Source organism: Piliocolobus tephrosceles, chromosome 13 (genome assembly GCF_002776525.5).
Source record: "Piliocolobus tephrosceles isolate RC106 chromosome 13, ASM277652v3, whole genome shotgun sequence".
In the NCBI taxonomy this organism is placed as follows: Eukaryota; Metazoa; Chordata; class Mammalia; order Primates; family Cercopithecidae; genus Piliocolobus; species Piliocolobus tephrosceles.
Genome location: NC_045446.1, coordinates 10,796,321 through 10,866,041, shown reverse-complemented (window position 1 = coordinate 10,866,041; position 69,721 = coordinate 10,796,321). Strand labels below are relative to the sequence as shown.

Below are 69,721 nucleotides of genomic sequence, written 5' to 3'. Positions count from 1 at the left end.
CAGGTGTGAGCCACCATGCCCGGCCCAGTAGTTTTTATAACTTCTTTTGAAGCACCAAGTTAAACTGACTCAAGAGTCAGACATTTAATTATAAGACTCATCAAGTCAATCGTTTGTTCCAGGAAGTCAAATGGGCAAGTAAAGTTGGATCTGGCGGAGGAAAGTACCCTCCTGTGAGGGAGGGACGTGTTTGAGCCTCTTCACCACCCTGGAACAGGTAGGGAGGAAGGGAAAGCACCCAGGGTGAAGCGGAGCTCAAGACGGTGTGAGCATGAAGCCTGAGCTGAGCTCTCCTGTCTCAGGGCCGGGTCCTAACTCACTCTGAGCCAGACTGAACTGGGGAGACTCTGAAGGGCCCACGTAGAAATGCTGTGGTGCGTGGGCTTTGGCATCCCTTAACCTGCGAGCATTGCCTCTGCGCGGATCCTAGAGTCTGGGCCTTCAGCCCTAGTCGAGGGCCAGGCCACAGCTCAACCTTCACTTGCAGGAGGAAGTCTTTGTCAGAGGTGTGTCAGCAGGGTCTCTTTTCTCATTAGAATATCCTCTCTAATCCACTCCCATTTTTTTCCCCCTTTCCAGAATTGTACCAGTATATGTGACATGATAAACAGCCATCAGGTGCTTTCACATTCTTCAAGGGTCTGGGCATATTGGGGTCTGTGCCGTGAACAGGGCCCAGGTGAATCCAGGTGTTCTGACATCTTGGCCCCTGTGATGGACTGAATTCTGTCCCCCTCATTCCTATGTTGAAGCCCTAACCCCCAATGTGACTATATTTGGAAATAGAACCTTTAAGGAGGTAATGAAGGTGAAGTGAGATCATGGGGTGGGGCCCTATCCAGTGTGACTGGTATCCTTACAAGCAGAGAGAGAGACAGCAGGGTGGGAGGCACGTGCTCGGAGGAAAGGCCATGTGAGGACATGGTGGGAAGGCGGCCATCTGCAAGCCAAAGAGAGGCCTCAGGAGAAACCAAACCTAATGACAGCTTGATTGTGGACTTCCAGCCTCCAGAGCTGTGAGAAAATAAATTTCTGTTGTTTAAGCCACCCAGCCTGTGGTATTTTGTTATGGCAGCCCAAGGCTGTCACTTATATCTGTAATGTAACTCAATTCTAGCCAAGAAATGTGGCAGGAAGCCCACTGTGGGGGAGGTGGCTTTTGGGAAAGGTCTTCAAAAGAGATGTCTTGCTCTTCTAAACAGATATGTGAGGAGTCACTTCCTTTGATGCCTTTGGATGCTGTGTGAGGGGATGATGCCTGTAGCCCTGACAGACCTCTTGCTGTCATGAGGGAAATTGTTGACCTGCTGAGGAGAGGGTTGAAAAGAACCTGGATCCATGATGATGTTGGGTGCCTAAATCATGGAAGCTAACGAATCTGCTTTTTTTTTTTTTTTTTTTTTTTTTTGGAGGCAGGGCTTAAGCCAGTTAGTTTTGTGTCACTTACAACTGAAAGAGTCCTGGCTGATACTTCCATCATAAGAGCCATAACCTGGGCTGGGCGTGGTGGCTCACACCTGTAATTCCAGCACTTTGGGAGGCCGAGGTGGGCGGATCATGAGGTCAGGAGTTTGAGACCAGCCTGGCCAACATAGTGAAACCCCATCTCTACTAAAAATACAAAAAAAATTAGCTAGGCGTGGTGGCGGGCACCTGTAATCCCAGCTACTCAGGAGGCTGAGGCAGAAGAATTGCTTGAACTCAGGAGGCAGAGGTTGCAGTGAGCCGAGATCACACCACTGCACTCCAACCCGGGCAAGTAGAGCCAAACTCCGCTCTACTAAAACAAACAAACAAACAAACAAACAAAAAGAGCCGTAACCCGGAAGCACAGGGAAACTGAAGCACAGGGAAACTGAAGCCAGGGAAACTGAAGCCAGGGAAGCCTCTTAGGCTGAGTGATAGAATGGCTGTATTAGTTAGGGTTGTTGGGTGTAAACAACAAAAACAGACTGTGGCTAATGTAAGCTGTAGAAAAATCACTGGAAGGATAATGGGCTGCTCATGGAATTGATGAGAATCTGGCTCAGAAATGGGCAGGAGCTGAGGGTGGCCAGGAAACAGTTTGGCTAGGACTCCACTGGAGTATTCCCTGGAGGTTTCCATTCCTCCCTGGACCCTCACATGCTGTTGTGTGTCATTTCCCAAATGTTCCTGCAGCTTTGTGTTCTATTGCAAGAGTCAAGGCCCTAGTTGGGAGTATTAGTTATTTGCAAATGGTTCATGCACCTGAGTAAAACTTTATTAGGGTTTAGTATATGCAATAAAATGCATCAATTTTAGGGGTACATTTTTACAAGTTCTGACAATTTTTTTTAAGACAGTCTCGTTGTGTTGCCCAGGCTGGAGCGCATTGGTGCGATCTTGGCTCACTGCAACGTCGCCTCCTGGGTTCAAGAGATTCTCATGCCTTAGCCTCCTGAGTAGCTGGTACTACGGGTGTGAACCACCACGCCTGGTTAATTTGTGTATTTTTAGTAGAGATGGGGTTTCACCATGTTGGCCAGGCTGGTCTCAATCTCCTGACCTCAGGTGATTAACCTGCCTCGACCTCCCAAAGTGCTGGGATTACAGTCAGCTCTGATAAATTTTTATACCACATAACCACTATATAGAACATTTTCATCTCCTGCCTCTCCCACCACAGCAATGCCCTAGTACTGTATCCCAGCCAATTCTCATCTTCTACCCTAGGCAATAGATTTGTCTTTTCTGGAGTTTCAAATGAATGATATCATACAATATATCCTTTTTTGTGTCTGGCTTCTTTTGCTCAGCAAAATGTTGTTGAGATTCATCCACCTTGTAGGATGCCAGTAGTTCATTCTCTCTCTCTCTTTTTTTTTTTTTTTGAGATGGAATCTCGCTCTGTTGCCAGGCTGGACTGCAGTGGCACGATCTCCGCTCACTGCAACCTCCACCTCCCGGGTTCAAGAGATTCTCCTGCCTCGGCTTCCCAAGTAGCTGGGACTACAGGTGCGTGCCACCACGCCCAGCTAATTTTTGTATTTTTAATAGAGACAGGGTTTCACCATGTTGGCCAGGATGGTCTCGATCTCTTGACCTTGTGATCTGCCCACCTCGGCCTCCCAAAGTGCTGGGATCACAGGTGTGAGCCACCACACCTGACCTCATTCCTTTTTAATACTGAATAGTATTCCATTTTATGTACAACCACAGTTTGCTTATTCATTCACCTGTTGATGAACATTTGTGTTGTTTCCAGTTTTTGGCTATTATAAAGAAAGCTGCCGGCCGGGCGCGGTGGCTCAAGCCTGTAATTCCAGCACTTTGGGAGGCCGAGACGGGCGGATCACGAGGTCAGGAGATCGAGACCATCCTGGCTAACACGGTGAAACCCCGTCTCTACTAATAAAATACAAAAAATCTAGCCGGGCGAGGTGGCGGGCGCCTGTAGTCCCAGCTACTCAGGAGGCTGAGGCAGGAGAATGGCGGGAACCCGGGAGGCGGAGCTTGCAGTGAGCTGAGATCCGGCCACTGCACTCCAGCCTGGGTGATAGAGCGAGACTCCGTCTCAACAAAAAAAAAAAAAAAAAAAAGCTGCCATGAACGTTTGTGTATAGTGAGGGGACATGTACTTTCGTACCTCTTGGGTAAACACCTAGAAATAGAAGTGCTGGGTCATATATTTAACTTTATCAGAAACTGTCAAGTTGTTTTCCAAAGTGTTTCCAAATTTTACATTTCTACCAGCAATGGATGAGAGTTCCAGTTATTCCGCATTCTTGTCGACATCTCGGTATGGCCGGTCTTTTACGTTTTAGCCATTTATATGAATATGAAGAGACATCTCATTGTGGTCTAACTTGCATTTTCCTGATGACTAATGATGTTGAGCATGTTTTCATGTGCTTATTGGCTCTTCATATACCTACCATGGTGAAGCGTATGTGTAATTTTTTTTGCCTATGTTTGAATTGGGGTGTTTGACTTCTTTTTATTGAGTTGTAGGAGTACTTTTTATATTCTGCAGATTTGTTTGCATAGCGCTCTCCTCTCCTGAGAAATCTTGGCTATCCTGAACTTCTCTTTTATTCTCCTCAGCTCAGTGAGGTTGCTGGCTCTGTTTGAATTCTACCTCTCCACACTGAAGTCCAGAAGTTGCTCCCAGGAAGAAAGCCTGGGTGATAAAAGTTGATGCAAAAGTAATTGCAGGCTTTGCAATTAAAAGTAATGACAAAAACCACAATTACTTTTGCATCAACCTAATAGTAGGCTTTAAATAATCTGTTTGCCTTCTCACAGAAATTACAGTCCTGCGCTGCCTGCTGCCTGTCATCCAATGTGTGAATCTCGTTATTTTCCACATTTTCTTCAGTTTTCTAGTTTTTTTTTTTTTGAGATGGAGTCTCACACTGTCGCCTAGACTGGAGTGCAGTGGCATGATCCCGGCTCACTGCAACCTCCGCCTCCCGGGTTCAAGTGATTCTCCTTGGCTTAGCCTCTAAAGTAGCTGGGATTGCAGGCTCCTGCCACCACACCCGGCTAATTTTTTTATTTTTATTTTTTATTTTTAGTAGAGACGGGGTTTCGCTATGTTGGCCAGACTGGTCTCGAACTCCTGACCACATGATCCGCCCGCCTGGGCCTCCTAAAGTGCTGGGATTACAGCCATGAGCCACCATGCCTGACCCAGTTTTCTAGTTTTTTACAATGGGAGAGTTGTTGTGGAAGTTTGTTATTTCCTGATGACTGGAACTTTTCCTTTTCCATTCTGAATGCATTTAAAACAACAGTGTTCCTTGTGTAATTGAAAGTGTCTTTCTTCCTCTCTAAAGGGGGATGCGGGGTAGCCAGGAGAGGGAGAAACTTCCATTCGTCTGGCTTCTTGTTTCCTTATGGAATAAGGAGTGGGTTATTTGGTGAATTTGGGAGAAAGAACAGGGCATGTATAGCTACCTTCTTCTTTTCTTTTGGACGCTCTTTACCTTCAGAGAGCATGTGTTTTTTATTGTTTTTGACCACATGGTGAGGTATTTGACTGCTGTGTCTCTCAATTGGTTCCATATGTGGTACAGAAGCGATGCATTGTTTTTCTTTTTTTTGAGACAGGGTCTCACTCTATCACCCAGGCTGGAGTGCAGTGGCACCATCATGGCTCACTGAAGCCTTGACCTCCTGAGCTCAAGCCGTCCTGTCACCTCAGCCTCCACGTAGCTGTGTTACTGGAAAGGAGTCCTGATCCAGACCCCAAAAGAGGGTTCTTGGACCTTACATAAGAAAGCACTTCGGGTGAGTTCATTGGATAAAGTGAAAGCAATTTTATTAGGGAAATAAGCAAACAAAACAATGTCTACTCCATAGGCAGAGCAGCCCTGAGGGCTACTGGTTGGCTATTTTTACGGTTATTTCTTGATTATATGCTAAACAAGGAGTGGATTATGTGGATTATTCATGAGTTTTCTAGGAAAGGGGCAGGCAATTCCCAGAACTGAGGCTTCCTCCCCTTTTTAGACCTTTTAGGGTACCGTTGTCGGGATGTTGCCATGGCATTTGTAAACTGTGATGTGCTGGTGGGAGTGTCTTTCAGCATCCTAATGTGTTATAGTTAGTTAGCATATAATGGGCCGTGAGGATGACCAGAGGTCACTTACATTGCCATCTTGGCTTTGGTAGGTTTCCGTGGGCTTCTTTACTGCATCCTATTTTATCAGCAGGGTCTTTATGACCTGTATCTTGTGCTACCAATCCTGCCGAACTTCTGTCTCATCCTGTGATTAAGGATGCCTAACCTTCTGGGCATGCGATCCAGTAGGTCTCAGCCTTACTTTACCCATCCCTATTAAAGATGGAGTTGCTCTGGTTTGAATGCCTCTGACAGCTGGAACCAAGTTAAAGATTTCTGAGTGATGTCTTCTTCTTTAGTTCTGTTGCAATGCCATTGTTATGCTATGCATAGAAATAAGAAAATATTGTCTTTAATGTCTTCAATCATTTCTGTTTATGGAAATGTATTTGGCAAGAAGTCGTGAGACTACAATAATATATCAGTTGTTAGGATTCTGCTTCCAACCAAGATGGAGGAACAGGGACTAGTAAATAGTAAATACTATCCTGCCTTTAATAAAAAAATCTGACAAATTAGGTTTGTATGGTAACTAATTTTGGACATTGGACAATAGGCAGTTCAGGACAGTTGTTCCTGAGAGAGGGAAACAAACAGAATGAGCTTTATGAACCAATTTACTTCCTGGAGAAACTCTGCAGGCTGCAGAACAGGGAGAGAGGGGATCTACTCAGAGCCCAGAAGTCTCCCTGCATTGAGGGAACAAAGTTGGGAGTCTGGGGAGACCCCAGTGACAAGAGTTTACAGAGCAGAGGGCTGGAGAGAAGAAAGCTGCACAGAGCACTGGAGATTTGTAGGCGGTTTTTGTTACTAATAGAATCTTCAGGTGAGTATTGGTTGATGCATACATTTGGTGCAAGAACCTAGATGATTCTTAGAGTTCACACAGGCCAGGAACAGTTTATCTTCCCACCACTAGTGACGACGAAACTCCTAGTATTCAGGGCACTGGCATAGCAAACTCAGAAAGATCACTTGAGAGGAAAAATTAGCAGCATCTCTGCTCTCACCTAACAAAGCCTAAAAGCAAGCCTTGAAAAGTAACTTATTGTGACCCAGAAAAAAGTTCAAAATAGTCTGGGTGCGGTGGCTTATGCCTGTAATCCCAGTACTTTGGGAGGCTGAGGAGGGCAGATCACCTGAGGTCAGGAGTTTGAGACTAGCCTGGCTAATATATAGTGAAAGCCATCTCTACTAAAAAATACAAAAATTAGCTGGGTGTGGTGGTGCATGCCTGTAGTCCCAGCTACTTGGGAAGCTGAGGCAGGAGAATCGCTTGAACCTAGGAGGCGGAGGTTGCAGTGAGCCACGATTGCGCCACTGTACTCCAGCCTGGGGAAGACACTGTCTCAAGGAAACAAACAAACAAAATAGTTCAAAATAAAAGCTATAGATCCCAGATCCAAGAAGGTAAATTAACTCTGATATGATAATATTATAAAAACTACACGGTGCATCATAATCAAATGCTTAGAACCAGGGATAAAGAGAAAATTGTGCTTGCAAACAGCTGGAGGAAAAAAAGACACATTAATATAAAGCAAAACATAGAAGAATAGCAGCAGATTTCTTGTCAAAAATGATGTAAGCCAGAAGACGATGGAGAAATACCTTTAAAAGCTGACAGAGAAAATCTGTCAACCTAAAACTCTCTGCCAGCAAAAATATCTTTCAAAACTGATGATAGAATCAATGCCTTTTCAGGCATACAAAAGTTGAAAAAACACAGCAGCGACAGACCTGCACTGCAAGAAATGTTAAATGAAATTAAATTTGTACTTAAAAACCACCCCACAAAGAAGATTCCAGGAACAGATGACTTAACTGATTAATTCTGTCAAACATTTAAGGAAGAAATAATACCAACTCAACACAAACACCTACAGAAAGGTGAAAAGTAGGGAATACTTCACAACTCATTCTATGAGGCCAAAATTACCCTGACACTAAAACCAGACAAAACATTACAAAAAGGGAAACTAGAGACAGGTATCTCTCATGAATATAGATGTGAAATTCTTTTTTTTTTTTTTTTGAGACGGAGTCTCACTCTGTCGCCCAGGCTGGAGTGCAGTGGCTGGATCTCAGCTCACTGCAAGCTCCACCTCCTGAGTTTACACCATTCTCCTGCCTCAGCCTCCCAAGTAGCTGGGACTACAGGCTCCCACCACCTCGCCCGGCTAGGGTTTTTTTTTTTTTTTTTTTTTTTTAGTAACGGGGTTTCACCGTGTTAGCCAAGATGGTCTCGATCTCCTGACCTTGTGATCCGCCTGTGTCAGCCTCCCAAAGTGCTGGGATGGATGTAAAATTCTTAATACAATTTTATCAAATTTAACAAAAACATATAAAAGGGATAATATATCTTGACCAAGTAGGGTTTATTCCAGAAATGCAAGATTTGTTTAACATTAAAAAAAAAATCAGTTAATATAATTCGCCATACTAATAGACTAAAAAAAGAAAAACCATATAATCATCTCAGTAGATGCAGAAAGAACATTTGATAACACTCAATATTCATTCATGATAAAACTTCTCAGCAAACTAGGCGTAAAGGGAACTTCTCAAAATAGATAAGCCGGGTGTGGTGGTACATGCCTGTAGTCCCAGCTACTCAGAGGCTGAGGAAAGAGGATCCCTTGAGCCCAGGATTTCAAGATCAGCCTGGGCAACATAGGAGGATCCCATCCCAAAAAATAATTGATAAAGGACAACTATGGAAAAAATATAGGTAACATTATACTAAATTGTGAAAGACAATGTTTTTCCCCTAAGTTCAGAGACAAAGGTATTCACTCTCACCACTTTTATTTAACAGTGTACTGGAGATTCTAGGCAATGTAATAATGCAACAAAAAGAAATGAAAGAATTCCAGAAAGGAAGAAAAAAGGAAATATACCTTTATTTGCAAATAGCATGATTGTACCAAAAATCCTGAGGAATCTACAAAAAAGCTATTGGGACTAATAAGTGATTTGAGTAAGTTTTCAGGATGCAAGTAGGATATATTAAAAACCAGTGGTATTTCTATATACTAGCAACAAACAATTGGTAATTGAAATAAGAATACCATTCATAATAACTGTTAAAGCAAAATAAGCAGGAAGCTATTAGCCTGGAATTGTTTCTGTATCCAGAAACCCTTACACAAGCAAACTGAAACTTAACCTAGAGGCATTCTTTGTAACTAATTAATTTTGAAAAACCAAAACCAAAACAGATACCAAGCTTCAGCCAATCACAAATAGTCGGTTAGTCTTTAGTTATATAACTAGGAACTTTCCACCAGATGGTACCCAAATAAGACAAATAGTGGCTGAGCATGATGGCTCATGCCTGTAATCCCAGCACTTTGGGAGGCCAAGGTGGGGGAGTAACTTGAAGCCAGGGGCTCGAGACCAGCCTGGTCAAGATGGTGAAACCCTGTCTCTACAAAGAAAACAAAACAAAACAAATGCCTACCTATAGCCAATTAAGTTATTTCTTTTTTCTTTACTTCTGTGTTCAGACTATGAAGATCTACTTGTAGTGCTTAAGTGCAGCTACATGAACCTCTTCTGATTTCAAGTGCTGCCCAATTCGTTAATGCTTTAATGCTCCAATAAAATCTGTTACATTTATTTTCTCTGAAGTTTTTCTTTTAATATAGTATTAAAAATATGAAATCTGTAGGGATAAATTTGACAAAAGATGTACAAAACCTATGCAATGAAAACACAAACTATCATTGTGAAGACCTACATAAATGGAGAACTATATCATGGATTGGGATACTCGATATTATTGATGTCAGTTTTTCCCAAGATGATTTATGATTCAACATAATACAAATGAAAATCATAGAAGTTCTCTTGGTAGAAATGTACAAGTTGATTTTAAAATTTATATGGAAATGCAAAGCATGTCGACTAGCCAAAACAACTTGGAAAAAGTTGAACAAAGTTAGAGAATCTACACTGTCTATGTTCAAGGCTAGTTACAAAGTTACATCAATTATGACAGCGTGGGATTTATGTAAAGACAAATAGATCGATGGAACAAAATAGAGTCCAGAAATAGAGCCACACATATGTAGCCAATTGATCTCCAACCAAGATGTTTAGATAATTCAATGAGGAAAAGAAAATCTTTCAACAAATGGTGCTGGAACAATTGGATATCCATATGCAAAAAGCAATGAACCACAGTCTGTTTACCTCACATCATTTACAAAAATAAATTGGATCATAGACCTAAATATAAAAGTTAAAACTATAAAACTTCTATTAAAAAAAGGAGAAAAATTGAGTGGCCTTGGGTTTGGCAAAGATTAAAAAAAAAAAGACACAAAAAGCATTAACTATAAAATCAGCAAACTGGACTTCATCACAGTTAAAAAACTTTTGTTCTTCAAAAGTCACTGTTATAAAACTGAAAAGGCAAGCTATAAACATGGAGAAAACATTTGCAAAACATATCTGGCAGGGGGCTTGTTTTTGAAATATATAAAAAGTTTCCAACTCAACAATATGAAACAATCAAAATTTTAAAATGTACAAATTTTTTAACGACACCTCACCAAAGAAGAGGTCTAGACGGAAATAAGCACGTGAACGGTTGCTTTAGATCATTAGTCTTCAGAGAAATGTAAATTAAAACTACAATCAGATACCAGTACACATTAACTAGAATGGCTTAAATTAAAAACAGCAATCAGACCAGACATGGTGACTCATGCCTATAATCCCAGCACTTTGAAAGGCCGAGGCGAGTGGATCACTTGAGGTCAGAAGTTCCAGATCAGCCTAGCCAACACGGCAAAACCCCATCTCTACTAAAAATACAAAAAAATTAGCTGGGTGTGGTGGTGTGCACCTGTAATCCCAGCTACTCAGGAGGCTAAGGCAGGAGAATTGCTTGAATCCACGAGGTAGAGGTTGCAGTAAGCAGAGATTGCACTACTGCACTCCAGCCTGGGCTACAGAGAGACTCCATCTCAAACAACAACAACAAAAGCAATCATACCAAGTTTTGGCAAAGATGTGGAACAACTGGATCTCTCATATACTGCTGGTGGGAATATAAAATGTTAAGAAAATTGTTTGGCTATTTCTTTTGTAAAATTTTGGCTGGTGTGACAACTCATGCCTGTAATCCCAGCACTTGGGGCCAGGAGTTTGAGATCAGCCTGGGTAACATGGCAAGACCCTGTCTCTACTAAAAACATGGTTTAAAATTATTAATTTATTTTTATTTTTTAGAGACAGGGTCTTGCTATATTGTCCAGGCTGGTCTTGAACTCTCGGGGTCAAGGGGTCCTCCTGCCTCAGCCTCTTGAGTTATTGGGGTTACAGGCGTGAGCCACCACATCCGGCTGTTTGGCTATTTCTTAAAAAGTTAAACATATGACTGGACGCAGTGGCTCATGCCTGTAATCCCAGCTCTTTGGGATTTGGGATCTGCTGAGGCAGGCAGATCACTAGGTCAGGAGTTTGAGACCAGCCTGGCCAACATGTTGAAACCCCATCTCTACTAAAAATACAAAAAACAAACAAAAACAACCCCCCCAAAAAACTAACTGGGCATGGTGGCGGGTGCCTGTAGTCCCAGCTACTTGGGAGGCTGAGGCTGAGGCAGGTGTCAACCTGGGAGGCAGAGCCTGCAGTGAGCCGAGATTGCGCCACTGCCCTCCAGCCTGGGTGACAGAGCAAGACCCTGTCTCAAAAAAAAAAAAAAAAAAAAAAAGCTAAACTTACGCCTTACATACTACTCAGCCATTCCACTCCTTGATATTTGAGGATAATATAATGGAAAGATGAAACTAATCTGGGGAGGAGAATCTGGTTCAAGAGAAGTAGAAACCTATGTCCACACGAAGAAGGAGCATGAGAAAACTTTTGGTGGTGATGGATATGTTCATTGTCTTGATTGTAGTGATAGTTTCATGCATGTGTTGAAATGCATCCAATTTTACACTGTAAATATGTGCAACTCAGCCTGGGCATTGTAGCAAGACCGTGTCTCTTCAAAAAAAATACCAACATTGTCTAGGAGTGGTGGTCCTTGCCAGTAGTCCCAGCTATTCAGGAGAATTGCTTAAGCCCAGAAGGTTGAGGCTGCAGTCAGCTGTGATTGCACCACTGCACTCCACCCTGGGGCCAAGAGCAAGAGCCTGTCTCAACAATACCACCACCACCACCACCACCACCTGAGCAACTGTCTGTTGTATTTCAATAAAGCTGTAAAAATATAAGATATCTTTGACTGCAAATCACAGAAAAACAAACTCACACTGGCTTAAAGTAAAAGGAGGACTTAAATTTAAATTGTTACCCTTAACAATCAGAGTAGAGGTAGATGGTACCAGTATTGATTAAATCGGTGGGGGTTAAATCATTAAACACCCAGATTAGTTCTATTTTTCCATTATATTATCCTCATTGGTTGCCTTAGTCCATGCTCTGGTTTCCCTCTGGGTTACAAGATGGCTGCCACAGTTCTGGACATCCGTCCAGACTCAACGTTGTCTGCCACTTACATCTAAACCCTACATTCAGCCCTCATAGGCTGCTTGGTCTCTTCTATGGGTGTGGTTTACATGGCACTTGCTGTTGCTACTGAAGTGCAGGATTCTCTTGGGGGAGGGTTTCGGGAGGAGCAGACCTCACTAGAATGGATCAGGAAAGTTGAGCCTCATCTAGCTTATTACTGCATTTTTTTTTTTTTTTTTTTTTTTTTTTTTTTTTTGTGAGACTCAGTCTTGCTCTTGTCGCCCAGGCTGGAGTACAGTGGTGCGATCTCGGTTCACCGCAACCTTCATCTCCCGGGTTGAAGCTTTCCCTGCCTCCACCTCCTGAGTAGCTGGGATTACAGGTGCCTGCCACCACGCCCGGCTAATTTTTGTACTTTTAGTACAGATGGGGTTTCGCCATGTTAGCCAGGCTGGTCTTAAACTCCTGACCTCAGGTGATTCGCCTGCCTCAACCTCCCAAAGTGCTGGGATTACAGGCGTGAGCCACCGCACCCAGCCATTACTACAGCATTTTTGCAGTAGAGTCCTCCACTGTCCTATGACTATGACATGAACCACATGGAGACAGTCACATGTCAGAGAACATCCAAATGATTTTCTTGAAAGAGGAGGTGCAGTGGGGCAGTGGAGTCTACCCGGTCAGTGTTTTCCTTTTGCTTCCTGCACCTATGACACAATTTTCCTTCCACAGTTTTTATTTTTTATTTTTTATTTTTTTGAGAGGGAGTCTCGCTCTGTCGCCCGGGCTGGAGTGCAGTGGCCGAATCTCAGCCACTGCAAGCTCTGCCTCCCAGGTTCACGCCATTCTCCTGCCTCAGCCTCCCGAGTAGCTGGGACTACAGGCGCCCGCCACCTCACCCGGCTAGTTTTTTGCATTTTTTAGTAGAGACGGGGTTTCACTGTGTTAGCCAGGATGGTCTCGATCTCCTGACATCGTGATCCGCCCGTCTCGGCCTCCCAAAGTGCTGGGATTACAGGCTTGAGCCACCGCGCCCGGCCTCCTTCCACAGTTTTTAAACATAAGGAATGGTAGTGGTGGGAGGGTAGCACAGAGAAGTCTAGGAGTCCCAAACTTAAGTGTCTACAAGGGCTAGTGGCTAATTTAAACTCTGTGAATCTGACAGGCTATAAGACAATAGGGAGAGGTGTGGCCTATGATTATCCAGACATTACATCCCATCCCTACAAAAATTATGGTGCATGGGAAAAAGAAACTCTCTAGTGGCCTCCCTGGAGGAATCTAGGAACAAGGGATGCGTATCAGTTTCGTATTGCTGTTGTTAACAAACTGCCACAAATTTAGTGGCTTAAAACAGTATAGATTTGTTCTCTTATAATTCTGGAGGCCAGATGTCTAAAATCAATATGTCGGTGGGGCGTAGTAGCTCACGCCTGTAATTCTTGCACTTTGGGAGGGCAAGGCAGGCAGATCACCTGAGGTCAGGAGTTCAAGACCAGCCTGGCCAACATGGTGAACCCCTGTCCCTACTAAAAATGCAAAAATTAGCAGGGCGTGATGGTGTACTCTTGTAGTCCCAGCTATTTGGGAGGCTGAGGTGGGAGGATCACTTGAACTCAGGAGGCAGCCTGGCCAACATGGCGAAACCCCATCTCTACAAAAAATACAAAAAGTAGCTGGGCATGGTGATACATGCCTGTAATCCCAGCTATTCGGGAGGCTGAGGCAGGAGAATTGCTTGAACCCAGGAGGTGGAGGTTGCAGTGAGCTGAGATCATGCCCCTGCACTCCAGCCTGGGTGACAGAGCAAGACTCTGCCTCAAAAAAAAAAAAAAAAAAAAATCAATATGTCAACCCAGCTGCGTTTCTTCTGCAGGCTTTAGGGGAGAATCTATTTCCTTGCCTTTTGGAGGCCATTTGCATTCTTTGGCTGGTGGTTCTTTTTTTTTTTTTTTTTTTTTTTAAACATCACCATATGCATTTACTTAGTGGTTTGAATGATAAGTTATTGAATGAATTGAGGTTTATGGTCTCTGTTTTGACTTGAACGTGTTTTTTGAAAATTCTTTTTGGTCCCTTCTTGCTTCACTCCACACTCTTGCTTCTGTTGTCTCAACTACTACCCACTGTGATCGCCTGCCTTTCTCTTATAAGTACTGTTGTGACCACATCGGGTCCACCCAGATAATCCAGGATAACACAACCCCGATCTCAAAATCCTTAATTTAATCACAACTGCAAAACCCCTTTTACCATGTAAGGTAACATACTCACAGGTTCCAGAGATTAGGATGTGGGCATATTTGGGGGTCATTATTCAGCCTCCCACATGATATGGAATTTAGCTATTTGGGCATCTGCTCTATACATGACCCAAATGGGTCATGCAAACTCCTGGGAAAGGGGAGAGAAGAGCCTAATTAGGGGAGGGGCTTGGAGTGGTGTGAAACTGGGGCTGTCAAGGTGGGACCTGGGATGATAGCATGGAACCCTGAGAATGTGGCTTCTGGTGAGCACTCTACAGGACCAGGCAGTTGAGGATCCTCCTGAGTGTGCCATCCTGGCCAGGAAACTGAGGTTGGCTACACGGCCCTGCCAGGCTAGCTGAGGATAGGACCTATGGTCAAAAGTGGAGATAGGCCAGGTGTGGTGGCTCATGCCTGTAATCTCAGCACTTTGGGAGGCTGAGGCGAACGGATCACTTGAGGTCAGGAGTTCAAGACCAGCCTGGCTAACATGGTGAAACCCTGTCTCTGCTAAAAATAGAAAAATTAGGCAGGTGTGGTGGTGTGTGCCTATAATCCGAGTTACCTGGGAGGCTGACATTGCAGTGAGAATCGCTTGAACCGGGGAGGCGGAGGTTGCAGTGAGCTGAGATCGTGTCACTGCACTCCAGCCTGGGCAACAGAGCAAGACACTGTCTCAGGGAAAAAAAAAAAAAAAGGGGGGAGAGCAGCTGAGGCCACTATGGTGGGGCATGACAGTGTCCTAACTCAGCCTCAGGACCAAGGCTAGCGGATGGGATCTGAGCCTGTGTTTGGGGCTGACTCCTTGGAGAGGCAAGGTCAGAAGTCACTTACTGGTGACTTAGAAGTGGGAAGAAGGTTTATGGTCAGGATGAGTATAGGAAGTCCCAGGCCAGGAGCTGGGGGAATGGATTCTGTGTGCATGGTCTGAGGTGGCTGAATCAGCACCCAGGACTTGTACCAGTTGGGGTACAGCTGAGGCAGGCTACGGCTGGCTCTGGGCAGCCTTGCTGAGGCATCTGCAGATACCAGGTGATATGAGATGAGAGACTTGCACAGAGATGAGAGACTTGCAGGAGGAACCAGGGCATGTCAGAGTTGCTGGCAGGGTCTGGAGCCAGTAGTAGGCCAAGTCAATGGTCTCAAAACCCCGGATCTGCAGAAGCAGGGCTAAATCCATGTGTCTTGTCTCCCAGTCTCAGTCCAGATGCCCCATGAGGGTCAGCCATGAGGGCAGTGCTCCCTGAGAAACTGCAGGATGAGTGGGGCTGGTGACCCTCAAGCAACCAATGGGAGCATGAGGAGTTTCGGCACCAAGGGGGAACACCAAGGCTCCAGATGTTCCAGGAGGTGAGGTGGGTTGTGGTGATTTCTGCTGTGCTCAGATTTACCCTGAGAGTCCTGTTGTCTGAGTTGCTGTGAGCTCCCCCTGGGCTGTGTGGTTTTTTTTCAGGGGATCTTCAGGCCAACCCCTCTTTCCAGATTGCCCTAACTCAACCCGAGCCCCTGGGGTCCTACCTGCAAGGCAGTGTGTACAGCTCAAGGAATGTGGACTTTCCCCCGGGAAAAGGGGCTGGCCCCGGGGGCCAGGCTGCCTACTGGGGATAGGGTTCCAGGCAGAGTGCCAGTGAGCATTTATGGCAGGGCATGGCAGGCCTCACTCCTGCCACCTGTAGGTGCGAATAGGGCTGCCTTTCTTGGGCTGCCCCAGGCTTTCCTGAAGTGAGCTCCTTTGAGGACACAGATGCTGGACATCCTGGTCTTTTCCTGACTGTAACCCTTAAATTGCCTTACCCCTAACTCATTTCACATGGTTCCTCCCATGATCATCTCCCTTCTTCCCCTATTCGTCCTTTTCAGCCCAGAAGGAAGGAGGAGAAGGGTCCTGGGGGTGAAAGAGGCTACAGTTTCAGTGCCTCACAGCTCCTGGCAGCAGAGGGGTCAGGCGCACACCTCCTGGTGCCAGATTGTCTGGATTCTAATCCTGACTCCACAATGTACCAGCTGTATGAACTGGACAGGTTACTTAATCTCTCTGTGTCTTGATGTTCTTATCTGTAAAACAGGGAATAATTGTAGTAATCTCCAAGGGTTGCTGGGAGGAGAAAATGAGTTAATATAGGCAAATGGTTTAGGACAGTGCCTGGCACATAGCGTTCCCCACAACCCCTTCCCTCTTCTCTTCCCTCCACCAGCCCAGAGCCCACAGGAGGCAGAGCAACCAAGAGAGCTCAGGTAGTGCAGCAGGCAGGATTAGGTTAGCTAGCAGGCTAATCTAGAGCGGGTTTTGAGTCCAGACCCTGTTGGAATCTAGAGATTCCATCATCCTGACCATGCTGCTAGAAGGGCCAACTTCCTGAAGTCACAGCTGTTGTCTTTTTTTTTTTTTTTTTTTAATAGAGGCAGGGTCTCGCTATGTTGCCCAGGCTGGTCTTGAACTCCTGGGCTTAAGTGATCCACCCGCCTCGGCCTCCCAACATGCTAGGATTACAGATGTGAGCCACCACACCTGGCCAGCTGTTGTACTTTTTCTTCTCCTTTGCTGTCAGAGGTTCCCACCTGTTCTCACAGAGGGGGAGGAGCTTGAAACAAAGCCTCTGATTGGCTGCTTTCATTTCAGCCAGTCATTTCAGCTCTTGTCAATTTCTAGCCTGACAGGGAAGGGAGGAGCATTAGATATTTAGCTAAATCTCACAGAAATATTTGAATAGGTTAGAGGATGGGGGAGGGAAGAGGGAGAAAAGGAGGGATACAGAGGGGCAAAGGCAAGAGTCTTTTCTAATTGTCTAGGATGGTTTGGAAAATCCTGGGGACGGAGTGGGTGGGAGGGGACTGTATGGCCTCTGGGGCTGGAAGCTGACTAAAATGGAGTGGCCATTCCATTTGAGACAAGCGAGACATGGAGAGATGGTGTGCAGTCAAACCTTTTAATGATGTGGTTTTGGTGGGGATTATAAAGGGAGGTGGACCCCGGGGAAGGTGCTTTCCTGAACCACAGGCCCTAGACTTGGGTCACCATTTCCTCTTCCTCCTCCTTGTGTGGGTGGCCTGAGACCTGTAGGACCTTCCCTCCCTTTAGGGTTCTGTAAGGCCCCTTCTCAGTCCTCAGAGTCCATTCTTCTCTTGTGCTGAGGCCTGCAGCGGGACCATATACTTCTGGTGCTCTTGTTGCTGTCGCGTCTGTTTCCCTTTCCTGCAGGGGGCAGAAGAATGGCACTCTGGGTATGTAGCCTCCAGCCCAGGGCCAGGAGATGGGGGCTCCCGTGGGGTCTCCACTCAGCTGTGCCTGGCCACCTGCTCTCTGCCCCAAACACCTACTGTTCCCCGGAGCTGGGATCCCCAGTAAGGATTCTAGGAGAAGCTCAGGCAATTGGGGACAAAGGGACACAGAGCTTTGGGCTAGAAGAGGAAGCCTGGGCTTGAGTCTCCATGCCACCTCACCCTGCATGTGTGACCTGGGATATATCCCTGCTCCTTTTTGGGTGGGGGCGCACCTGCTCTCCAGGTCCTGCACGGTGTCTGGCAGTGGCTGGCCCAGGGTCTCTGGCAGGAGGACAGTGACAGCGCTGGCGGCCACGGGAACAGCACCGTAGATGAAGACAGGCACGGAGGGGTAGAGCTCGGCGGTCATGCTCACCAGCGGGCTCACGATGCTGCCCACTCGGGCCATGGTGCTACCCATCCCCATGCCTGTCTGCCTGCAGGGCCCGCAGCGGATGGGTGTTGGTTAGAGTTCTGGCATCAATGCCCAGGCTCTGGTCCCATCTGGAGGGTGGCAGCTCAGGCTCAGCCCCCAGGACACTCCCAGTACCTCCTCTGTTCCCTATTTAATTAGCAAACCAATTTGGCGATTTTTTTTTTTTTTTTTTTTTTTTTTGTAGAGATAGGGTCTCTACGTTGCCAGGGTTGGTCTTAAACTCCTAGGCTCAAACGGTCATCCCCCACCACAGCTGTTGGTGATTTTTTTCAAAAGAGAAGTTGGAAAGGGTTCTGGCCAAAGAATAAGGAGACTTAAGATTGAATTTTGCCTCTGCCCTTAACTTGCTGTGTGACTTTGGGCAAGCCCCTTTCCCTCCCTGGGCTTCAGTTTCTGCTGTCAAATGATTCAGTTGTGTTACACTACGGTTCTCAGATCACCTGGAGGAATTGTGTTATAGTTGCAACAAGCCAACATACACCTATTGGATTAGAATCCCTAGTGGGAGGGAGCTGGAATCTGCATGTTAAGAACATTATTCATGAGAGAAGAGGTTAAAAACATTGACTCAGGAGACATACTGCTTGGGGTTCAAATGCATGCTTCACCATTTGTTAGCTGTGTGATCTTGGAGAAGTCACTTAACCTCTCTTTGCCTCAGCTTTCATGTTTGTAAATGGGAATAATGATAGTGCCTACCACAATGGCTTGTTATGCAGATTAAATGAATTAATGTTTGTGAAAAGTTTAAGACACTGCCTGGTACATAGTGAGTGCTTCGGATTATTGCTCTTTCATCTGAAATCTGATAAGGGCACAGGACCATGACCCTCAGGGTTCCACTCTACAGACTTTACAGGCCCACTCCAAGTAGCCCAGGGAAGCCTGACATTTCTTTGACATCTCATGTAAATTTTGCATCCCATTCTTGTTTCTTTTCTTTTCTTTTTTGAAATGGAGTCTCGCTCTGTTGCTGGGGCTGGAGTGCAGTGGTGCAATCTCAGCTTACTGCAACCTCCACCTCCCGGGATGAAGCGATTCTCCTGCCTCAGTCTCCTGAGTAGCTGGGACTACAGGTGTGCACCACTACGCCCAGCTAATTTTTGTATTTTTAGTAGAGACGGAGTTTCACCATGTTGGTTGGCCAGGATGGTCTCGATCTCTTTACCTCATGATCCACCTGCCTTGGCCTCCCAAAGTGTTGGGATTATAGGCATGAGCCACCGTGCCCAGCCGCCATTCTTGTTTCTTGATGCAAAAATACTGCCCCCCATCTTAGGACTCAAATGAGCAATACTATATTTATTCCTACTGCTGGGATATTATCAGGAGTGAATCCTGAGATAGGAAATTGCTTTCACGTTTGTGGTCTTTGCTTTCAGATGTATCACTTGGTTTATAGACGGAATGTAGGTTTGGTGGCAGCTTCTAATTTGTGTTTTGGAGATTAAGGGAGGACTTCAATTTGTTGCCTCTGAAATGTGCCTTCTTGGTTCCTTACCCTGCCCCAGTTGGTGGTTACTTTTGAGATCTTCTTCTAGGGTCCGGTAAGGGCTTAGAGGACAGTAACCCCTGTGTTAGCTAGGCCATGAGGTGTGTACTGAGTGGCTACGATGTGCCTTGCAATGGTGAGTGTTGGGAGGGTCCTTTGGGCTGGGATGTACTTGATTTAGCTCTGGGGTCTGACCTGTGCACAGGAGAATGTCTTTCCCCAAGGAAAGGCTGTCATTCTCCTGTTAGGCTCCCACTCACCGGATCATTGTGGGATACAGTTCCCCAGTGTACAGGAAGATGCAGTTGAAGGAGGCAGCCAGACAACCCTTCCCCAGCACAGCAAGAGAGGTTCGGACAATGGACTGGTCTAGAGAGAAAGAAGGGGGATAGCTGGAGCTTGGGAGTGGAGGCTAGGAGGAATTGGCCCCCTCCCTTCTGAGAGGTTGGGTTATGTGTGGGGATGGGGCTGAGGAGAAGGGGCCAAGGTGCTCGTGGGTGCTCACCCTGGGGTACCACCCCATTGAGCAGGATGCAGATGCCTGCCAGCAGCAGTGCGGCCATCTGGGCGGGCCGGCGACCCAGGGAGTTGATGACAAGGAAGCCCACAAGCTTGGCAGGTAGGTCCACAGCACCAAAGATCACCTGGATTAGGTAGATGCTGACTCCAAAGCCCTGCAGGTCCATGACCAGCCCATAGTATGCAAAGCTAGTGGCAAACCTAGCAGAGAGAAGAGAGGGGTATGGAGTTTGTTAGGGAGGCTTAAAGTGGGGTACTCTTTCAAAAGCAGGGGAGCTGCATTGGGTACCCTGCTTAAGGAGCTGGAATCTGTCTTGGCTAATATTTCTTCATTTAACTATATAATCAAACTGCAGGGTTTAAGTATTGAGGTAGTCCTCTAATACTCCAAATTTCTCAATCTTCTGATAACTAGGGTCCCAGTTAATTGGGGGAATTTTCACTTAGTTGCTGTGAAGGATTTACATAGGTTTAGTTCTCATCTTATCAGTTGATGCTGGGCTCAGGGAGGGCGGGTGGATATCCAAGCCACCTTCAGGGCCAAAGCAAGCTGGGAGAGTACAGAGCCTTCTGGGACCTGTCCATGGTCCTGGGATGAGTGTTGTGCTTTTTAAGATGTCAAGAGCCCAAAAAATGAAGCTCAAGATTATTGGCTAGAGCCCATGACTGAGAATAAATCCCAAATTGGAAGCAAATAATTCATTGGCAGGATTGTTCCTTCTGATCATGTTTCCCTTAACTGTCATGGGATTGCTATGGTGATGGGAAGGAAGGATAATGGGGAGTGTTGCAAGGGGAAAGGAAGATTTTCTTTGGCCTTGGCCAAAGTGTTCTTTGGAGATGAGTTTTTTAGTCATCTTGTTGCCTGTGCCTGTGTTTCTGGCAGGCACCATCAAGCCAGTAAAATCTATGAATAGTTTGCAAGCCAGACTGGTCTCTGCCTTCATGATGTAAGTCTATTGACTCTCGAGCCCGTTGGTCCTGATGAGGTGTCTCCATATTGGAACAGGGCTAGTGAAAGGACAAGATGGGGAGACTGGTGTCCTGTGTGGAGACTGGGACTGAGTCGAGGCTGGGGGGCATTTGGTTCCTAAAGGTGATCCCTAGTGTGGGGTTACTGCTTCTCACAGCACGTCTGCTGACCTTCCTGCCCTCTTGTCTGGCCTCTTCCACCCATGTGTCTCCTCCCACCCCAGCCGGCCTTTTGTCTCAGTCTGTCCGTCTTTCTGGGCCTACCACAGCATGGAGAGGCAGAGGAAGAGGTGGCGGAGGGTGGGGCAGCGCAGCAGCTCCATGGCCGATGCCTGGCCTTTGCCCATGGTCAGCTCCTTCTGCAGACTGGCCCGGAGTACCTGCTGGGACGGGCAGAGCTCAGGGCCTGGGATCTTCCCAAGGAGCTCCTCCCTAATCCCTTACTCAGAGAAGTTCCCTGGGCCCTGGGTTTGGGGTTTGAGGATGAAGCCCTGGGAGGTTATCATGGGAAGTCTCAGGGGATCTCACCTCCATACTCAACTTGGCTCCTTCTTCCCGCTTCCCATTGATCCGGGCGACTCTTTGCAGGGCCCTCAGGGTGAGGTCCAGCCTCCCAGAGGAGGAGTGCCAGCGGGCCGACTCGATGAAGAACCTGGGAGCAGGGGTGGGGGTGGGTGTCAGCATGGCTTCAGTTCTAGTCAGCTGGGTGGGGGGCTGGGGCTGGGCTTTCCAGGGGCCTGCGATGGGATTTTATTTAAGGTTGGGAACCCGGGGGCCTTGCCAAATCCCTCTCTCTAGGACCACGAGGCAGTGCCCAGCTTGGTAATGACATATTCCCCAATCCAGAAGCTCAGCTCTTGGTTGCTGGTAGGGGGAGCAGAGCAGGCAGGCTGACTGAGTGGGGGAAGCCAGAGGATTGGATATCCTGGGGCAAAGCCTTCTCCCCACACCTTGGTCTCCCTGTCTGCCACACAGAGGCATTGTACTGGGTTTGACCTTCTCTACATTTCCGGGATGGGATGTGTGCTGAGCTCTGGGAGATGTCCTGTCCCTTACAGCCCTCTGGGCTCCTGTGGCAACCATGTCCTACCCTAGGCCCCACGCACCAGGAGTAGATGAAGAAGGCAAAAAAAGGCACAGAGATCAGCAGCTGCAGGTGGCGCCAGTAGGGAACAGCATAGGCCACACCGGCCAGGAGGAACTGGCCCAGGCTGTAGACATAGCCAATCAAGGTGCCCACGCAGGCCCGTGTGTGGATGGGCATCCACTCCACATCTGGAAAGAGGGTTAAGACAGGATGCTGCAACTACCTGGGCTACTGGGCTAGTAAAGACCCTCCCTCCATCCAAACCTTGGCCTGTCCCAAGGCTCAGTGGAAAATGCATCGAGTAAGTTGAGTGCCGGGGTGATAGGAGTGGGGCAATTTCAGTGGAGGTATGGATGGGGAGTTGGGTTCAGAATATCCGGGAACTGCCCCCTCCACATTCTTGACTTTTTTGTTTTTTCTGCTCCTCCTCAACCCATTCTCCTGACTAGAGTTCCTTCTCCATTGAGAGCACCTCTGGCCACTCGGTCTGTCTTCAACAGCAACCATTCTTCTGGTCTTCGTCAGCTGTGGACTGGATTCCACTCTCACTGGCCAGAGCAGCTTGGAGGAGGCAGTGGCTCTTCTGCATCCTGGAGTCTTGAGGTAGGAGTGGGACCACCTCTCTGGTGTGGTCTGGAGAGGCCTACCTCCTGTCCAGGTGGGCTCCCCATTGGGCTGCTGGGACAGGGACTTGGATACTTAGGCTGGACTTGGGGGCTGGATTTCTTAGGTGTCTTGCCCAGGTTCTAGCCCAGTCCCGGTTAATTCCTCTAGTCCAGAGAATCCCAAATCCTTGGATTTCCTTCTGTGGTTGAGGAATGACCTTGGGTAAATCCTTTCCCTTCTTCTCAGCCTCAGAATCCTCATTTGAGAAACATGGGGTAAGGGGGTGTTTATCTATCAGAGGATGCACATCCATGGCCCATGGAGAGACCACACTCAGTCCACGGACGCGTCTTGTCTGCACGATGCCGCCTCACCCTATGTTTATTATTAGAGTTAATTGCAAACATTAAAAACACTGGGATATTTTACATTAATCAAAGAGGAGGGGGAAGCTATGACAGCCCTAGCATCTCCTGCCTGGAGCAGCTGTGTGCCTGGGGTGTCTCTGGATGAATGTGTCTCTCCTTTGAATACAGTTCTCACCATTCCCTAATGCCTCCTGCACCTGGCCTGCTTGGCCTCTTACATGATCTGCTGGCTCTAACAATGGAGTTCGCAATCCTGTTTTTAAATGAGGGGTCAGGGTGGCATGAGCCTGAGAAAAACGTTGTTCTATTGGCAGGAAGGTGAGACCCAAGAGAGAGGCTGGAGGGCAGGCAGGGCTCAGGAGGGGCAGGCTGGGAGGGGAGGCTGGAAAGGGGTTGCTGGGCTGGGTGGCCAGAGGGGAGTGGGCTGGTAAGCGTCTCTCACTCAGTGTCATGCAGTTGAGGGCGATGCCAGCCAGAGACATGCCCGAGAGGAGCCGGAAGGCGCAGTAGATGGGGAAGTTGGGTGCGAAGGCTGCACAGGTCCCTGACACAGCTGTCTGCAGGTAGTTCAAGATCAGTACCTTCCGGCGGCCTAGCCTGTGGGCGGAGGGGAGACCTGTAACAGGGCCCTGGAGACTGATGGGGGCCAGGCTGAGCCAGGAGAGGAGGGCTCACCCTGGACCAGGCCTAGGCTGGGGTATTTTGAGGACCTCTGTGGTATTATGAGACTGGTGCTGTAGATTCTCAAACCAGCCCCGGCTGGCAATGCCAAGCTCCCACCTAGACCCCCTGAGCCCAGCTGAGCCCCTAATCCCAGCCCAGCCCCTTGACCCTACCCAGGACTGACCTGTCTGCAAGGTAGCCGAACACCATGGCTCCGAGTAGCACCCCCACCATGTACAAGGACTGGGCCAGCTGGCGTAAGGCCCTGTGAGAGCACACGAGGTCCCACTGTGGGGAGAGGAGCAAGGGTCAGGCAGGGATGAGCCTGGCTTCAGAGAATCCCCTTCCCCTCCTTCAGCTGGTCCTCTGGGGTCCGTGTCACCCTCTTCCTCTGGCACTTTGCCCTTTGCTTCTCTGATCCTGACAGCTGAGAGCGTTTTTCTTTTTAACTCAGCAATTAAAAAACTCAGCAGTTAACTTCTCCATGTACATTTTTTTTTTTTTAACAAAGGCCCCCATCTTCCCATCTTGGCCCCTGGATGGGGAGCCCCAGGTCCTCACCTCAGTCACGATGGTAGATGGGAAGGTGCTGTTGTCATAGATCCAGCCATCGGTGCAGGGCTCTGTGGCCCCCGTGCCATTGGCTTCTGTGCCATTGGGAAAGGGCGGTCCCCACTGTGGGGAGGTGAAGCGGAGGCAGGACTCAGGCTGCCCCTGCCTGTCCCGGGGCAGCCAGGCCTCCAGCCCCACGTCCTTGCTGAGGTTGGCGTTGGCAGGTGGGCGGCAGTGGTGGGTGGGGATGGCAGCGGTGAAGTTCTGCACAGTGTTGTGAGAAGCCATCAGGAGCAGGGGGAGGACCACCAGGGTGACCTGGATCTGCTGGAAGCGGCCGACACCCCCCACCTGCTGCAGGAGGTCATTAAAGGCCATTGGGCCAGACCCAGCCCAGCGGCTGGGGGCTGAGGCCTTCCAATCCCAGGACCTCTGCCTCTCTGCCTGCCTGCCGTCCTCTGCTGGAGGAGCAGCACTGCCGTTGCCTCCGCAGCTGGGTTGCTCCGGGAGCTGAGTCCGAGCTGCTCTGTGGGGGGACAACAGCCTCCTTGGCTGCTCCTCCTTCTTCCCCGGTCTCCCTGATCTGTCCCTCCCTTTTCCCTTGCAGCTTCTCCTCACTTCGGGGGTCAGGGCAGCTCAGCTTTCAGGGTCTGCTGGAGGCCTGACCCTTGTATGGGCAGTTTTTAATCCTTGACCTGGAGGGAATGAGTTAAAGTGTGACTTGGTATCAGAAGGATTAACCCTCCAAGGATTCCTTGTGTCAGTGGAATTTCTCCAAGTGGTTATAAAGGGCAGGAGAGGGTAGACTGAAGCAGGAGTGGGGAGAGGGGTGTATTGGGGGGGCATCTGGGCATCGGGGGGTAGGAGGAGCCAGAGTGGGATCTATTGGATCTATTTGTCTTCCTTTTAAGAATGAGACTGGGCTCTGGGAAGTGTGGTGGCCTCTTGAGGAGTTTCTGCCCTTTTTAGTGGATGAGATCCAAATAGTCTGCCTTTGGGAAGGGTTGCCAGGGAAATTACAGGGTGCCCAATCAAATTTGCATTTTAGGTCAATGAAGAATTTTTAAAAGTATGAGTATGTCTCTAATATTGCATGGGACATACTTATACTAAAAAATTCTTCATTGATTTGAAATGCAAATTGCAAATTTGACTGGGCACCCTGTATCCTTATTTGCTAAATGTGACAACCCCAGTCGTTGTTCTTCTGGGGACAGCTCACATCTTATAGAACCACGGGCTTGTTCATTTGGAAGAAACAACAGAGGTCAGAGGCTGCTCTTGGAGTGGGACCTAAGACCAATGTCATACACAACGTAGGGTGGTTCTGCAGTGGCTCTTCTGGCCCTTCCAAGCCTCGGATTTTCCCCTAGTCACATTGTCTTCTGTCCAAAGTGTCTCTTTCCTTTTCTTTTCATTTCTCTTTTCTTTTCTGACACAGTCTCACTCTGTTGCCCAGGCTGGAGTGCAATGGTGCAATCTCCCCTCCCCTCACCTCCTTTTCTTTTCTTTTCTTTTCTCTTTTCCTTCTTTTCTTTTCTGACACAGTCTCACTCTGTTGCCCAGGCTGGAGTGCAATGGTACAATCTCAGTTCACTGCAACCTCCACCTCCCAGGTTCAAGCGATTCTTGTGCCTCAGCCTCCTGAGTAGCTGGGATTACAGGCATGTGCTACCATGCATGGCTAATTTTTGTTATTTTTAGTAGAGATGGGGTTTCACCATGTTGGCCAGGCGGTCTCGAACTCCTGACTTCAGCTGATCTGTCCCCCTCGGCCTCCCAAAATGCTGGGATTACAGGCGTGAGCCACCACAACTGGCCTCTTTGCTTTATTTTTGAGATAGGGTCTCACTCTGTCATCCAGGCTGGAGTACAGTGGCACAGTCTTGGCATACTGCAGCCTTGACCTCCCTGGTCTCAGGTGATCTTCCCAGTTCAGCTTCCTGAGTAGCTAGAACTACATGTGCGCACCAGTACACATGTATTTATTTATTTATTTTTAAGAGATGTGGTTTTGCCATGTTGCCCAGGCTGGTCTTGAACTCCTGGGCTCAAGCAATCCACCTGCCTTAGCCTTCCAAATTGCTGGGATTACAGGAGGAACCCACTGCGCCCAGCCATAGTGTTATTTTTTAAAACAATGAGCATGAACTTACTGTATTTTTAGCCACAACTCTAAGATGACATGAATTCAGTGACATGAATTCCTCCAACAGAGTTTTGGCTCCTGAGTCACATGTGATCAGGGAAGTGTGGAGCTCTGATTGGATGGGCTTCCATGGGATCCAGTTGGTTGGATCCCAGATTGGGGACACTGAGAGACAGTAGGTAGCAGCTTCTTGTTATTAACTTGTGCAATTCATATTATATAAAACATGGACTCTGGAGTCAGTCTACTTGGACCTACACCCTCACTCCACACTTATTGGCTATGGAACCAGGGGCAAGTGACTAAACTCCTCTGTACCTCAGTGTCCTCATTTGCAAGATGGGGATAATAGCTATGTTTGCTGCCTTGAGTTTTTGGAGCATTAAATGAACTAATATAGATAAGAAGCTTAAAAGTAGCTCAGATGCCCTGTAATTCAGTGGTTACTGACTCTTCTTATTTGTTTCTGGTGAAAAGGTGAGACTATCACATTGATTTTAGAAAGAAAATGTGTCTAAGTACATCTTATCCGAAGAAGAGTGATTTTTGACTGGGGGTGATTTTGTCCCCCAGGGGACACTTGGCAATGTCTGGAGATATTTTTGGTTGTCACGACTCGGGATGGTTGTGGTGCTACTGGCTTTTAGCAGGTAGAGGTTAGGGATGCCGCTGAATATCCTGCAATGCACAGGACAGGCTCCCACAACAAAGAATTATCTAGACCCCCAAATGTCAGTGGTGCTGAGATTGAGAAACGCTACTTTAAAAGATGTTGCAGGCCGGGCACAGTGGCTCATGCTTATAATCCCAGCACTTTGGGAGGCTGAGGCAGGCAGATCACAAGGTCAGGAGTTCGAGACCATCCTGACTAACATGGTGAAACCCCATCTCTACTAAAAATACAAAAATTAGGTGGTGTGCACCTGTAATCCCAGCTACTCCAAGAGGTTGAGGCAGAAGAATTGCTTGAACCTGGGAGGTGGAGGTTGCAGTGAGCTGAGATCACACCCCTGCACTCCAGCCTGGGCGACAGAGTGAGACTTCATTAAAAAAGGAAAAAAAAAAAAAAAAAAAAAAGATGTTGCAGAGTTTGTGTGTTTAGTAATCAATCTTATACCTGCTTGGTCAAGGAAAGATGACTCCTATCAAAATATTTCCAGGAACCCCCAGGATCTCATTTTGTGAAGAAAATGTTTCGGAAGGCAAGGAAGAGAAATCCTCCTCCTTGTTCTGCTGGAGGACAGCTGGATAACCTGGCCTCCAAAGGCCTGCAGCTCTTCCCCAGCCTGGGCCCACCCAGCCACTTCCACCACTGGGGTGGCTGAATCAGGAAACTGACCTTCCTGTGTCTGCTCTAACACCCTTCTCCACTATGTCCTAGCTTGACTATTGAGCTCAGCTTACCATGCTGAACTCTTCCTTACCCTTTATGGTGTGTTTCCATTTTGGGTCTCTAACTGTCCCTCTAGGTAACCTGGCTCCTGCTGACTGCCCCTCCACCTAGCTTCGTCATTCTCTTGGCAGGTGTCTACACGTGATGGACGATTAGGGTTCCATCATTTTACAGAAAGCACTCTAGGTCCTATACAGATGAGCCGACGCCAAGGGTCATGAGAAGAAAGGATGTTTCTCAATTCTTTGGGGCAGAAATCTCCAAGTCTTGCTGTTGAAGGGATGTAGTTTGATGTCCAACTTCTCTCGTTAGAAGTCGAGATGCCCTGTTCATGTTGTGTAGTTTATGCAAACTTCAGCCCTGTGCATGAAGCTGGGAGGGTGTTTATCATTCATCAGGACCCTGAGATCCATGAAGTCTTTGATGGGTTCCAACCTATTCTGTCTAACTTCAAAGCTGAGTTCTTAACTGCTGCTGTTGAGGTGTAGACTGCCCAGCCCAAAGGGTTTTGGACATTATCTGGGCTCATTTGTACAAAAGAGAAAAGGGGAGGCCCAGAAAGGGATGGAACTCAACCCAGCCTTCCCCCTCCCACCTGGTGTTGGCTCTGGGCTGGGACCCAGTGGGTATCCACATGCCTGACAACATTCTCCAGGCCAAGATACATAAGAGTCCTGTGGTCTGGGGTTGCGAGGACAGCTGGACAAACAGCTTGGGGACTGTGGGGCCAGTCTCCTGCTAGGACCTGGTGCCCTCATGGGGGAGTGGGTGGAGTGCTGAGGGCAGCAGGGGATGGTGGGCCCCTACAAGCACCCTCCCTCTCTAAGCCTGTGCCAACCCCGCCTTGGAGAAGAGCTCCCTCCTGACTGCCTGACGAGCTCCGAGCCTGGCTGAGTCTGGAAAAGCCTCCATTGGAGACTCTGGGCCCTGAATTGTGTTTGGGTCCTGGGATCATCTGAGTGGCAAGGGATTCCCAGCAGCCTCCTGGCTCATGGAGAGTTTCTGGATGCGCATACTCGCATGGCAGGTGATTTCCAGAGCTAGGAACTGCCCCTTAGCGGAAACTGCTGGGCCACTGAAACCTCACAATTGCACTTCCTTGTGCTGACTGGAATGTAGACTTAAATTCTGGTCATACTTACTGAGAAAGGGTCAAATCTGGGAATCTCTGATTGGCCCAGAGCCATAGAACCACATGCCATCTAAGTTGAATACCATCACTCAGGTAAAAACATCTCATTGTACACATAAGGAGACCAAGGCCCAGAGCAGGCAAAGGATTTGTCCATGATCACACAGCAAGCAAGTCTGGAACTCAACTCTTTGGACTCCATTGTTCTTCCTACCATGCCAGCAGCCATCATATATCCCAGATTTTCTGGGAGAAGTCCTGATTTTGTATAACTTTATTCCATTATATAAATGGGATTTAAAGTGTGGGACTACCTGTGATTTTGGTTTTTATTCTTTTGTGAGACGTTTCAAATAAATAATTTACAGATCATATAAAACAGTCTTACTTAGATCACATGCCCTAACCATGGGTTTGAAATGATTGACTTGGGGAGGAGTCCAGCAGATTCCAAGTGTCTGCCAGGCCCCTCGCAACATTCTGAGTAAGGAATTCTGAGATACACTGTGAGCTTTGTGCCTTGTGGCCTGATTATCCTGGCTGATGGATGGTGCAGAAATTAGAAATTCCTCCAAAGACTTCCATTTAAAGACTGGACATGAGGCCAGTGACCTGTGAGTTGACACAGCATGAGGACTCTGCCCAAAAGTGGTGCTCCATATTGGATCTCCATGCATCGAGCCAGGTGGAGTCCCTGCTTAGAGACAGAAGGGAGGGAGTAGAAAAAGCAAGTGGAGCTGGGGTTGTAGAGGAATAAGCAGCGATGGAGAGGAGGAAGAATCCAGAATGGGGATTTGGGGATTGCAAGAAGAACCAGTCTTGTGAGTGGCCAGTTTGTCCTGACCAACATCCCAGTTCACCGTGAGTCCTGACCGTGTACCTGGAAAGCATTTCCTGGGTGTCTTCCCTTCCCTTCATGCATGTCCTTGCAATAAGCACCCCGAAGCAGCACAGGAATAGTCATGGCCAGGACATCCTGGCAACCACTCTGAATTCTGGACAGCCGAAAGATGGGGGCATGGCGGGGTCAGTGTTCCTCCCTGAGCCTAGTCCTTCTCCCTCCAGGTGGAGACCCAGTCAAACCAAGGGGAGGCATTGCTGGCTCTGTTGTCAGCTGATCCTAGGCTCCAAGGTAAAAACTCTATAGGTAGAAACCAGGTTCCAAGATAGAAACTAGGTGGCTTCTCCCCATTCAACCCCCATAGCACTTTCAGCATAAGGGCCAGATCTCAGGGGGCAGTGTGGCACAAGGCTGGTCCTAGGTGCCAGCCCCAGGTTATCTACAGGTTGGCAAGGGGGAGTCCTGCATCCAAAATGATCACAAATGGCCAGTCCCAGCAGCTTCCCACGTGGCTGGGTGACAGATGGGCTGGGATGGGAGACTCTTCTTCCCTTCTCATTCTTTTTCTTCTTGCCTCTTGATTCTCTTCCCCGACTTACCCCTGACTTCCTCTACTTATGCTTTCTAGGATCTCCTGCCAAATCATCTATGGTACTTGGACTCAAATTCTTGTCTTGGAGTCGGCTTCCAGGGAAACACCCACTAAGACACAACTGTGATCATAGTTCATTGTCTGATAAGCAGGTACCCAAGCCAGGCTCTGGGGCGGGCGGGGAGGGGGTCACAGAAGGCTTTTCAGAGGAATCCATCCAAGCTAGGCCTTAAGGATGAGTTGGTGTGAGCCAAGTGCTGTGGAGTTGGATGGGGAGAAGCCAAGCGCTGGGCATGGTGAAGAGCAGACGCAGTCTAGGATCTGAAAAAAGTCAGTTGAGGCTAGATTTCTGGGTACAAGGTAGAGAGTGTTAAAAACCAAAGCTGTTGAGGCAGGTTGGGCCTGGTCATGGCAGGCCTTGTGAAAGACTTTAGATTTTATCCCAGTGGGGAGTCACCAGAATGTTGAAGCAGGGGTACAATACGACCCCTTTCATATTTATTAAGCTGTCTCTCAAATATCTAAATACAGATTTGAGAGTAATTAGCTCTGTGTCTGATAATTAAAGCCCTGTAGTATGTCTGAGTTGTCCAATGTGGTAGCCAGTAGCCGCTACTGAGTGCTTGAATTGAGTTAGTCCGAACTGAAATATGCGGCTAGTGGAAAATACACACCAGAATTTGAAGACTTAGTCTGAATTTAAGGTTATAAAATATCTAATTGATAATGTTAATATTGATTAATCCTGAAATGCAATATTTGAAGATATTGGGCCAAACAAATATTATTATATTTTATATATAAAATATACTCAAAATTAATTTCACCTGTTTTCTTTTAGCTTTTTAAAAATGGCTACTAGATGATTTGGAATTACATACATGGCTTACACTCTATTTCCCCTGGACAGTGCTGGGGAAGAATGTTACAGGAAGAGGTCCTAGGAAAGATTCCTGGGGAACGTCAGTGTTGAAGAGATGATAGAGGGAGAGGATCTGCTTTTGGAGCTGTTTGGTTACAAGGAGCAGCCCATCAAGCTAGCTTAAACAGAAAGGGGAATTTATTTGGAGACTTCAGGAATATTTAATAGAATCCCAAGGTAAAAAGCGCATCCAGGGCTGATGAGGAACCGAGACCTGGAATTCGTTAAGAACCAGTGGAAGTCGCCTCACCAGCTCTTTTTATCTGGGCCCATGTGGTCTCTTGTTCTCTCTTTTTCTCTGTGCATCTGCCTTATTCTCTTGCTGCAACTGGCCTTCTCTGCTCTGTCTGCATCTGGGCCAGCCTAGCCTCATGCTAGCTTGCCTTCCCAGGGCAAGGACAAAGAGATGGAAAAGAACCTCTAAGATCTCAAATCCTAGCCTGCCTAGGAAAGAGTATGTGATAAATGAGATTTGGATCTGGAGTGCCCTTGTGATCAATGAGATTTGGATCTGGAGTGCTCTCTGGTCTAGTTGGTCACTACCAGAGATGGTGGGTCATGGAACTGTTCAGTTGGCAGATTCTGGGGATGCAGATCCTTAGAGAAGGGGTCAGGGCAGGATAGGCAAAGTGAACACTGCAGCATTTACAGGATACCCCAGAGGGGCCTGAGAAGGAGTAGCCAGCGTGTGGGAGGGAGCTGCAAACACGTGGCCTCTCAGAAACCAAGGAAGAAGAGAGTGACCAGTAGGACCAAATCTGCCGAAGGGCCAGTAAGAGGAGGGCTGAAGAGTGACTTATGGATTCAGCACAGGGAGGTGATGAGCGTCCTTGGTGAAAGCAGTTCCAAGGGGAGAAGGGGTAGGGGCTGGAGTGCAGTGAGGGAGATGTATGAGGCTAGAAGGTGGATACAGGGAGGCAGACAATTCCTTTATGAAGTCTGGCTTCGAAGGGGAGAAAGGGCCAGTGTGGCCCTTGGAAGGAGATACAGCAGCCTGGCATGTGTTTGTTTTGATTTTTGTTAAGTTGGGAGAAGCCTAAGCTTGTTTAACTGGTGATGGGCAGCAGCCAGGATAGAGGGAATGGGCAGAGACCCCAGAGGGAAAGGGATGGCTGCCGGTGGGAGAGGCTGGATGTGGAGGGACTGGCTGTTCTCCTGTGGCTGGAGGGAACCGGGAACATGGCAGCAGACACTGACAGCGGTCAGCTACCGTTGCAGTTTTCTCAGTTAACAGGAGAAAAACTCTCTGTTGGGCATGGGGCTGAGACATCGGTCAGAGATTTGGGGTGATCAGGGGAAGGGAATCAGGATTGGAGGGGCTCTGGCTTCTGTCTGCAGCCACTCTGGGCTTGGTCAGTTATCTGCTCACATGCATCCTGAGACATGTAGACACACACATGTATTTTCATGCACAGGTGTGGTGTACACACCTCAGAGCACTCACACATGCTTGCTCATGTTCACATCAGTCCAGCTCGCATGTACCTGTGGTGCCTGTACACAGGCCTGTCGTACATGAAAGTGTGGATGGACAGATGCACATGCTCACGTGTCCACACAGTGGCCAGCTCCCGTCCCCACCCCCACTCCTGAACATCATGGCTTGAGTTCTTATTGCTGTTTATTGAAACCTCCCATCAAAGAAAAGTGTGGGAGTCAAGAAGGGGAGGACTTCCTATCTTGTTAAGACTCAGTCTTGTTAGGACTGAGCCAGGGGACATCAGGGGACCTCAGGGGAAGAGAACCAGGACAGTGGAGGAAGGTGGCCAGTGGGGAAGGGCTGGACAGAAGAATGGCAGGGCCTGGGTTGCAGGGAGAACAAGGGCAGGGATGGGTATGGAAAGGTCTATGGCTGAAGCTTTGAACTGGCCAGGGCTGGGCAGGAGGCTCTGGTGGTGGTGATGGAGACACCTTCACCAAGCTCTCAGAAGGCTTCATCCTAGGAGGGTGGACCTATCTGGGGCCTCCCTGTGTCCCTAAGGTGCCTGGCTAGGATCAGTCTCTGGAGGGCAGGGAAAGGGGGTTCCGTTGTCCTCAGCTGGAGCCCAGGTCTGGTCCGTAAGGCTGCAGAGGGATCCTCTGGGAGGCCTTTTCCACCTCTGGCTCCTGCTTTGGCTTCTTTGCCCGCAGGGACCTAGGGACAGAGAGCTCAGGAAAAGCCCTGGGCCCAGACCTGCTTCCCCAGGGAGGAGCACTGATGGGGCCAGAGGCAGTGACTGACCAGTTTTCCAGGTCCTCGATAGTCTCTGGCAAGGGCTGATTCAGGGTCTCAGGCAGGAAGAGGGCAGCACTGCCCCCGAGGAGGGCGGTGATCCCGTAGATGATATTGGGGATGAAGGGCTGTACCTCACCCGTGATTTTCACCAGCGGGGACAACATGCTTCCCACACGGGTCCACAGGTTACTTACGCCCATACCTGTTTGCCTGCGAGGGTTCAGAGTAGGGATTGGCAGCCTGTGTGTGGGGTTCATAAAGGATGGCTCCCCTGGGCAGAGGACAGGAAAATGCCACAGTCCCACCTGACTTGTGTCCTCTGGCTGGGCCTGGCCCCAGGTCCAGCACCTACCTGATGACTGTGGGATATAATTCACTTGTGTAGAGGAAGAGGCAGCTGAAGGAGCTGGATAGGCATCCCTTCCCAAACACAGCCAATACTGTCCTCACGGTCTGCAGGTCTGCAGAGGGAAGAAAATGTGGTGGGCCTCGGGGTTCAGGAGCACCTACGAGTTCTCACTCCTTAGCTGATCTTGTCTCCCTTTTTGCTTTGGCTTCCAGGAAGCTCAGATTCAAACTTAAAGCTGAGTAATAGTCTTTCCGCTATTCCTAATGCTTTGCATGCTTGTGTCCTGCTATATTTGTGTTTTCCCCTGCCTCTGATCCTCTATTTCCATTTATATTTTGTTGTATATGTTCTTGTTCTTGTCTTAAAATACCTCAAGTTCTTTTGGAAGGATATAGGTGTATCGACCAACTAACACCCATATAAAATAAGCATAGCTTTTCCAAGGTCATGATGGAGTAGGTTGTGGGGTCTTTCTCGAGCATGAGCTCTGTCATTTTACCATCTCAGCTTATCCTCTACAGTGATATCACTCAGGACACTCCCAATACTTCAAAAATTTTCACACTATCCAGATACCACCGTACTTTGCCCAGTCCAAGTCAGATCTGGAAAGAAGCTTTGATGTCATCTAGCCCAATTGAATTATTTTCTAGATGAGAGACCCTGAGCGCCAGAGAGTGCAGTGACCTGCTCACTGTGTTACTCAAGGTAACACAGTGACTTAGCAGCAGAGCTAGCAGTGAAGTCCCTGGTGCCCAACCTGGCAGCCTCTTCCAGACGGTTCTGGGGTAGCCCCAGTCTCTCACCCAAGGGCACAAAGGTGAGAGCCAAGATGGCCCCTCCTGCCAGGAGTAGGGCAGCGGCCTGAGTGGTATGCCGGCCCAGATAGCTTAAGGAGAGGATGGTGATGAACTTGGCTGGGATATCGACCCCACCAAAGATGATCTGGAGGATGTAGAGGTTGACTCCAAATTCTTCCACACCCATAGCCAAACTATAGTAGGCAAAACCGGTAGCAAACCTGAGAGGCAGAGAAGGATTGGTTAGCACCTGCAGCCAGGCAGAGGCCACTCCCCATGCTGGTCATTGGGTCACCAGGATGATGAATAGCTTCACTTCTTGTGCCAACTGTGTCTGATGATGGGGGCTATTTGAGTATCCTTTTGAGGTCTCTGAGATTGTGTCTGGACTCAGGGAGAAAGTGCTGTGATTGATTGGTCATGTCTGACGTGGGCATGGTCCAGGGTGTGGTGGCAAAGGTGCTGATCACTGACTCTAGAGAAGAGCGGGACTGAAGGGAATCTCAGAGACCAAAGGAGGCGGTAAATGATCTCTCCTGGTTGGGTAGCAGTTTAACATCCAGACTGGGGAGGTGAGCATAGAGCTGTATGCCTGAGTCACATGTTTTCCTTCCTCTCTCTGAACTGTGGGATCCCTTTGAAGGGTTCCTGGACAAATTGAATCCTATTCACAAAGAAATGGCCAGGATGGGAAGCAGAAGCCAGGTCACAGAAAGGGCTTTCAGGGAGCTGGAGAAAGTCAGACAGAGGAGAAAACTTGAGAGAAATATAATTTTTGTCTTCAAGTCTGAAACCCATTGGTCTAGCCTTGCTCTGTGGGGTTCTAGAGGACAGAGCTGACCCAGAGCGGGGCCGTGACAGAGAGGGAGAGCATGGGGACACTGAGCAGCAGGGATGTGAGCTGGGGAAGGTGTCTGGAGCATTTGTCCTGGGGGTGAGGAGTGGGGCATTGTGACCCCAGAGGGAAGCAGACCCTGATGGCTGGACCTGAGTGTGGGGCAGGAATGCAGCAGATTTCTGGGGTTGGGGCTGGGCTGTGGTGGCCCAGGAGAGGGGATCCCCTGACTTCTCTTTCAGATGCCGTAGGCCTTGCCCTTAGGGGAGCCTGCTGGAGGCCTTGTCTATTACCCCTGCCTCGGCAGGGTGCGGGCAGGGAGGAGGTGGGTTACCAGGCCAGGGAAAGACAGAAGGTCATGCGGCGCAGCATGGGTATCCGGAACAGGTCAGCTGCGGTGTACTTGGCCTTGGCCAAGGAGATCTCCTTCTGCAGGTTGAGTTTGAGCTCCTTGGGGCAGAGGAGGGGGAGGGGTGCCATTAATGACCAGCTGGTGGACAGGAAGTAGAGAGGGAGATGCAGGCCTGGTGCCTCTAGAGGAGCTCAGGGAATCCGATGTGGTAATCAGGTGTGAGCCAGGGAAACAGAGGCAAGGGGAGGGGCCAGCCCCAGAGTGGGGCACAGGGGTTCTGCTCCCAGACTATAGTCTTTCTCAGCCCCTACCTCCAAGGTGAGCCTTTCTCCCTCTTCCTTCTTGCCATTGAAGGCGGCCACCCGCCGGAGTATCTTCAGGGCCTTCGAGGACTTTCCAGTCAGGACCAACCAGCGTATGGACTCTGGTGTCCACCTGGGGGCCAGAGACCAGTCACAGTGGCTCCTCCCACTCCAGAGCCCCTTTTGAGAGGTTGGAAGAACATCAACAGCCAGGGCCAAGGGGTAGGAAGACCAGAAACCTGAGCTATCTCACTGCAGGTTTCATGGAATTTAAACTTGGCCAAACTCTGCACCTGGGCTGCCTGCAGCCAGCACAAATTCCAGTGTTCTCTTCTTCCCCTTCCAGAAGAGCCTTTCCTCCACCCCCGACCTGGGCCACTTGTTATTGTTGGGTGTCTTCCTTAACTAGGAGCCCCAGGCTCTAGGCCAAGGGAGGTGGGGCCTGGGGAGGGGACGGCATGTTCAAGGCTGGACTGCTGGAGGGTCCTGCACATCCACCTCCCCAGCCCTCCTTGGGCTGCATTCCCAGCCTCTCTGCAGAAGAGAGGGCAGGGCTGCAGCCACAGGGCAGCTTGAGAGGGGGCTGGAGGCTTAGGTGAGGTTAGGGACTAGGCTTTGGAACCTTCAGATTCTCCCTGCAAAGGACTAACTCTGCTGGGGGAGTTGTGGGGAGTGGGTGAGCACAACATGGGGTCTTGGGATTGATAAATGGGCAGTCACCCCCACTCTCCCTTGCCCCCAGGCTATGCTTTTGAGGTTGGCTCATTCTGAGCAGTCCCTGAGGGTCACTAGGATAAGAGGAAAGGGAGAGGCTGAGATGTGGGGAGAAAGGAGTGGTGTTTGGAGAAGTCTGGTCCAAGGCGGGGTCAGCTTTAGCTGTAGCCCCTGTGGGTGACCTGGATCCAGTGAGGCCCTTAGGGAGTGGACATTGGTCGCCTGGCCTCAGGCCACTGCCCCAGCTGATGGTGGCAGCTTCCTGGGCCCATCACTATCCCTCTCCTGCCCTGACGGTCTTCTGAGCCTGCTCTTACCAAGATTATCAGTGACTTCCTCCCAAAACCATGGCAAGGCCTGGACTCTATCCTCCTCTTCCCGAGAATTATGGCAGGAATGGCTTATAGGTAGTGAGCCTTCCTGTGTACCAGACCCATGAAACTCTGGGTGACAGGCAACATTATCTTCATTTTACCTAGAAAAATCATTTTCTTTTTTTTTTCTTTTTTGAAACGGAGTCAGTCTCGCACTATCGCCTGGGCTGGAGTGCAATGGCGTGATCTCTGCTCACTGCAACCTCCACCTCCCGGGTTCAAGCGATTCTCCTGCCTCAGCCTCTGAGTAGCTGGAATTACAGGCACGTGTCACCACGCCCGGCTAATTTTTCGTGTTTTTAGTAGAGATGGGGTTTCACTATGTTGGCCAGGCTGGTCTGAAACTCCTGACCCCGTGATCCGCCCGCCTCAGCCTTCCAAAGTGCTGGGGTTACAGGCGTGAGCCACTGCGCCCAGCTACCTAGAAAATTCTGGAAGCTCAGAGTGCGTGAGACTTGCCCCAAGTCACACAGTGAATTGGCCCAAGCTCTCAACTGTACTCTGCTAATCGCCCACCCTTATTTCGCCTCCTGACTCTGAGTGCCCTCAGCCCCAGGTTGCCCATCCCCTCTGGGAGCTGCTCTTCTCATTTCCGAGCTGATGTTCCATCCCAGCTTTGCATCTTTTCATGTAACTCTGAGGAATTGCTTCACATCTCTGAGCCTCAGTTTCCTCATCTGTAAAATGGGGACAATAATGTCTCCCTCACTCAGAGAAGCCATGAGAATCACAGACGATGTAGTTTGATGCCCAAAACAGGCCTTGCACGTAGCAGATACTCAATAAAAGGTCACTCCAAGACTTCACTTCTTTTCCTGAGCTCCTGTGGGATTTCCTGCTCTTTGGCTCTACTTTTGTTTTTTTGTGATTTGAGACGAAGCTTCGCTTTTGTTGCCCAGGCTGGAGTGCAGTGGTGTGACCTTGGCTCCCTGCAACCTTCACCTCTTAGGTTCAAGCGATTCTCCTGCCTCAGCCTCCCGAGTAGCTGGGATTACAGGCATGCGCCACTGTGCCCGGGTAACGTTTGTATTTTTAGTGGAGATGGGGTTTCACCATGTTGGCCAGGCTGGTCTCAAACTCCTGACCTCAAGTGATCCCCCTGCCTCGGCCTCCCAAAGTGCTAGGATTACAGGCATGAGCCAGTGCGCCCGGCCAGCTCTGACTACTTTCTGAAGACCCATTTCCTGTCTTTCAGTGTGGCCTCAGGTTCAACATGTTGGTAATGAGCTTTCGGCCCACTCTGGGTCTCTGATCCAGGCGCCTCCATTTTCCCAGGTTCCCAGGCTCAGGCTCCTCTTTGAACTTTCCTTTGTACTTCAACTCCAGCAGTCCCAAATTCTCCAGATTTTTCCTTCAAGGTATATCCCAGATTAGTCTTCCAGAATCCCCCTCCCTGCACCGTCCCCTCCCGTCTGTTGTCCCCACTCAGTTGGGTCTGTCCTTCTGGGCTATTATGTCACAGATGGAAACTTGGTCAGGCCTGTAGCACCACAGACTCTTTCCATGGCTTTCTACCTCCCTCCACATGAAGTCCAGCCTGCCCCAGCTTTCTGTGCTCTCCCAACCGGTCCCCATCCCATCCACCTCCACTTACCCTCTTCTTCAGTTGCAGGCAGGCCCTGCTTCCCGACGTGCCCCCATCCCTGCTCTCTCCTGCAGCATGCATTTGTTTATGTAATTCCTCCTTCCTGGAGTGCCCGTCCCTGACTCTGGGACAGGGTGCCCGGGGACACAGAGTTGGCCAGCCTGGGCAAGTATGGGCTCCCCTTTTTGGCCCTGGGGCGCCTAAGGAAACAGATGAAGAGGAGAGGGCCACATACCAGGATGATAGGAAGAAGATGAAGAAGGGAATGGACACAGTTAACTGCAGCCAGCGCCACTGGGGGATGGCGTAGGCCAGGCCGGGCAGAATGAACTGGCCAACGGTGTAGCAGTACCCGAGTGCTGTCGACATGATGGCCCGCATCCGGGTAGGCACCCATTCCACATCTGTGGGAGGAGTCCAAGGACCAGATTAGCATTCTGCTAGGTCCCAGGCACCTCCCCGTGAAGGGGCACCAGCTTCTGCATCCCCACGGCTACTGATACCCTCCCCATGGATGCTACTGATATCGCCCTCCACTGGGGCTTCCTGCTGTTCTGATGCTAACCCTACGTTCATCATCCCCATTTTACAGATGCCGCAGCTGAGGCTCAAGGGGGTAGGACTCAAACCTAGGTGTGTCTGTTTCCAAACTCATGCTCTTAACCACTGCTTCTCCAGTGGCAAGTGACTTTCCTTGTTCTGCCTCAGTTTCCTGATTGTAAAATGGGGATAACAGGGTCACTAACTTGCAGGTGTTATTGAAGGAGATTGTGTACCCAGCAGAATATCAGGCCCAGGGTGAGTCCTCAGGACTGATAGCTGTTATTACTATGCTTGTTGTCACTGTTAAGTTTAAGTGAGGCCTCTGAGGTCCTGAGAGGGGGTGGCGCCTTGACGAAGGTCACAGGGAGCCTGTGGTTGAGCCAGACCCAGACCCCATTCTCTTTTGGCTTCTGGATGGTGCTCCCCAAAGCCCAGCTCCCTGCCCCACTGCAGCTCACTCAAGATGATGGTGCTCAGGGTAATGCCTGAGATGCCACAGCCACACAGGAAGCGGAAGACCACGTAGACGGGGAAGGTGGGGCTGAAGGCTGCACCGGAGCCGCTGGCTGCCAGCAGCAGGTAGCTGCAGGTCAGGATGGGCCTGCGGCCAAACCTGTGGCTCAAAGGAGAGGAGGGGCCGAGTTAGCCACAGTGTGCCTGCCAAGAGGAGTGACTCTGCAGGTTGTGGGGCAAAGGGCTGGACCCGACCCCCAACCTTTTCCTGTGGGGCACATGAAGCTCCCTCCCCGGACAGAACTTTCTTGGTAATTGCTATTTTTGACAAGTTTGCAATTAGAGGTTTGAGTTAATGAGTGATCTCCTCTACATCCGCCTCAGCTTAGCTGACTGAGCAGGGGTCAAAGGACCACCCATCTCTAAGCAGTCCATCTTCTCTGCCTCCACTGCTACACAGCCACTACGCTGTGTCCCAAAACCTGGAGGTTTTTTCCCCTGGAAGAAAGGAAGGCTGGAGGCCAGACGCAGTGGCTCATGCCTATAATCCGGGCACTTTGGGAGGCCAAGATGGGAGGATCACTTGAGGTCAGGAGTTCAAGACCAGCCTGACCAACGTGGTGAAACCTCTTCTCTATTAAAAATACAAAAATTAGCCAGGCGTGGTGGCACACGCCTGTAATCCCAGCTACTTGGGAGGCTGAGGCAGGAGAATCACTTGAATCCGGGAGGCGGAGGTTGCAATGAGCTGAGATCATGCCATTGCACTCCAGCCGGGGCAACAAGAGTGAGACTCTGTCTTAAGAAAAAAGAAAAAAAAAACAAGGAAGGCTGGAAGATTCCAGTTGTAAGGGCCTTGGGGTGGAGAGAAGGCTATTGTCCAAAAAGGTAGTGAGGTTTGCCCAAGGCCACACCGCAAGAGCCATCCCACCCTCCCCCAGCTCTTTGCCTCTTTGGGGGTGGATGGGTGGAGCAGAGTAAGGAGGGGTCTCCATGGGTCATGCCTCCATGGGCTGTGCCCCCATGTCTCACCTGTCAGACAGGTCTCCAAGCACGAGCCCTCCAATCAGTATGCCTGCCATGAAGATAGACTGGGCCATCTCCTTCAGTTTGTTGGAGTTGCACACCAAGTTCCACTGCACGAGAGAAAGGTAGGGCTAGCCTGACTCAGTGTAGACAGCCTGCTCAGCCATGCTCAGCCTGTGCCCTCATACATGTGGGCTTCCTCTCCCAGCATCCTGACTCAGCCCCTACCTCCCAAGGACCATTTCCTTTTTCAGCCTGGCTCAGAGCTCCTTGGTTTGTCTGTGGCACTCTGGCCCCTGACGTGCATCCCTCAGGCATGTGTGGCCTCTCGTATGGGTCTCAAAGTCTACTCAGCTGCCACATTGAGGTCTGACCTCAACTTCTTCCTCCCCTCCAAGTTGCCTGCATCCCTGTTTGCCTCCTCCCTGCCGCTCACATAGCCCAGGCCAGTCCCTCTGCCTACCCCCTTGACCTTGCCTTCTCTCCTCTACAGGGACGTTCCTCTGTCCTTGCCACCTCTCTTCCTCCTGCAGATCCAGTCTCTCTCTGCTCCTCCTCATCAGTATTTAGGTGTGTCCAAATCTCTCCATCTTAACACCTCTTTCCTTTCCCATTCACTTCATTTCTCTCTTCCTTTCAAAGCCAACTCCTTTGAACTAGGAGCTGCACTTGGTATCACTCCATCCTCATCTCCTTTTCATGTCTCAATTCTGCCCCCAACCCGTCCACTGAATCTGTGCCTATCAAGGTTACCGAAGCTTCATTTTCACAGTGCACAATGCAACGTCCCGAATCCTGGCCTGGCTTGCCCTCTGGAAGATGTGGATGCTGCTGATCTCACCCTCCGTCGGGCTTCTGCTGTTCTGCGCTCCTCTCCTTCACGGCTCCTTTCTCTCTGCCTAGCCCTTGAAGTTTTCCAGGGCTCTTCCTGAATCCTCCTCTCTCTCCACTTTCCCCAGGTGATGCCATCTGTTCCTATGGCTTTAATTCCTATTTTATGCTGAAGATTCCAAATCTCCACCTGCAGCCCAACCTCTCTTCTGACCCCCAGAGGAGCAGATTCAGTGGTCCCAGTGGAGAACTCCACCTGGATAAAGTCACAGGCACATCCCATATTCAATGGGACTTATCACCCCACTTCTTATTAAAGTCCCAATCTCAGGGACTGGTAACATTCTCTTTTAAATTAATTAATTACGTTAATTTTTTTTTTGAGACAGGGACTCACTCTGTTGCCCAGGCTGAGTACAGTGGCATGATCATGGCTCCCTGACGCCCGCCTGGGCTAAAGCCATCCTCCTAAGTAGCTGGGACTACAGGTGTGCCTGACCACACCTGGCTAATTTTGGATATTTTATATGGACAAGAGCTCACTATGGTGCCCAGGCTGGTCTCTAACTCCTGGCCTCAAGTGATCTGCCTGCCTCGGCCTCCCAAAGTGCTGGGATCACAGATGTGAGTCACCACGTCCAGCCTCTTTTTTATTTTTATTTTTAAAAAAGTATATTATTTTTAATTGACAAATCATAATTATTTTACATGTATGAAAACAGTGTGATGTTTTGATATGTGTATGCAATGTGAAGTGATGAAATCAAGCTAATTAACGTCACTTCATTTACTTGACATTTTTTGTGGTGATACATTTGAAAGTCACCCTTTTAGTTATTGTGAAATAAACAATACATCATTATTCTTGACTGTAGCCGTCATGCTGTGCAACAGATCTCAAAACGTACTCCACCCATCTAGCTGAAACTTCGTACCATTTGATCAGTAACTCCCCATTCCTTTGCTCCAGCCCCTTCCCCCCCAAGCTTCTGGTAACCATCATTCTACTCTCTACTTCTGTGAATTGGACTTTTTTTTAGATGCCATATATAAGTGAGATCATGCTGATAACCCTCTTGGTTCCTTCCTCCCTCTCCTACTCCACAATCACTTGATCTTCAAGATTCTAGCTTTTTTGTATTTCTTAAATGTGGATTCTTCTATTTCCACGACTACTGCCTTAGTGTAGGCCTCATCATCTTGCACTTAGATTAATAATAACAGCCAATATTTATTGAGGGCATTCTGGGTACTGGGCACTGTTCTAAACTCTTTCCATGTTTTAACTTTAATCTTCACAATAACCTTATTATGTAGGTGCTAATATCACCTTATTTTACAGATAAAGAAACTGAGGCCCAGATGAGGCTGCCGCAGCAACCTCTTGACAGGTCTCCTGGCCTTTGGCCTCATCCCTTCCTAGCCATTCTTTCACTGATAACCCGAAGGGCTAAAACGTCACTCAAATCAGGTGCCTGTCTTGCCTAAAGTGCTCACTGGCTTCTCCTTGCCCTTTGGGTAAAGATAATGCCCCATTAACACAGGTTTATGAGGCCCTCCATGCTCTGGCCTCTGCCTACCTGTCTGGTCTAATCTGCTAATCCCCAACATGCACCCTTTGCTCCAGCCATCTGAATTACTTGTGCAATGAAGTGGAGAATTTAATTCAATAGAAATGCCTCACAAGAATGTTTTGGAAGCAAAACATTCCAAAAGGTGAAGAACCACACATTCCAGGGAGCTCTTTCCCACTTTCCTCAGCGGGAAGTGAGGGAGGATGATGGTGGATGGAGTTTCCAGGTCCTGCAGCTGTCTCAGAGTGGCCCAGCATGGCCGGCAAGCCTGGTGGTCCCTTTTAGTTGGGAAGGGGGCCTGCATGGTATGTGTGTTGGGAGGAGATGGGGGAGGGAGAAAGGTAAAGGAAGAAGCAAGAGGGTGTGAGGTGGAATATGTAAGTGGGCATCTAGAGAGACTTCTGGTACTTTGTAGCATGCTGTGTAAAGTCCCTTTAGGAAAATCTAAAGGACAGACCTACCGTTCACCTAAATTCATTCACCCCTTCTTCCATAGTAAATAGCACATTTCGATGATGACCTCGTACTGGGTGGGGCCATGTAGTTCTTGACAATGGAATGTGAGTAGAAGAGATGTATGTTACTTCCACGTCGTCTGCTTAAGAGGGATTCCCTAGTCTGGACTTGCACGCTTTCTCCCCTCCTGTTGGTGGGAATGGTGACAACTAGAACAACTGTGGAGAATTGCTGTCAGTCTGGGTCCCTGAATGACCCTGTGGAGCAGAACCACCCACTGGCCTAAAATGCTACTCACCTTGGAACTGTTACATGAGACAGAGCAACACTTCAATATTCTTCAAAACATGAATTATTGTCGTTATAATAACCTAGCCTATCCTGATACATCCCATAAGAAGTTGCAAATGGAAATTAGATTTTTATCCCAACCTCCATGATAATTAGTGCCTTAAGAAATCAATCATCTGTTTGGATCATGAGAAGGTCAATTGTCAGACCTGCTTGGAATAGTTTCAGGCTGCTGTCCTGCTCCACTGTCTGAGACCAGATATGCTGGGTCTTGGTTTCTACCATGATGCTCATGATCATATAGGCTTTAGAATAACTGTCACAAGTTGGTTTCTACCAGAAAATTGAGCAATTTATAGAAAGTATAATTCCTGGAATAAACTTTGAGTCCTGTTTAGAACATGCCCGAATCCTTACAATGGCTTAGGAGGCCCTGGAAAATCAGCTAACATCTTTATCCCTGTCACCTCTCTGCTCTCACCTGCTACTGCCCTCTCCCTCACGTACTCCACTCTTATTGAATTGTTTACCTTGCTGTTCCGTAAACATTTCAAGCATGCTTCTACTTCAGGGTCTTGACGTATATTCTCTTTTTCTAGAATGTTCTCCCAGGTAGCTACTTGGCTTGCACCTCCTTCAGATCTTTGCTCAAATATTATCTTCTCAGTGAAACCTCCCTATTTACAATTATAACCCCCAGTAGCCTATACCTCTCTACCCTACTTAATTTTCTCCACAGTACTTATACCATCAGAATGCTGCAAAATTTTCCCTCTTTTTGGTTTATTGTATGTTCCTCTCCCAAGAATATCAGCCTGGTGAAGATAAGGCTTTTAGTCTGTTTTGTTTACTACTGTACTTTCATTGTCAAGAACAGCGCCCAACACATAGTAGGCACTCAATAAATACTTGTGGAATTGAATGTGTGAACATTCCACAGCAAGAACAGAGGGACTGAAAGCCTTAGAAGTTAGAGATCTGCCAATGTCTACATGAGAGGTCGGTCATAGGGCCCACACTCCAAATGAGGCAGTGGAGAACTGCCTCATTTCACCAGAATGAGCGCATGTCAAGATGGATGGTGTCTAGGCTGTATGTGCTGAGGATATAACTACACACCAGTGAGAAGGAGAGAAGTATTTTTTCTTCACAGATTGGAAAACCTTCTATGGAAAAATTGTCTACTGGAGGATTATCATCCTTCAATGAAGTTTTGAAGCTTGGAAGGAGGAGTGCTTTGTGGTTAAATATTTTTTAAAAATTGAACTTCAATTGCACTCTAAATTGCTCCAGAGATTTCACGGTTAATGAAGCACATCAGAACTGATGAGAAAAATGTGGCCATGGCTTCCCTAAAGATCAACACAAATCTATTTTCCCTGAAGACCAACACAAATCTTCCCTGAAGATCAGGAGAAAGCTTTGCAGATAATGCCATAATAACCTTATAAAGTAGGTACTCATGTTATTTCTTTTTATAGGCAAAGAACCTGATCTCACAGGGTAAGTGACTTGCCCAAGCATGGCGTGGTTCAAGACAGAGACTGAAACTCAGATCTGAGATCTGAAACTGTTATGGGCTGACTTGTGTCCCTCCAAAAAATACATGTAAGTTTTAACAATTCATGGATCAGAATATGACCTCATTTCTGAATAGAGTTGTTGTAGATGTAATTAGCTAAGTCAAATATGATGAGATTATACTGAAGTAGAGCGGGTTCTTAATTCACCATGACTCATGTTCTTATAAGAAAAGAGAGAGACACATGGGGATGTTATGATGCAGAGGGGCAGAGATTGGAGTGATACATCTACAAGCTGGAGAATGCCAAGGGTTGCCAGCAACCACCGGAAGCTGGCAGAGGCAAGGAAGGATTCTTCCTTAGAGCTTTTGGAGAGGACACACCGACACCTTGAGTTTGGACTTCTAGCCTCCAGATCTGAGACAATAAAATCTCTGTTGTTCTGAGCCACCCAATTTGTTGTGCTTTGTTATGGCAGCCCTAGGAAACTAATATATGGCATGACTCCTGAATGTTTGAAGGACCTGCTGGCTTTATAAGGGGTGATTGGAAGAGGATTGGGACTAGACAAGCATGGCAATAGGGAACCAGATGTAGAGCAAAATGGGAGAGAATTTTAAAGGCATCCTGGAATTTCTGGGAGAGAGGAAGGTATTTAGGGAGAATTTTGGCATGCTTTCTGTGCAAAGACCCTAAGAAGGCCCTGTTAAGAAAACCTATAGCAGATGTCTTGATTATTACTCAAGGTATCAAGAGTGTGACTTGTGTTTCCCTTGACTGTGTCTCCATGATAGTCTGAGCCATGCGGAGTCCTTGGATTTAATCGGGTTACACTGCAGAACCTCCATGCTATTGCATTCCTCTTTGCTTTGGTGTTGGTTACGATCTCCTTATTCTAGTAATGTTGGCAGTCTTTTGAAACTCATGTCAATATCATCTTTTTGGAGAGCCAGGAACTTCTTTTATGGTTGTCTGGTAGTGTTTGTCAGATGGAGAAATGGAGGAGAAGAGTGTCTAGCCGTCCAGGGTAGGTAAGGTGTTCATTTCCCTTTCTTGTTCTTATCTCCAGTAAGGTACCTATTACCTGGCATTCTAGCTGCTAATTCACTTGTTTGCTCTCCTGTGTTCTGTAATCTTGCTGAGGACAGAGAATGTCTCATTTGAGTTTTTTTTTTTTTTTTTTTTTTTTTTTGAAAAGGTCTTGCTCTATCACCCAGGCTGGAGTACAGTGGCGCAATCTCAGCTCACTGCAACCTCTGCCTCCCAGGTTCAAGCGATTCTCCTGCATCAGCCTCCTGAGTAGCTGGGATTACAGGCATGCGCCACCATGCCTGGCTAAGTTTTTGTATTTTTTTTTTTTTTAGTAGAGATGAGATTTCACCGTGTTAGCTAGCATGGTTTCGACCTCCTGACCTCGTGATCCACCTGCCTAGGCCTCCCAAAGTGCTGGGACTACCAGTGTGAGCCACCGCGCCTGGCCTTGAGTTTTTATGTCTAATGGCTAGCAGAGTAGTTGCTACGTAGTATATGTTAATGTTTCCTCAGCAAATAATTAATGAGTGAACAGGGCTGGGAGAATTTGGCATGCTTTCTGTACAAAGCCCCTAAGAAGGCTCTGTTAAGAAAACCTGTAGCAGATGTCTTGATTATTACTCAAAGTGTTGAGTGCGACTTGTGTTTCCCTGGACTGTGTCTCCATGCATAGGCTGTGCCACTTGGAGTCCTTGGATTTAATTATCCTTATTTCATTGAGGAAGCCCAGAGAGGGAAGAAAGGTAACTTGCTGGTTGAACAGAGCTAGTTACTCAACTTCTTGGTGCTTCTGTCTAGTCCTTGACATGACCGTGGCTGATCCGTCTCATCAACTTGGCAATTCCACGTACTGTTCTCACTCCCAATATTTTAGTTCGGTGTTCTTTTTTTTTTTTTTTTTTTTTTTTTTTTTTTAAGATGGAAGCTCACTCTGTCACCCAGGCTGGAGTGCAGTGGCACGATCTCAGCTCACTGCAACCTCTGCCTCCCAGGTTCATGCAAGTCTCCTGTCTCAGCCTCCGGAGTAGCTGGGACTACAGGCACCCGCTACCATGCCTGGCTAGTTTTTGTATTTTTAGTAGAGATGAGGTTTCACCACGTTGGACCAGGCTGGTCTCAAACTCCTGACCTCAGGTCGTCTACCCACCTCAGCCTCCCCAAATGCTGGGATTACAGGCATGAGCCACTGCGCCTGGCCTAGCTCAGTGTTCTTGACCATCTTTTTCCTTTCTTGGAATGTAGCCGAGCCCCGAGGGAGCTGGGTTCTGGAAGGGAAGGGTAGGAAACTCACTGCCATGCCTTCCTGTGTGGGCTGATGCATCAGGAAGGTGGTGGGGAAGAAAGAGAAAAGCACTATGCTCAGGAGAAAGCTTTGCAATTAATGCCATAATAACCTTATAAAGTAGGTACTATTGTTATCTCTTTTTATAGACAAAGAATCTGAGGCTCAGAGGGTAAGTGGCTTGCTCAAGCACAGCTTAATTCATTTCAAGAAAGAGACTCAAACTCAGGTCTGCTGGACCCAAGATGCTGCCCTTGGCCCTGAGCACAGCTCCTCGATGTCTGCCTGCGTGCCATGCTCTGAGGCCTGGGCTGCTGAAGGAAAGGCACCATACATGGGAGCTGTTACTCTGAGCCACTGTAAGACAGCAGAGCCCAGCATAGGCTGGGATTGTGGTCAAGGAGGCAGTCAAGGTCAGGGCCAGATGAGCTGCTCTGACATCGTATCCAAACAGTGAGCAGCAAGAAGCGAGGCCAGGTGGCCCCTGCAGAGCGTGAGGCAGAAAGTGGGCTGTAAAGAGTCAGGACGAGCCGTTTGTGAACAGGAGCATGATCAGCGAGATGGGGCCCTGCTGTGTGTGTGGGGAGCTGGCTCTGCCTGGAACCACGTACGTGGTCCCTACCCCCTACAGCAGGAACAAGGAAATAGCCTGCCTTAGTTCAGGGGCCTTTTGGAGCCAGGTCACATCTAGCTTAGGGGAGAATTGCTGCTGCCCATGTGCATTCCTGGATCCCTGAAGGAACCTGTGCTGGGGCACAAGGATCAGAGAGGATGAGCCAGGTATCTTGGGGACAGTCAAAAAAACATAGTTTCCAGCTCTGCCACTTAGGAGCTATGTGTTCTGGGGCCAATTACTTAACCTCTTTGTGGCTCAGCCTCTTCATCAGTACCCACAGGTGCCTAGTACCTGCTTCTCAGGCTTGTGAATGACATAGGAATGAAAAGCATCCAGCACTTATACCTGGAAAACAATAGGCACTCAATTCACAATAGCTGTCTTATTATTCTTGTCACTATTAATGTCATTAAGTCATGGTAAGGCCTGCGCTCACAAGGACAGGTATTGCAGTAGAAAGGGCATGGATTCTGTAGTCAGGACCTCCCAACACCCCCCTTCTTCTGTAAAAGCTTGACCCACCAGCGTGGCTGGGAAGGCCACCTTCTGGATCTGAGCCCAGTGTACTGAGCCCAGTGTATCCCTCTGTAAAGTGGGGACAACAGTGCCTGATTTGCAGGGTCACGAGAGAAGGGATGCAAACGCCAGCCCAGGCCCTGCATACAGTGGGTGCTTACTGGTGAGTTCCTGATCCTGGAGAGCTCCCGGGAAGGCCCCAGCTCCTCCTGTGCACATAATCAGGGGCTTTCTAGGTCAGGGCTGTCAGTAGGGATCAGGCTGGCTTGAAAAGTGCTTTGGGCGGGGGCTCTCGGGCCTTTTCCCAGGAGTCAGATTGGAGGCGAGGAAAGAGATGGGGGAGGACGAGCCCCCGGCAGGGCTGAGGGTGGGCAGATGGGGGTGTGAAGCGGAAGTGCTGCTGGAGATGAGAGATGGGTGACTGGGGACTGGGGATTGGGATGAAGGAGGGTCAGAGGTGGCTGACCAGAGACTCGGCAGGGGACCCTCCCCGGGTAGAAGTCTGCTCCCCGGAGGCCTCACTGGGCAGCCTCTCTGCTTCTCCAGCAGCCGACCTGGGGGCTCCTTGGAGCACTCTTCCACCCTGGAGAGGGTGGGAGACGGGCTTCTTTTAGCCCTGGAGACAAGACAGGGAGGCTCAAGGCCCAGAGAGGAAGCCCAGGGCCCTTAGAGAGATGAGTCTTGCTCATCCATGGCCCGGCCGAGGCCCTGAGGCCCACAGGCTGAGGTTCAGTGGTGTGGACTATGGGGTACGTGCCTCTCCAGGGAGCCCAGCGTCCAGAATTCGTGTTCCCATGCTTTCCACACTTAAAGGCCTTTGTTTCCTCTTAATGTCCTAATAAAGCTCATTCTGAAAAATCTTGACCTTCTCTGCTGCACCAAGAGAAAGGAATTTGTGGTCACCCCTGCCAGGAAAGCTTAGGGGATCAGAAGGGGGAGGGAGACTGCCTCCACTCCTGTCCAGACCCAGTGCTGGGCTTGGCACTCCACCAGCTCAGTCCTCCAGCCCTCTTGCCCACTCCAAGAGGGAGGATCCTTAAAATCCCCATTCTACAGATGAGGGGACTGAAGCTGGAGTGGCGAGGTCACTTGCCAGGTTGCTGACTGTAGGGGAGGAGCTGGATCTGAGCAGAAGAGGAGGGCCAGGCTGAGGAGGGAGGCAAAGTCAGGGCTTGGGTGAGCCAGAAACAACGGCGAGAGCTGGCTACCCCTTTTTACTGGGGGATCCCCCTTCTCTTCTGATGGGAACAAACCCTCTAGTTCTCAGACATCCCTATTAATAACAACAGCAAAAAAGCATGGCACCAGCAAGGAGTACAGCTAACATGAAAATGCAATGCTGTGTGCCAGGCCCTGGGCTCAGTACCGTGCTTGCGTCATCCCCGTTAACCCTCACACTTGCTTTCTTAGCCCTTTTTACGGATGAGGAATCCGAGACTTCTAGGGATCATGACATTCCTGATCATTGGCAGAGGCAGGTTGTGAGCTCTGGTGCACGATCCCACACTGTTTGCGGGATGACTCCTTGCTTCTACTAACGGGTGTCACCTGGACTGACCTTGCTCTTCGCCAAATACCCTGCCTTCCTCATTACCACCCTCTTTACCTGGAGCCAACGCATCGGTTCCCTGCCTCTGTGTCACAGACCTACTTCTAGGTAAGGTCCAGCCACTGCTCTGTCTCTAGCCAAGGGGTGCCAGAACCTGACCCAAGCACATGGAGCTGGACTTGTCATGGCTGAACCAGAAACAGAAAGATGAAAGGGTCTGCCCTTGCTGTGCCGGTACCAGTGCGGCTGGCTGGGTTTAGCCACTGATGCGTTAATGGCCGGGCAGGGATGCTTCCTAAGGGCTCTCACGGCTGAGAGTCCCAGGGATCCAGCACCTGATGAATGCCTGGGCCAGACCTGACCCAGAGAAGGGTGCAGTGCCCTGAGGCCTGGCGACCTCTGGTGTCCTGTTGGGATGGCGGTTCACACTGTCTCAGCTGCTGACATGGTGACTGGAAACTGGCTCAAGCGTGAACTGATGCTTGACTGGGTTCAAGGCCTGCAACCTCTCTCTCCCTCTGGCCTTCCTAGAGGCTGCTGGAGGGGTTTTCTGGAAAGGAAGCCACTTCCCCGCAGTGAGCAGGGTCTGCATCCCTCCCGTCTGTCTCTCCCACCAGGCTCTGAGGGGCAAGTCCTTCATTCAGTGTTGATTGAGCGCTTGCCATGCATCTAGTCCCGTGATGACAGAGATGGGTGAGAGAGGCATGGTCCCTGCCCTGGAGATGCTACCAGAGGCAGGGAAGGAGGATCTGTGATGCCCTGGGCAGCGGGGTGCACAGTCAGGCTTATGGATTGTGGGTTGGGGGTTGTGCATTCCTGAGGGGCATAGGCTCTGGAGCCTGACTCCTGACTTTGACTCCTCACTCCATCCTGTATGAAACGTGAGGCCTTGGGCCGGTGACCTGTCCCTCAGTTTCCTCATCTGTGAAATGGGATAATAAAGGTGCTAACCTTAGAGGGTTATTGTGAAGATGAAGTGAGTTTATGTGGCTGAAGTGCTTAGAACCATGTGGCACAGTGCGAGCATGCAGTAAATGTTATTGATGATGGTGATGTAATTGTTCCCTGTGAGATTTTTGTTTCTTTGGCTAGGTTCTGTGTTTTTGGAGGACCTGGGTAGTTTTACTCCTCTTTGTCTTCCCTGGTCGCAGGTGCATGGCAAGTACATTTGGAAACTTACTTATGGCTATTGAGGCATCTTTGACTCCCTCCCTGTCCCTCGCTTCCTACCTCATTCAGTTGCATTCAGTTACCAGGTCCCAGAGATTCCAACTTCCTGACCTTCCTTGTGTCTATTCTGACTGTCCCTTCTATCTGTCGTCTCTGTCCTGGATCCCTGTGCAGCTTGCTAATGGGTCTCCCCGCTGCTGGACTAAAAGACTCCACAAACTACTCTAAGGGGCAGTCAGAGTGACAAGCCTTTGAAGGTGACCTGTGGTGCCACTCTCCTGCTTAACACCACCACAGTCACCGGCTCCTCGTTGCCCTTAGGACAGAGGCTACACTTTCACCTCTGTATCATCCCAGATGGGCCCTCTTGCTGTCCTCTCCAGCTCCACGTCTGGGGACCCCCATATCCTACTGCTCACTCCTCCAGCCTTCCCCTGGCCCTTGCAGTCTTGACTTTTTGAGACGGGGTTGTCTTGCTCTGTACCCGAGCTGGAGTGCAGTGGTGCGATCTTAGCTCACTGCAACCTCTGCCTCCTATGTTCAAGCAATTCTCCTTCTCAGCCACCTGAGTAGCTGGGACTACAGGTGGGCACGACCACACCTGGCTAATTTTTATGTTTTTAGTAGAGACGGGGTTTCACTATATTGGCCAGGCTGGTCTCAAACTCCTGACCTCAGGTCATCTGCCTGCCTTGGCCTCCCAAAGTAGCTGGGATTACAGGTGTGAGCCACTGCACCCGGCCTTTCTTCTTGCTTCTGTGCCTTTGTATTTGACCCTCCTTCCCCGCCACTCTTCCTTTTGCCTAGGGTTCACTGCTTACTAACTCTCACCTCCCAAACTGCTGGGATTACAGGCATGAGCTACTGTGCCGGGTCTTTCTTCTTGCCTCTGTGCCTTTGCATTTAACCCTTCTCCCCCGCCACCCTTTCTTTTGCCTGGGGTGCGCTGCTCACTAACTCCCACCTCTCCACGAACAGTGTGGGCATTACCGACTCCAGCCTAACTTTGATCCTTACTCCAGGCTGGTTAGATGACCCTCCCCTGGGCCTCAGAGCACTCTGAGTGTACAAAGCGCATATTCATTCATTCATTCCACAGAACACCTCCCCTGTACCAGGCACTATTCTAGCTGCTGCAGATAGAGTAGTAAACAAAGCAGCAGAAAATCCCTGCCTTGGGAAACGTGTGTATTCCACCAAACTGCCCAGGATCCTTGAGAGTGGGTCTGCGTCTCACTAGCGGTGTGCTCCTGGAGGGCGGCAGGGCTAGTGGCTCTTTGACTTTGTGTCCTTAGTATTATGCACTGGGTGTCCGTAAATGGATACTTGATGGGTTTCAGGCATTATGCTTGGTGCTGGGGGGAAGAAGTAGCAAACATGACAGGGAGGAGATATAATCTGGGGATATGAGAGTAGCAAATGTCGTGGTGTGGAGTGCAGGTGTGTGTGTTTGGTCCTGAATCTGTGACTTACTAGCTATGTGACCTTGAGCAAGCTACTTAACCTCTCTGTGCTTCAGTTTCCCCATCTGAGAGAGAGAATGACAGTACAACCTATCTTATAGTGTTGTCAGGAAGGTTAAAAGTATTAATATCTGTGAAGCTCTTAGAACAATGCCTGGCACATAGTAAGCACTTTATATAGAAATATTTGTTAAACAAATGAATAGCAATCACACAGACTCTGAACATAGCCTTAAATTCAAATCCTGCCTCTGCCAGGTTCTAGCCATGTGTAACATAGGAAGGTCATGGAATCAAGCTGAGCCTCAGTTTCCTGATCTGCGAACTGGAGATAATACTTCTCTTAAAGAGATTACATCTCCTGGGCCTCCAGGAACCCACAGACATATAGTGCTTGGCGCCAGGGCTTTGCAGCACATCTCTTCTCATGAGGAAAAACAGGATCCTGCCCTTGAGGGGTTCATGGTTCCCGAGGGAGGATGAAAACACTGGTCTCTGCTCACCGCTCAGACGCCACCTCCTCCATGAAGCCTCCCTTGAATCCAACGGTTTCTCCCTCTTTGGGACTCCCATAAACATTTGTCTCCCTCTACCTCTCATGGGCTTTAGCTCTAAATTCCAGTTCTGAAACTGACCAGCCATGTGGCACTGGACAATCATTTCCCTTCTCTGGGTCTTAGGAAATGGGTCTTAGGTTTTTCATTTTTAAAAATTCTGTAAGGGGAGATAGAGTTCACCTTCAATGGAGCATCACGTTGGAATCAAGCAAGACAGGGTCTACAGAGCACCCCATGTGCCTGGCGGTTAGTGATGTCCAATACATGCCAATTCCCAATTTCTCATCTGCATCCTAGCATAGGCTCCTGACTGGCCTGTCAGTTCCCTGAAGAGTCCGATTTAACTCTGCATTTCCCTGAGGTGGCAGGTGAGAGAGTCAACGAATCAGTGAAGGGCTGCGGGGATGAGAGGTGAACCCACAAGTGCCTGTGTGTGGGGATGAGACATTTTCTGGGTCTGCTGTGGAGCGTTTCAAGCCTGTGCAGTCCCTCCTCCACAGCCCTCCCACCCTGGGGCCTTTGCACAAGATGGAATTTTCCTCCTTTCCCTCACTGCCTGTTTGGCCCTTGGCTGATGTTTCTATCTCAGTTCCAGGGGCCTTTGTGTAGGGAGGATTCCTTCAATGCCCATTCCCCACGCCCTCACTCTCACACCTACCCCAGGGGTAGGTCATAGTGCAAAGTCACTTTGAAGTTGCAATTTTACACTTCTTTGTGTGGTATTTTCCTTAAGGGGTGCTATCCCCACCAGGCTGTAGACCCCCTGGGAGCAGGCATGGTGCATTTCTGTATTCCCAGAGCTGAGCTCTGCGCCTGTCACAGAACAGGCCCTTGGTAGCAGTTTGCTGAAGCACTGCGTGGACTCCGAGTGGGAAGAAGCCAAGGCTCTTGGCGCTTCTGCACTCAGGTCCTTCCTGTTTGCCTGCCCAGTGGCCTGTCCTCAGTTCCTGGGAACACCAGACCCTAGCCTCGTCTGCTGCCCGCCAGGGTATGGGGTACGTGGGTAAGTGGAGGGAGAGGGCTTGCCCAGGCGTACCTCTGTCACAATGGAGTCCTTGGTGCTGTTGTAGACCCAGCCATCCAGGCATGGCTCCGTGGACCTCTGGGTGTCATTGGGCAGGCTGGCGTTGGACGGATGTACAAAACGGAGGCACCTCTCAGGCTTCCCATTTGGGCCCATAGGGATCACCCACGGCCCTGCGGAGGCATTAGGGGGCGGGCGGCAGTGGTGGACAGGGGTGGCGGCTGTGAAGATCTGCAGCAGGTTGTGGTTGGCCATGTTGAGGATCGGGAGGCCCAGTATGGCTACATGCAGAAACTGGAAACGGCCCATGCTTCCCACACGGTCCAGGATCTCCGAGAAGGTCATGGCACTGGGGCAAGATGAGCCAGAGCTGTGGGCAGGGCACAGGCCAGGGAGAGGTATACGTGTGCCTGGTGGTGCGTGGGCCTATGGAACCGTATGTGAGAGGGTGAACCAGGTGGATATGCGAGCACAGGTGTGTGGAGCGGTGCGTGTGTGACTGTGTAAGGATGTGGAAACTCAGGCGTGTGGAGCCGCAGATTCTTGTGCGGATGCCTGAGGAAGAGCCCACCTGCATGGAGGGCTATGGGATCAAAGGTGTAAGTGTGTGTCCAGGTGTGTGGACACAAAGATATCTATAGGTATGTGCTCATTTAGGCTGGAGCATAAGGACACAGCTTTGTGAACTCGGGTGTGTGTTGTGTGTGTGCACCTGCGGGTACGAGCGTGTGTGTGCTCAGCTAGGCTGGTCGCACATGCTGCATGCACGGAGCAGTGCAGGGCACATAGCAGGGACCAAGGGGCCCGGCCTTGGATGTTGGCTACAAAGGACGGATTGTCAGGTGGGTGGCAGATGTCCCCAGTTGCTCCAGGCAGATACACAGGGTTAGCAGAGTACAGGCTGCCTGGTGGGAAAGGCCTCCCCAAGCCCAGAGCCTCCTGGCTTCTGGCAGTTCCCTGGGGCTGGGCCCACCATGCTGGGGTATCTGTAAGAGCCCGAAGTGGGTCTCAGAGGGCACTAGTGGCTTGGCCAGTCGCAATGAGAGCCTGGCCGCGGGAGATTCCCGGGGACTCCTGGGTGCCTGGGCTGGGGGCCCTCCGTCCCTCCTCACCTGGTGGCTGGGTCTGGGTCCGATGGGGCTGGTGATCAGTGTAGTTGAGGTCCCTGCTCTGTCCTAGGGGCCGGCTGCTGCTGTAGTTGGGCAGCTCAGCTCTAACAAGCTGTGTTTGTGCCTCCCCCAGGGGGGCTTATATAAGGCATAAGCTGTTTCCCGGGCTAATGTTTGACTTTCTTTTGCGGATTAACATCACTGGCAGGGAGAGTGCTATGGACCCACCAAGCCCAGCACTTCTCAAAGGGCTGCCTCAGCGAAGGCCAGTGGGGGTGGGGCAGTGTGGCTGAGCCTAGCAGGGCTGCTGGATGGACACCATGGGCCCAAATGGGAAGTCTGAGAGGTGCCTCCGTTTTGTCCATCCACCCGGTGCGAGCAGCCCAGGCAGGCTCACCGAGGGGAGAGTCTGAGAAGGAATCTGGCCTGACCGCTGAGGGTTCAAGGTCCTTCTCAACTGATGTTCAGAGGACTTGGAGCTGAGGACAGCCAATGGGAAACACACTGGTGCCCGTAAGCAGGCGGCATTCTCCTCTGTGCTGCTTCCCCTGCCTGGCACCTCCTGAGTAGGGGAAGGGGATTTGCCTCTCAGGACGTGTTAGGGCAGACCCAGACAGAAAATGTCACTTTCATCTCTCCGCCAGGATGCAGGGCTGCCATCTCCTGGGCCCCTGGGGCAGCAGCCAGGACCTCCCTGTCTGTGTCTCTGACACAGGTGAACTGTCCCCTTCCATCCCACCCTCAACGGACAGGCCTCTCTCCTGATCAGCCGTTTCCCCCTGGGGACCAAGTGCAGTCCTTACTGTTTTATTTCACTCTGAATATTAGTTTAATTATATAATAATGTGTGTTTCTTGCATAAAATGTGGGAAATACAGACAAGCCAAAGAAGAAAAAACAAAGCAAAGCAAAATGTCCAGTCTCACCTGAGAGCCTATCTGTTCTTCTGGTCTTTTCCTCAGCAGAGACTTCGGTCTGAGACCCTGACTTCTAGCCACCAACATTAGGCTCGTTTAACCCTCAGGGCAGCCCTGTGACTAGTCTAGCATTAATAATTAGGGAACTGAGGCAAAGAGAGATTAAGTGACCTCCTCACCATCCCCCAGCCAGGAAGCACAGGGCAGGGCAGGGTGGCCCTAAGCCCATTCCCTCCCTTAGAACCAACATTTTCTATGAAGCCTATGGGGGCACTGTACTATTAATATATTGCCTCTCCCTTAAAAAGTCACCTAGAAGGCTGGGCATGGTGGCTCACGCCTGTAATCCCAGCGCTCTGGGAGGTCAAGGTGGGTGGGTCACGAGGTCAGGAGATCGAGACCAGCCTGGCCAATATGGAGAAACCCTGGAATCCCAGCACTCTGGGAGGTCAAGGTGGGTGGGTCACAAGGTCAGGAGATCGAGACCAGCCTGGCCAATATGGAGACACCCCATCTCTACTAAAAATAAAAAAATTAGCCGGGTGTGGTGGCGTGCGCCTATAGTTCCCAGCTACTTGGGAAGCTGAGGCAGGAGAATCACTGGAACCGGGGAGGCAGAGGTTGCAGTGAGCCAAGATCGCACCACTGCACTCCAGCCTGGGTGACAAAGCAAGATTATATCTCAAAAAAAAAAAAAAAAAAAAAGTCACCTAGGCTGGTCTTCAATATCACTCCTGCTTCCTTTTACCTCTCTGTTCCTACCTCCAGAAACGCCTGGGAGCTGCCCCTTCCCACCTGCTCTGGGGGCTAGGGAGGGTCCCCCTTAGGGCTCCCCTTTTCGGTTGGAGAGGGCTTTCCATTCTCCTCCCGGGCCCCCCTCTCCACCAAGGCAGCATCTAGCCCGCAGGGTCCAGACTGAGCTTCCCTCCTACCGCAGGTCAGGGTCAGCTGGTCAAGCTGGGTCCCGCCCTGCCCCTCGGCTTCCCACCTGGGCCCAGCGGTTATTGATGCTCTCAGAGGGGCCTGAGGCAGGGTGAGATCCGGAGTCATCAAAGGCAGATTAAATTATGCTCCAAGGCAGCCAAGGGGTTGTTTTAGGAAGGTTTTCGACTGTGAGGCTTGCAGTGAGCTGGGCTGCTGCCCCGAGCTCCCCCTGTTCTGGGCATTCGCCCTCTTGGAGATTTTCTGCTTCCTAATTGGCTTGGGTTATCCATCTGTTCCTGTCCTAGTGGAATGTTGTTTAAAGGAGCCTGGCGACTCCCCACTGAGGCTGCTGGAGTGAAGCCAGAGTATACATATCTAAACTGCCCAGCCAGGGGCAGCTGCATCCGGGCAGCGCCCCCCAACCCCTAATGGACGTGATTGGATTAGTGATATCAGGAATTGTGTGATGCACTTGTTATATGACCTTGGACAGATCACTTTCTCTGTGCCTCTTGTTTCTCTTCATTAGTTAAGTGGCTTTTTAAAAGAAAGCACCAGAAACCTTTTATTCAAACAATATATTGGGTTCATAACCTCAATGTATAAAGCAGACAATAGAGGTCTTCTGGCTAAAGCGGGGTCTGTGGGCGTCGGGGGATGCTCCGGCTAAAGTGGGAGAGAAGGTGACTAGAAGAGCCCTCTGCCCTCAAACGCCAATCTCTCTCTCCCTTCACAGGTTGATTCTAAAGTTTCCTTTGTGGGAGTGAGGCAGTTCAGGGAATGGGGATTCCGCAGGCCTGAATTTGAATGTCGACTCCACCTCTTGTCAGCTGTGTGCACTTGGCCAGGTGATGCCCGCCTAAGCCTCAGTTTCCTCACTCGTAACTGCCAAATGGGGAATAAAACCTACCTATGGGATTGTTGGGGTTTTAAATAAAAGTGTATGAAGCCTGAGCACAGTGCCAAGCACACAGTATTTAATGACAGGGTCAGCCCTGAGGGCACAGGCCTCAGGAAGGCCGGACACTCCCAGAAGAGGAGGAGGAGAGACCAGAACAGGAGGAGTGCTCTCCAGCCCTTGGGGCACAGGCCGAAAGCGCTTCCAGGTGCGTGGGTTTCTTGAGGGCCTCCCTAGGCCCCTGGAGGCGGCCCTGGCCCAGTCAATTCTGGTCGAGCCCATCATGTTGCCAGGCAGCCTGGGCCCCAGCTGCCACCTCAGGTGGCACAGGGCAGGGACACAGGACGCTCCAAGGGCTGTGCTGCAGTTGCCAGGGCAAGGCTAGGAATGGCCCTCATGGGCAGCTCTGAAGGCACGGCTGGGAGAGTCGCCCCCTTCTGGTGTGCACTGGAACGACACCTCTTTCCTCAAGAGGGCGTCGCTGCATTTTGGAGCCCTCGCGCCACCTGGCAAAGAACTCAGCACAGGGGACGGATTATGTGGTTCCCGGAGCTCCCTCACACCGGACACCTGCCGAAGAACTCGAGGGCGGGACCCCAGGCTGACGTTCTTTAGCAGCAGGCGCAGGGGACACATGCCACTGTCCCCATGTCCCAGCATGGCTTTCTGTTCATCTGATGTCTTAAGCCAGGGTTGGCCGACTCATCCCAGGGGACCAGGTTACGTGGCCGAGTGAGGTGGGCCCAGTGCCAGCGAAGGGGAGCGCGGGGCCGCGGGGAGTTGCAGAGCGCATGTCCAGTCTGAAGGGGACAGCGCCCGCTCAGCGTTGCAGAGCGCATGTCCAGTCTGAAGGGGGCAGTGCCCGCTCAGCACCAGCTGGTGTTGCCATGGGGATGTGCAGGCTTCGGTTGCCAGATCTTCAGATATTTTAAAAATAGCTTGAAATCTGGACTTTTGTGTGAAATTTTCCAATTGTGTAGGCGACCCCTCCTCCCACCTTCTGGAATCCCTTTGTCTTTTCTGCTTGAACCACCTAAAGGGGCCATCAGCTCCATCAAGTGATTCCTTGCAGAGGAAGGTAGGATCTCCTCTGATTCGTCCTCACGGTGCCTCCTTGCTTGTCTTCAGGAGTTTATTCACTCAGCAAACATTTATCCAGCACCTGCTCTGGGCTAAGCCTTGTGCAGAAATGGATTCTGAAGATGGGAGGAAATGGAGAAGACACAGAGCATTGCTTTGGAGAACGAAGGAAGAATGGAGGGGACAGGGGTCAGGTTCCCTGGGACACCTTCCCACCACCTCCCCACTGGGATCTCCTATCTGGGCTGTGCGGTCTTCTCCCTGCTATGCCATCCATGCTTTGGGTGGAGAGCCTCGTTCCCACTCAGCATCTCTTGGCTTGTTGTTTCCAAGGCTGGGTCTTTCTCGGCTCCTCAAATCACACCTCCTCCGAGAGGCTTTCCTGGACCGTGCTAGCTAGAGCAGCGTTCTCTATACTGCCGTACACTCTTTATAGCACTCATGACTCTCTGAAATGATACACTTGCTTATTATCTGCCCTCTCCCCACCGAACTATGAGGTCACAAAGGCATGGCCTTCCTGAAGGATGCGTTTGCTACTCTCTGAACCCTTGGCAGGAGTTGGAGAATTTATATTCCCCAGATGCTCTTCAGGCACAAAAAGCTAGACTAGAGGTTTTCAACCATGTCCTGAGGGTCTTTAAAACTCTGGAGTCACCTCCATCATCTGTAGTCCTTTTACCTCCACTGGTGTGTCCATGCCAGGGCCCTGCTTTTTGCTGTCCTTTGGGGCCCTGGAAATCCCAGATCTGTTTTCAGGAAACATTCTTAGCAGAGGTAGTGCTCTGCCCCAGACCACACTTGCTGGGCCTCAGTTTTCTCGCCTGCAAAAATTGGCGGAATGATAACTGTTGCAAGCTCATAGGGGTGTGAGGAGGGGAGGGCATGTTGTCCTGTGAGGTGGTAACCCCAAACTCTGTCATGAAATATGGTGTCCCCTGGGTCCTGCCTGGGAGCTTGGAGCCCATTTTATACCTACCCCCACCAAGCAGCGCATGTATTCTGCCTGCCTTATTTCCTGCCCATGGCCCTTGCACAGGCCTACTCTGCAGTTGGTCTCCCTCAGCGTGGCAGAAGAGCTTAATGATAAAGTTGGGCTGAGCCTCCAGGAGCAGACAGCGTGGGAGAGAAGTCACAGATACAAGGAAGATACTCAGAGCCTGCGAAATCCCCTCAGCTGCCTCTCGCCAACCTTGTCCTTGGACTTGGAGTGTCCCTCCTGGGGAGGGGGATTGGCAGATGAAACTTTATCATGATGAAGGCAAGGGCCAGTCACAGCTGAGCTCCTACATGTAGAGGACTCGGCAGCAGGGACCAGTTTGATGATAAAGATGACAGCAACCATATACATAGCTGCTTGTCACGGGAGGGAACCTGGGGCTGGGGGTGAGGGCGGGAGTTCACTGTTGGGTACATTTGTATCTGCTGTACCCACAGGGTTCAGAATCATAGATGGCTGTTTTTCTTGGGCAGGGGGGCACGGGTGGCCCACCCCAGAGCTCTGATCTCATCTTAGCTTCCTCGGTGCTGTTGATGAAATTCAGAGAAGTAAAGTTTATCAGGTTTGCAGAGAACCCAAAGCTGGGATACAAGGTGTCTAAGTAGGAGGACAGAATCAAGATCCAAAGCAATTGGAAGGTTGAATACTGGGCCTGCTTCCTTCTGGCAATGTCATTTCAGACACGTCTCATGAAGTTTTTGAGCCTTGGTTTTCCCATCGCAAAATGGGGACAATGGCACCGACACTGCAGTGCTGTAAGGGTTAAGAAGACAGCCTACATACAGCACCCCGCAGAGGCTGTATGCCTGGCACATAGTAGTCCCTCGCTCACTGGTGGCTACTGCTGAGATGAATACCAATGTGAGCTCCTTAGGCCAGCAGCCTTGTCTTTCGTTCCTGTATTCCTGGTGCCTGGTATGGCGTGGGCACTGAACAAATGTTTGTCAGATGAATGAACAAGATGAATTTGACAGGGATAAATGTCAGTTCCTGGACTCGGATCCAAAGACCCAGCTGCACGAGGATGCAGTGGGGGAGAAATGGCTTAGCAACAGCACATGTGAGAAAAGCGGAGGGATTGAAACTGACAGAAATTCAGTCAACATGAGGTGGCTGCCAAAACCAGCCAGGGCAAACTTGGGTAGCATTATTAGAGGCTGGGTGCTCAGAGGAGGGAGGCCACGGTGGTCAGATCAGCCTCAAGAGCCACAGGCCCTTGTACGTTTCGCCTGTAGGGAGGCTGGCCAAACAGGTGAGGCGGGGAAGAGCCCTAAAGACCACATATCATGAGATAGGGCTGAAGAAACCAGGGCACTGAGCTTGGAGAAGAGAATCACAAGGCACGTGGCGGCATTCGGATCTTGCCTCTTCCACTTGCTCCGGACAATCAACAGCTCCAAGTCCCAGTTTCCTCATCCGTAAAACGTGCAAGCCACAGGTTGGAGGTCACGCCGCTGCTGGAGAAAGGCAGGAATGGGAACCCGAGCCTTACTGGACCCAGCCCCCCTCCGCCTCCCTCCTGAGCTCTTCAGCATGGAGGTTGTTCACGCTGAGGACAGCTGGCAGGGAAACTGTGGGTGGCCAGAGGCGTCTGTTTCCATTTTAGGGGTTGGACCAGGATCACAGGGGCAGCTCCTTCCAGCCCTAACACTCCCTTCTCCTTTTCTCCACTTGTGGCCGATTCTATAGTCTGGGTGCTTTCCTGGCGGCCAGCTTCCCTCTATTTGCATGGTTTCTGCGTGTAAGATTTTGTGTACAAAAGGCTGGATCTGTTCCTCTTCTTCCCAGAAACCGCCCGGTGCCTGCAGTGTGCCCGCCTGGTGGGCCCTCTGCTCCCTCTGGTGGCTATAGGGGGTACTGCACTGGGCTCAACAGAGCCAACCAGAATAGCATTGGAATCAGACATCTTGGTAAAAGTCCCGGCTCTCCATCAAGAGATGAATGGATAAGCACAGTGTGGTATAACATACAATGGAATATTATTCAGTCTTAAAATGGAAGAAAATGATGACAGCTGAATGAGTCCCCAAAACATTAAGAGAAAATAAGTTGGCACAGAAGGACAAATATTTTATGATTCCATTTATAGGAGGTACACAGAACAGGTAAATTCAGAGATAGAAAGTAGAACAGAAGTTACCAGGGGCTCACAGAGGGGGAACAGGTGAGTTATCGTTTAATGGGTACTGAGTTTCTATTTGAGATGTTGAAAAAGTTCTGGAAATGGATAATAGTCGTGGTCACGCAACATCGTGAATATACTTAATGCCACTTATTGTACCCTTAAAAATGGTTAAAATGGTAAATTTTGTGTTATATATATATATATATCATTACAATAAAAAGTAGTAAAATGTATGTAACACAAAATTTACCATTTTAACCCTCTTGCCACATAAGGGCTGCATGAGGTTTATCAAGTCACTTAACTTCTCTGGGCCTCTCTTTCCTCATCTGTAAAGTGGGGAGAGCAATAATGCTTACCCCACTGCCACCACCCTGGTGCAAGCCACCTTACTTTCTCACCTGGAGGATTGAAAACTGCCTCCTTGATGGTCTCCTGGCTTCACTTTGGCCCTCCCCAACAAGTCTTTTTCTACTAAGCAGCCATAACATCTGGAAACCTAGGTCAAATCAGTCATGCTCCTGCTTAAAATTCTCCGCACACTCCTCTTCTTGACCAACAGGATCTGGTCTGTGATCACCTCTCCTCCCTCAGTGCTTTCTGCCACCTCTCCCTCACCAAAATATTACTCCATGCTCCTTTTGCCTCCAGGCTTTTGGCCTCATTGGTTACCCTGACTGGAATGCTGTTTTCCTGATTGTCTTATATTGTCAGGTCATCCTTGTCATCAAGCTCTCATCTCAAATGTCACCTTCTATTTCTGGGGATTTCATTTCTTACGAGCCACTCCAATGTTGCCTTACCTTCTAGCCTGACTCTTATCACCTCTGTCTTGTTTGATTTTCTTCATAGCACCTGTCATGATCTGAAATTGTCTTACCTCTGTGAAACTGGGTCATTTTATGGGCTGGATTTTGTAGAGTGTAAAGTAGGATATAGTTTTTATTTTTCTTCTGCTTCCATCCTTGCACTTGTTCTGTTGCTTCTCTCTCCCCACATTGTCTTAGTCCATTTTCTGTTGCCTATAACAGAATACCACAGACTGGGTAATTTAAAAAAATTAAAAAAGAGATTCATTTGGCTCATGGTTCTGGAGGGTGGGAAGTCCAAGAACATGGCACCACATCGAGTGATGGCCTTAGTGCTGCATCATAACATGGTGGCAGGCATCACATGGTGAAAGCGGGTGAGAGAGTGTGAGACACAGAGAGAACTGGGGGTTGAACTTATCCTTTTACCAGGAGCCCGCTTCCAGGATAACTAACCCACTCCTCTGATAACAGCATTAACCCACTAATGAGGGCAAAGCCCTCATGACCTAATCATATCTTAAAGTTCCCACCTGTTTCAGACGGAATTTCACTCTCGTCTCCCAGGCTGGAGTGCAGTGGCACGATCTTGGCTTACTGCAACCTCCACCTCCTGGGTTCAAGCGATTCTCCTGCCTCAGCCTCTCAAGTAGCTGGGATTACAGGTGCATGCCACCAGACTCAGCTCATTGTTGTATTTTTAGTAGACATGGGGTTTCACCATGTTGGTGAGGCTGGTCTTGAACTCCTGACCTCAGGTGATCCACCTGCCTTGGCCTCCCAAAGTGTTGGGATTACAGGTATGAGCCACTGCGCCGGGTCCCCAGCTATTAATACCATTACAATAGCAATTAAATTTCAACGTGAGTTTTGAAGGGGACATTCAAACCACAGCACCTCTCCTTGAAAATGTTTCAGCTAAGTATAGTTTACCCATTTTTTTCAGGTATTAGATCAATTTCAATTTTAGACATTAAAAGTCTGATTCTTTTAGAAGTTGTACATTGAAGGATTTAAGAATGGAGAGTCATGATGTCTGAAGCTTGCTTTCAAGTGGTTTAGCAAGACCATGTATACACACATACACACAATGTTAATAATTTTTGAATCTAGGTGGTGAATATATAGGTATTTATTATACTATTCTTTCAACTTTTCTGTATGCTTGAAAATTCTCATAAAATGTTAGGCAAAAAGGAAACTGCTTTTGTCAAGTTAAGAAAATAAACCCAGTCCTATCTAAATAAAAATATTTATCTCCCATCCAATATAAAGCTTCTCCTATTCAAGCTGACCCAGGCCTGGCTTTCTGCAGCGGGGAAGGTTGCGGGGATGGGCAGTGGGTGTATGGCCAATGTCCTTACTCTCTTGGATTTACCTCCTCTCCCCATGCTAGCAGCTGCTTCAGCTCCTTCAGGATCTGGGAAGGGAGGAGGGAGGGAAGGAAAAGGAGAGGGCTCCTCAACTGTGCTCTTGTCATCCGTGTGGGGTGTACTGCTGGGCGTCCCCCTCTGGGAACTCTGCCCACACTATTGTTTTATTATTCTTACTATTATTATTTTTATATTTTTACTTATTTATTTGAGATGGAGTCTCACTCTGTCACCCACGGTGGAGTGCAGTGGTGAAGTTTTGGCTCATTGCAACCTCTGCCTCCTGGGTTCAAGCAATTCTCCTGCCTAGGCCTTCCTAGAAGCTGGGATTACAGGTGTGCACCACCACATGTGGCTAATTTTTGTATTTTAGTAGAGATGGGGTTTCACCATGTTGGCCACGCTGGTCTTGAGTTCCTGACCTCAGGTGATCTGCCCGTCTCGGCCTCCCAAAGTGCTGGGATTACAGGCGTGAGCCGCCGCACCTGGCCCCCACACCATCCTTAACGTGAGTGATGCCCAGCTGATCTCTCACACTCTGCCCAGTACTACCAACAAAGTCTCTTTCTGCTGGGGTCACCTTCTGCCCGCAGGTAGCCTTCTTGGGTGAGGTCCCATTAAGGAGACAGTGTATTAGTCTGTTCTCATGCTGATAATACAGATACCCAAGACTGGGTAATTTATAAAGGAAAGGAGGTTTAGTGGACTTGTAGTTCCACATGGCTGGGGAGGCCTCACAATCCTTGTGGAAGATGAAGGAGAAACAAAGTCACGTCTTACATGGTAGCAGGCAGAAGAGAGTGTGTGCAGGGGAACTCCCCTTTATAAAACCATCAGACCTTGTGAGACTTATTCACTATCATGAAATCACTATCATGGGAAATGCCCACCCCCATGATTCAGTTATCCCCTGCTGGGTCTCTCCCATGACACGTGGGAGTTATGGGAGCTACAATTCAAGATTTGGGTGGGGACACAGCAACACTATATCATTCCACCCTGGCCCCTCCCAAATTTCATGTCCTCACATTTCAAAACCAATCATCCCTTCCCAACAGTCCCCCAAAGTCTCAACTCATTCCAACATTAACTCAGAAGTCCATAGTCCAAAGTGTCATCTGAGACAAGGCAAGTCCCTTCTGCCTATGAGCCTGTAAAATCAAAAGCAAGTTAGTTACTTCCTAGATACAGTGGGGGTACAGGAATTGGGTATATACACCCATTCCAAATGGGAGGAACTGGCCAAAACAAAGGGGCTACAGCCTCCATGCAAGTCCAGAATCCAGCGGGGAAGTCAAATCTTAAAGGTCCAAAATGATGTCCTTTGACTCCATGTCTCACATTCAGGCCACACTGATATGAGAGGTGGGTTCCCATGGCCTTGGGTAGCTCTGCCCTTGTGGCTGGGGAAAAAACAGGAGCGATCATGTAACATTCCTGAACACCAAGGTATAGTACAGTGGACTTTCCTGAGCCCTGCTTGGTCCCTGATGAAGGGATAGGGTTAGTGTTAGGGTTAGGGTTAGGGTTAGGGTTAGGGTTAGGGTTAGGATTAGGGTTGGGATTACAATGGGCTGGGATGGGGGTGGAGGTCGGCAGGGCTGCACTTCTTTTGGAGGTTTTCTCAGGCAGAATCAGTTCTGTTTTTCTCCAGCTTCTGGTGGCTCTGGGTCTTCCTTGACCTCTGGATGCACTCTGCACTCTCCAATCTCTTCCTCTGTGGTCACACTGTCTACTCTGCTGTGGGTGGAATCTCCCCCTGCCTCACCATCATAGGACATTTTTCACTGGACTTAGAGCCCTCTCAGGTAACCAGGCTGAGCTCCTCCCTTCAAAACCCTTAAGGTTTTTTTTTTTTTTTTTAAAGTTAATTAATTAAAAAAATTTTTATTTCCATAGGTTTTTGGGGAACAGGTGGTATTTCATTACATGAATAAGTTCTTTAGTGGTAATTTGGGAGATTTTGGTCCACTCATTTCCCGAGCAGTGTATACTGAATTCTATTTATGGTCTTTTATTCCTCACCTCCTTCCCAGCTTTTCCCCCTGAATCCCCGAAGTCCATTGTGTCATTCTTACACCTCTGCATTCTCATAGTTTAGCTCCCACTTATGAGTGAGAACATATGATTTTGGTTTTCCATTCTGAGTTACTTCACTTAGAATAATAGCCTCCAGTTCCATCCTGGTTGCTGTGAATGCCATTAATTCATTCCTTTTTATGGCTGAATAGTATTCTATTGTATATATATACCACAGTTTCTTTATCCATTCTTTGATTGATGTGCCTTTCGACTGGTTCCACATTTTTGCAATTGCGAATTGTGCTGCTATAAACATGGGTGTGTAGGTATCTTTTTTGTGTAATGACTCCTTTTCCTCTGGGTACCCAGTAGTGGGATTGCTGGATCAATGGTAGTTCTACTTTTAGTTCTTTAAGGAATCTCCACTCTGTTTTCCACAGTGGTTGTACTAGTTCACATTCCCACAAGCAGTGTAGAAGTGTTCCCTGTTCACTGCATCCACACCAACATCTATTATTTTTTGATGATGACCATTCTTGCAGGAGTAAGGTGGTATCGCTTTGTGGTTTTGATTTGCAGTTCTCTGATCATTAGTGATGTTGAGGATTGTTTCATATATTTCAAAACCTTTAACTTAATCACATCTTTTATCATTTATGGTTATATTCCCAGGTGTTGGAGTTTAGGATGAAGACATATCTTTTTGGGAACTGCCTTTCAGTCCACTACAAGTGGATTTGGAAAGCTAGATTGACTTCCATCAATTTTGTAAAGGTGGAAGGAGAGAAAGAATGTGGATGAGGATTGTTTTCTCATTTGACCTAGCAATCCCATTACTGGGCAAATACCCAGAGGAACAGAAATTATTCTACCATAAAGACACATGCACATGTGTGTTCATTGCAGCACTGTTCACAATAGCAAAGACATGGAATCAACGTAAATGCTCGTTAGTGACGGACTGGGTAAAGAAAACACGGTACATATACACCATGGAATATTGTGCAGCCATAAAAGAAGAATGAGAGCATGTCCTCTGTAGGAACATGGATGGAGCTGCAGGTCATTATCTTTAGCAAAGTAACACAGGAACAGAAAGCCGAATATACATGTTCTCATTTATAAGTGGGAGCTAAATGATGAGAACACATGGACACATAAAGGCGAACAGCACACACGGGGGTCTGTTGGAGGGTGGAGGATGGTAGGAGTGAGAGGAGCAGAAAACAATAGCTATTGGGCACTAGTGTTAGTACCTGGGTGATGAAATAATCTGTACAACACACCCTCGTGACACAATTTTACTATATAACAAACCTGCATTTGAACCCCTGAACCTAAAATAAAAGTTAAGAAAGAAAAAAAAAAAGAGTGTGGATATGGGAGGAAGCAGGCACCGGGAGAGCTGGGGGTGGAGGTGTGTCATGAAGCACACAGACCCAAAGTGTGTGTTTCATCTCTTGTGCTGAAATTGACCCTGACCTCAGTCTGTTCTTTTAATTTCCATGCCATTAGAGGAAAATCCAAGCGCCAGTCTTCAGGATACCCATTTCAGACCCTGCTGCAAAAACTCAGATTCCCATAGGACATCTCTCTATTCATTATTACCGTGTGGCAAATGACTCCCTCCACCAACCCTGGCTTAGTGATTTAAAACAGCACCTTTGTACTAGCTCACAGTTTCTGTGTGTCAGGATTCTGAACCTGGCTTAGCTGGAGGTCTCTGGCCCAGGGTCGTTCATGAGGTGGCCGTCAAGCTGGTGGCTAGACCCAGGGTTTTATCTAAAAGCTCTTTTGGGGCAGATGATCCGACTCCATGTGGTCATTGTCAGGTTTCAGTCCCCTACCGTGTGAGCCTCTCTGCATGGCTACCTCACAGCATGGCAGCTGGCTTCCTCTGGAGTGAGCCGTGAGAAAGAGCGACTCTGACTCTCAAGATGGAAGCCACAGTCCTTTTATAATGGAATCTTGGGAGTGACAGCTTGTCACTTTTGCTGTTTTCTATTTGTTAGAAGCAAGGCAGTAAATGCAATCCACACTTAAGAGGGAGGGATTACATAAGGGTTCCAATACCAGGAGGTGGGGATCCTTGGGGCACCTTAGAAGCTGCCTACCACAGCCCCCAAAGTCTAATATACATAAGACATAAAATGAATTGAATTACCTTTAAGGTTAATCGTAGATTTATTTCCTAATTTATGATAATAAACCCAAACATTGGGGGGCTGTGGGGGAGACAGGTGTTACGGTTTCACTGTGTCCCCACCCAAATCTCATCTTGAATTGTACTCTCATAATTTCTATGTGTTGTGGGAGGGACCTGGTAAGAGATAATTGAATCACGGGGGCAGTTTCTCCCATACCGTTTTCCTGGTAGACAGTAAGTCTCGTGAGATCTGACAGTTTGATAAGGGGAGACCCGTTTTTCTTGGCTCTCATTCTGTCTCTTGTCGCCGCCATGTAAGAAGTGCCTCTTGCCTTCTGCCATGATTGTGAGGCCTCCCTAGCCACATGGAACTGTAAGTCCATTAAACCTCTTTCTTTTGTAGATTGGCCAGTCTTGGGTATGTCTTTATCAGTCGTGTGAAAACAATTAATACAATGGGGATGGTTAATGGGCACAAAAAAATTAGAAAGAATGAATAAGACCTACTATTTTCAGCACAATAGAGTGACTATAGCCAATAACAACTTGATTGTATGTTTAAAAATAACTAAAACAATGTAATTGGATAGTTCATAA

At 49.1% G+C, this 69,721-nt stretch overlaps 2 protein-coding genes across 8 annotated transcripts; both read right to left on the bottom strand.

Annotated features, from left to right (window-relative positions):
- Positions 1-17,212: 17,212 nt before the first annotated feature.
- On the bottom strand, positions 17,213-24,965 carry SLC22A6 (solute carrier family 22 member 6). Of its 4 annotated transcripts, none has more exons than XM_023186371.2 (10): positions 24,270-24,965; positions 23,893-23,996; positions 23,488-23,642; positions 22,091-22,259; positions 21,513-21,636; positions 21,249-21,364; positions 19,999-20,213; positions 19,754-19,862; positions 17,760-18,002; positions 17,213-17,497 (listed from the first exon to the last, which is right to left on the bottom strand). In XM_023186371.2, exons 1-10 carry the CDS (start codon positions 24,636-24,638, stop codon positions 17,410-17,412), a joined length of 1,692 nt encoding a protein of 563 aa, XP_023042139.1. In that variant the 5' UTR covers positions 24,639-24,965; the 3' UTR covers positions 17,213-17,409. The 4 variants fall into 4 exon arrangements, with proteins under 4 accessions (XP_023042139.1, XP_023042141.1, XP_023042142.1 ...); XM_023186373.2 differs by having other exon boundaries at positions 17,799-18,002; positions 24,270-24,931; XM_023186374.2 differs by having other exon boundaries at positions 17,219-17,497; positions 17,760-17,870.
- A 7,929-nt stretch (positions 24,966-32,894) lies between these two features.
- Positions 32,895-55,950, bottom strand: SLC22A8 (solute carrier family 22 member 8). 4 transcript variants are annotated; one of them, XM_023186367.1, is made up of 11 exons: positions 55,834-55,950; positions 54,734-55,091; positions 40,844-40,947; positions 39,817-39,971; positions 39,051-39,219; positions 36,152-36,275; positions 35,823-35,938; positions 34,660-34,874; positions 33,857-33,965; positions 33,511-33,714; positions 32,895-33,423 (listed from the first exon to the last, which is right to left on the bottom strand). In XM_023186367.1, the coding sequence occupies exons 2-11, from the start codon at positions 55,064-55,066 to the stop codon at positions 33,324-33,326; spliced, it is 1,629 nt and encodes a 542-aa protein (XP_023042135.1). In that variant the 5' UTR covers positions 55,067-55,091; positions 55,834-55,950; the 3' UTR covers positions 32,895-33,323. The 4 variants fall into 4 exon arrangements, with proteins under 4 accessions (XP_023042135.1, XP_023042136.1, XP_023042137.1 ...); XM_023186368.1 differs by having other exon boundaries at positions 54,734-55,070; XM_023186369.1 differs by having other exon boundaries at positions 54,734-54,818.
- Between the last annotated feature and the right edge of the window lie 13,771 nt (positions 55,951-69,721).

Excerpts from the sequence above, each read along its gene's own strand:
- SLC22A6 (XM_023186371.2), bottom strand. The coding sequence starts at position 24,638 with ATGGCCTTTAATGACCTCCTGCAGCAGGTGGGGGGTGTCGGCCGCTTC. Across the intron at positions 23,997-24,269 it reads CATCTACCATCGTGACTGAG|TGGGACCTCGTGTGCTCTCA; the intron begins GTGAGGACCTGG and ends CTCTCCCCACAG. Across the intron at positions 17,498-17,759 it reads GGAGCAGGGATATATCCCAG|GAAAGGGAAACAGACGCGAC; the intron begins GTCACACATGCA and ends TGCCCCCTGCAG.
- SLC22A8 (XM_023186367.1), bottom strand. The coding sequence starts at position 55,066 with ATGACCTTCTCGGAGATCCTGGACCGTGTGGGAAGCATGGGCCGTTTC. Across the intron at positions 40,948-54,733 it reads AGGACTCCATTGTGACAGAG|TGGAACTTGGTGTGCAACTC; the intron begins GTACGCCTGGGC and ends TCTCTCGTGCAG. Across the intron at positions 34,875-35,822 it reads TTCTGTCTTTCCCTGGCCTG|GTTTGCTACCGGTTTTGCCT; the intron begins GTAACCCACCTC and ends TCTGCCTCTCAG.